This window comes from Ischnura elegans, chromosome 5, assembly GCF_921293095.1.
Source record: "Ischnura elegans chromosome 5, ioIscEleg1.1, whole genome shotgun sequence".
Taxonomy (NCBI): Eukaryota; Metazoa; Arthropoda; class Insecta; order Odonata; family Coenagrionidae; genus Ischnura; species Ischnura elegans.
Genome location: NC_060250.1, coordinates 77,584,712 through 77,656,800, shown reverse-complemented (window position 1 = coordinate 77,656,800; position 72,089 = coordinate 77,584,712). Strand labels below are relative to the sequence as shown.

At 38.0% G+C, this 72,089-nt stretch overlaps 1 protein-coding gene across 1 annotated transcript; it reads right to left on the bottom strand.

Moving 5' to 3' along the window:
• Positions 1-29,541: 29,541 nt before the first annotated feature.
• On the bottom strand, positions 29,542-42,424 carry LOC124159095. Its single transcript, XM_046534638.1, has 4 exons — positions 41,799-42,424; positions 35,742-39,375; positions 33,858-34,021; positions 29,542-30,712 (listed from the first exon to the last, which is right to left on the bottom strand). The coding sequence occupies exons 2-4, from the start codon at positions 36,056-36,058 to the stop codon at positions 30,507-30,509; spliced, it is 687 nt and encodes a 228-aa protein (XP_046390594.1). The 5' UTR covers positions 36,059-39,375; positions 41,799-42,424; the 3' UTR covers positions 29,542-30,506.
• Between the last annotated feature and the right edge of the window lie 29,665 nt (positions 42,425-72,089).

Genomic DNA, 72,089 nt, shown 5'->3' with positions numbered 1-72,089 from the left:
CGAAGAATCATTTAGAATCGAAGAATCATTTAGAATCGAAGAATCATTTAGAATCGAAGAATCATTTAAGAATCGTAGATTCGTTTAAGAACCGAAGAATCATAAGAATTGAAGAATCATGTACGAATCGAAGAATCATTTGAACAATCGTCGGAGTAGTAGAAGTATAAAGGTCTTGAATTACTTCGCGAGCCGCGGATGACAGTAGGCCTTTCTAGTCATTTAAGAGCAGTGGCGGATCCAGAGAGCCTCTAAATATTACCATTATATCTTGAGTTTTTTAATACACCATTATATTTAGAGTTAAAGAAAATAATAATTTTGTTCAGTTGTCGGGGAAGGTTTACTCCCAATCCCCCCACGTTACCTAGGTTACCCCAGGTACCTAGCCCCCTTCTTGTCACAATCTTGAATCCACCTGCACTGGTTGAGAGTGAATATTCCATGAATTACTCGCTTATTATATGTAACCTATGGAACTTAACGTTCTTCATCCTCCGACAGTTGATACACAAGAAAACATATCAATAGGAATATACTGAAAAATAGGAATTACTTAAATTCAATGAGACAAGAATAGCAATATTCCTTATTAAATGTTTTGTATAAGAACGGAATATCTAGGACGTATATATACTCGCTTGAGAGGTTAAATCTTAATTGCCTCTTCTTGAATTACTTCGTGAAACATTTATTTTATTTTCTATGTCACTATGGTTTCATTAGCTAATTTTTTGTAGCATAATTGATTTCATTGCGGTAGCATCATGATCATTCTCTTTTGATGCTAAAAGGTTAAAAGCCCTCTGAGAGACTGACGCATAATGTCAGGTGGCTCGGGCTTTAATTCTTTCTTTGAGCAGCTTAAGGTTCGTCGCTGAATTTTCATAAAATCACACTTTTCCTAGAGTTAATATGAAAAATGTTATGCCGTTTTACCCGTATGTTGTAGGGGTCTCGTGCGCCATGATGCCTAACAATATTGCTAACACCGCTGTCAGAGGTGTTGCGTGAGTTACCCGGAATAATTTCATGACCACTTTGCTCCCGATAAGTCTGTCTGTTTTAGGGAAAATTTCTTTATGGTGTAACGCCAATTAATAGAATCTAATTTAATAATGAATCACCGAATACGAAGGAAACATGTTTAGTCGTATTTCTCGATTATTACCTTAAATTTTTGTATGCATATATTCATGAAGATATTCTTACTAATAATTACATACATAATTATGTAAGTTCATGCGTACAGCCTTCAATGTTTTCGGTTAACTCTGGATTATTTCGCTTCATTGCAATCATTTGATTCACATTGTTCGTTTAGCTCGCAGAGTTCCTTTAGTTCACGTTGTTCATTTAGTTCGCAGAATTCATTTAGTTCACGTTGTTCATTCGGTTCGCAGAGTTCCTTTAGTTCACGTTGTTCATTCGGTTCGCAGAGTTCATTTTGTTCACGTTGTTCATTCGGTTCGCAGAGTTCATTTTGTTCACGTTGTTCATTCGGTTCGCGGTGTTCATTTGGTTCATGTGATTCTTTATGAACGACATGAAAGAACAGTTCATTCACATGAATAGAACCGAATGAATCGAATCACGGAAATGAACCGAAAATCCCACCTCTACAGGCTAGCTCGTCGTTAGTTCTCTTTCTCCTCGTGCACGCTAGCGGCGCTCCTTCCGCCACATCCGTCGTCAGCCCGACGTATCCCTCAGCCGTGATACTAGCGCGAATTCAGACGCTGCTAACAATAGCATTAAAAAGGGTTTTTCCCTTGGCTTTAACTAGTTACGCCATAAGAACCTGTTTCAAAAATACCGGTTTTCAAATGTCATTATCAAAAGTTACAGGTTATGAAGCCTTTAATTGACAGTCAGTCAGTCATTTTTGTACCTTTAGAAGAATATATTTTGGAACAAGGTTTGCCGCGCCAACTTGAGAGTCAATGCCTCGGTGGGAAGCGTGACTTCGTAACGGTATATTTTCCTATTTGCTAAGCTAACCATGGCGATGGTACACATCAGTATTTCAGTTAGTGTATTGAAAGAATAGAAAGGGTAAGTATAGGTATCAGCTACAGATATTTTCACGGTGTTATTGAAGAAAAACTCGAATCATACATTCCAGTGGCGTAACGAGGTGGGAGGTGCTGGAGGTCCGTACCCCCTTCGATATATAAAAATATAGTTATGTAAGTATCACGCTGACTTGCATTCCCACCATGGTTAGCTGTAGAGCAAGCAGATACATAATGCCTTCCTCCCACCCCCCCCCCCCCCCCCCTTGCCTCCGGTGAGGAAAAGCTGGGAACTGCAAGCTAGCGGATGCGTTGGTGGGTAGAAGACACGACGTTGGGAGTTGGTTTGGGGACGACTTGCGGGATGGTTGTACCTGAACGCGAATAAAGTGGAGTTATGGATAAGACCGGGAATTTGTTACTAATTCCTTAATTCCCTTCTCGCGTTCCCTCTGCGGCCTCCGGCGGACCCGAAAGACTTACAGTTAATTTCCTTCATTAGGGAAAAAATATTGGAAAAACATGAATTTACTAAATAATAATAGACGAATAAAGTTTTTTCCATTATGAAAAGTGTTAAAATTAGTGTAAAACCATCTAATTAGTGCCCTGATTTTCAAATATTCCCCCCCCCCCCTGCTTTTGGAACCGCCCGCGCCCTCCCGAACTGCATCCCTTGTTACCCCACTGATAAATTCGTGTATCCTTATTTATGTACTGAAAATAGTTTATCCGTAAATTTTAAATGCAGAATAGCATTCATATTTTATTGTAAGATTGAGGACCAATCTATCGTATTACTTTTATTATTAACACACGTTTTAGGGTAGTGTTACCTCTAAACGGCGGGAAAAATACATTCCTGAGGATCTTCCTCGTGATGTGCAGTCTCAAACGCTAGCCGATGTGTGGATTCAATTATTAACTTGGCCTTTCAATCCAATTTACGAACTTTTGGAATATTTCCGCGTCTTTCAAAGGCCATCGCCAAACATTCAACCTAATTTGGCATGCAAATCATGCGGTTTTACGAATCAAATTGGCTACAACTCCAATTTGAACATACATTCCGCTAAAACAAAATTAATGCATAAAATTATATGAGGTAATAAGGTTTTGCTCTCTGATTGAAGGTATAGCATCATAGGTTAATCAAATAAATATTTTAATTTCATAAGTTTTTGTGCACGGGGGTTAAAAATATGAGTTTGGAAACAAATATAGAGTCAAGCGTGAATGCATGTAAAAACTCCCACTGTTTGCTAAGAATTTCATTTTTACGTATGTATAGTAATCAAGGTGCACCTTTAGAGTTGGAATTATTTATGATGCTCAAATTTACTCCACCCACAATATGGGTGAGAATAGGATAGTTTCCTTCATCAAAGAAAACGAAAGGCAATGATTGCAATTCGTTATTCATTATTGTTGTATTCATGATATAGAAATTATTTGGTTTTAGAAATCCCAGTTTAGACGAACGTTAATGGTCATTTTAAACTCATTTGAAAAAGGCCAGATTGGCGCCCATGCGATGCCACTCCACGTAACGTCACAGGGGCTCATATGCTACTCAAGTAGTCAGGAGTTTTAAATCGTCTGAGATTACCAATGCATGTATGAGAGACAGAGCTCAGAGAAGCATCTCTTGATAATCATCAATTAAAATTGCCTATGCTCGGAAAGGTTCCTTCGTTTGATGGGGTATTAAAAATGTTTATTTATGTGAATCGCTACCTGCTAGCAGGGTACTCTGATACCTGCTAGCAGCCTGCATCGTGGTGGCGCCCATAGCCTCGCATCAAGGTGACCTCGCACAGCGTCAGCCAGAACCATAATAACGTCACCCAGCATTCATATTTAGCCGTCGCGTTTTCGCGCGCTTGGAGATTTTCCCTTTTCATTTAAACGCGTAAAATAGATATCGTCATTTAAAAATTTAAGAGCGTGAAATACATACTCCAGGAGTAATAACCTTTCCATTTAGGCAATTAAAAAAAAGTAGCAAACCACCCTATTTATTCCCACAACTACTTACTCAAAGAAATGGTATTTCATAAATATGTCGGCATTGTTGACTTGCCAAGTATCAAGGCTGCGTTTTTTGGCACTGCCAGTCACAAGCTGCTATATTTATACATACTTTCGTGCTCTGCGAGTGTCTTTCTAAGTGGTTGTGTTTTTTTGTAGTTCCATATTCTACTTAGTTTATGTAATAGAATTCCCTACATTCCATTGCATTTTAATATATTTTCTGCACGTGAGATTTAGTATGCTACTAATTCCGCATTTTTTGAATTACTGAATATTTAATAATAAGTTTTAATTGATAATTAAAATCATTCCTTCATTATTAATAATTTTCCTGAAATAATGGTTAAATAGAGCCTATAGCTGGAAAACTATTTATATATTTAATTCTTGTTTCTGTAAACCAATTAATCTGCGATTTTCGGGAAGAAGAAGCATTTATAACTATTATCCATTGAGTAGAGAGCACAAATTCACATTATGTTGTGCAGGAACTTGGATAGCTTTTTAGAATTTAAATACTCAACAGTTACAAAACTTGCAATTTTCTAACAATTGAATGTATTGTAATTGTCCATAAAAAATAATATTAAGCATTTAATATATGTTTTATTATCATTAGTAGGACTCTTTGATGCATCCAAAAGACTGTTGTTTTCTTGCTCTTGGCTAGTTGGAACAATACTCAAAGTTCTGAGATGTTGTTTTTGAAGAGGGCATAAATATTCGAAAAACCTTCACGTTATATTTTCTTCCTTGTACATTTAACTTTGCTGTTTCTTCCCGAAATCGTATTGATTTCCATCATTTCACGGGGGTATTCAAGTAATGTTTTTTTTTTTAACATTAAAGTCAAATATTCATCAAATATTTAGAAAATTTTTATTGTGGTAATTTTTTTCTGCTGCAGCATCTGTGTCATTTATGTACGCCATCTAATGAATTATCTCACGTTTGAGCTGTGTTCTAAAGATTGCTTTAACTATATTTGCTGATAAATGGTAATATTCAGAATAGTATTTCCTTGGATGTTGGCATAATGAAAGGTGTGGTGTGTCATTTACTATTCCAATAATTCCAACCTCAAGGTGTCATGAAAAGTCATATGCCAGTTAATACTTCCACAATAGCTCTGCTAGACGAAGGTTAACTTCCGCCATGCATGTATTTTTAAAACCCTGCAACAGCTTCTGTTCAGTTAATGGCGAATCCAACAATCGGATTTCGTTGAAAAGACAGCTTTTGATGGAGTTCGGAAGAAAGGACGGGGACTAATGCCGTCTTCGTATTCACGGAGGAATTTAATCATTTTAATGCCAACCTTTGCCTTGATGCAGCGTAATCGGTGCGATGGATGTGTCCTTAACACCTTATTCGGTTTTACTGAATCACTTGTCACCCAAACGTAATGTGCAAAATTATTGGTAAATTCCGTTGTATGGAGTTCTTGGCTCTTTTACGCTCAAGCAAATATTCGCTTTTAACGCAAATTTAGCTTCTTGAATTTCTTAGGTTGAACTTTAGCTGATTCGGTGAGTTCAAATTTTTAGATAGTGTGCAAATGATGCCTAATATTTTAGCAGTGAAATTAAAGAAGTTTAAATACAGCGGCATAGTTGATTTATTTTCGCAACACATCTTTCTAAAGTGTAAAAATTTGCAAAAGGTATTTCATCGTAAACATCAATTATTCTATTCCCGAATTCCGAGCTCTTTAGATGGCTAATTTACAATATTAAACAGTGCTTTAAAACCCCGCTCTAACCAGTTTACCCCAATATCACCAATTGATTTTTTTTCACCAATATCTGTACGTGCTGGTGAGGATATATATCGTAATCTCGATAATTCTTTAAGCCTAATACGACAATGCAATAAAGAAGCTGACTGAGGAGATCATGAAATCACATTCATCTTTTTCATTCTCTTATAGCCATTATTTGATTTTTATTTTCATGATTGCTTTCGCTGCTAGAAACCGTAATTTTCAGGGAATATAACACTCTCCATTGAATAATTAATGTTAGTTTTCACGCTTTCACTTTTCGTATTGCGGCTAGTTGCGGCTAAACGATTGATGTGTAAATGAATTTCAGAATTAGTTCTTTACTAACCTGTGGCCGTTGATTAATTAATATTGAGTGGATTTTCAGAATAATTAATAAATGGAACGGAAATAATCTGCGCTACGATGCATTATGCGCTGATAAATGTGTTGAATGTTTGCCAGACATACACTCTCTAAATTTCATCTTGATAACCTGATATCAAAGGAAGCATGAGATGATCTGAGTGATCCTGTTACGGTATACGTCTTCTTACGTGAGTTGAATACTAATATTTCTTTTCCGTATCCTATGCACTCCACCCTAATTCCCTGAAATTCCCAGCGTGTAGCACCCATATTCATGTCATTGATTAGTAGTATGAGTATCTATTTAGCCCATTACTTGGAGGAGCGCCTACCCTGAGGGCATGCCTTCCCTTACTAGAAACAAGGATTTTGGAGGATCTTTCTCGAAAAATTTGCATGAATGAAATTAGCGTACTGAAAGCTCGCTGAAGATAAACTCCATATTTTTGTTTCCCTAGGAGCTACGGAATAGATGTACCCTTTTTCCCTTGCCTTACCCCGCCCCATTTAGTTTTTGCCATCTTTAGTATGCCAGTTACATTCTTTATTTTCTAAAGCGGTGAGTACAGGTGACACAGACTATATTTTCTGAAAATTGTAATGGCCAACATGACTGACTTCATTGACTTGAGGTAGAGCGTGATTTCTTAGTGGGTAGAGCGTTTGGCTCCTGGTCCGGGTTCATTCCTGTGAGAAGCCTACCGTCATCCCGAAGCAAAAATCCTCCGACTTGGAGATGGGCCAGGGAACTAAAAATTTCCTCTCTGACAGGCATATATGAACCTTATGCGCTGGTGCCATAGGATTTCAGATTAAATGAGAACTACTCGACCTATCCAATCCAACTTACGATTGAGTGAGGGGATGAAGCTGTGTATTTGTCTTAAGGAAGCTTTAGCCCAGCAGTGTCTTTTCAAATCAACTGCTAGCAAAAAAATACGAATTGTGGAAGATAAAATCCATTGACTCCTGAACTTTAACCAGGATCCAACGAGTATATAACTTACCCTTTATGATTGGTAGCAATTACATTTTAGATTAATATGGATTTTTCTCCACAGCAAGGGTTGCCTTATGACGCTACAGTTAATTTTCTTTCAGTTCGAAAGATGAAAAAATATATTCTCAAATTTTAAGAAGCTGGGATAATGGAACACATTTATTAAAGATCAAATTTTTAATAGTCATACAGTAAGTTCAAACGATTCAGGCGCGTTGTAGTGGAATCTCGACATATTGAAATGAAAGATACTATGATAATGTACTTTTCCAGAATGTTCAATGCAGTCGAAACGTTTTGGCTCACAGAGCCATCATTATCTTGCACCAGGTATTGGATTTGTGAGCTGAAACACGCTGTAAGCATTAAATAATTTGTAAAAGTCTAAATACCTTTTAAACCAAATATTATTTTAATTTGTGAGCTCGATAATTAACCTAGGGATTTGATCTCACAGGAAGAGGTTTTTTCTTTTTTCAAAAATGTGGAAAAAAAGGTCCAATTATATGCCAGCGTAGGATGTTACGGAAGATCAGATCATATAAACAAAATAAGAGAGATAGATTTTAGAACAGACAGATTCAGAATGTCTTTTTTTCCACAATCAAGAAGAGATTATAACGGCAGCGATAGAATTCATAAATAAATTGCATGACTTGTAGTGTAGCTTACTGACCTATGCATGCACTGAACTAAATGCATGTTTCTTAATTTTATTTTTATTTCTAACAGCATATGGTAGTATAATGTGTAAGTGTACGTGACTTTTTTTGGACCGTGTGGTGTGAATATGGGAATCCAATTGCATGCTGGTGATTGATCACCTCCTGCCAAACACCCTAGAGGTGGCTCGCAGGGTATTATGTAGATGTAAACCGGTTCCTAACCTTCAATCAATAACTCACCCGCAACCATGGAGAGAGGGATGCTGCGAATTTCGGTGAACTTGACCCAGAGGAAGAAAAAGGTCGACTTCCCTTTTGAGATGTGGGAGGTCTTTTATTTCATTTATTTCTCTCCTCTCTCGGCTGGTGTAACGAGGACGTCCGGGGAAGTTCCTAGAGTCTCCGATCCAAGTTTTTGTAATCGTTACGCACAGGATGTCCGACTCGGTACAACTTCTTTGGGAATAACTTGATCGGGCCTTCAAAATTTTTCTCCGCTCTCGTGTGGCCGTCGCATTATTTTACCGAAAGAGAAAGGAGACACCGTTCTTCGGAAGAAGCCGGAGAAACAGTGAAAGGTGATAAAAGTTACGACCACGCGACTTAAATCTCACCTTCCTCGCCGTCCTGTGACGTTCACCATCAAATACCTGGCATGGACTTTCACTCCAGTTTCGCACTTTTCTCGGTATGCGGGTTATCGAGGCGTCTTTAGTGCAACTACTAATGTTGGAAGAAGGTTTCCTTTCTGGATTTCAGTTTATTTGTTTTTGTGACCGGATATTTATCGTCGGCAGGCCTAAGTAGTGTACTTTTCCATACTATAAAAACGTAGCTTAATTTAAATGTTCACGTTATATGTTGCCAAAAAGTGCTGATACGCACAACTGTGATCGTAAAGTAAAATGAAAGGGAGAATTGGAATTTGTAAGGTGGCAAAGAGATAAGCCGTTGTAGTCTTCGGATTCACCGAGCTATCTTCTAATCGAATATTTACCCCAATTTTACAGTGGCTCTCCGGAATTTCTCTTAAACCTCATTTAGTATACGCGATTCACCTCTCGAATGAATTAATACGCGTTATTTGTATTGTTCCATATTCTTCATGAGTATGGAATATGCATGTGTTGAACCAATTGCATGTTACCCAATGGATGCTCCCATTAAACATCTTAAATAAAGCTCTAAGAGTATAATGTTCATGTGGATATAGGAATTAATGGGAAAAAATTCATAAACATTTTTACCTAATGAAGACACTAATGTTTCGAAAAATGTCGTTCTAAGAAAATCTTTACTATTACTTTTTGTGACAAAGGTAAGTTTTAACACCTCGTACATCGACGGTATTTGTTTTGGGGTGTCAAAAGGCCTTACCCGAGTATGGACCCAGAACACATCGATCAGTAGATATGCGCTCTGGTCATTACGCTCCCACAAAGAATGATCAGCATGTCATGTGAAATGAGAATCGGAAGAAACCAACAAAAATTTCACTCAATAATAAATTTTCATACTTCATTTTTGTTACTTGTTTACTTGTACTTCGTTTATAATATAGACAATTTCAGGAAGTAAAGAGAAAAGAAGAAATATTACATTTGCCCATAGGTATGAAATTCGAAAATTCCATTTTATTCCATTTTTTCATCAGGCGTGAATTGTTAGTATTTAAGACGCAGCAAAGTGTTGAATATGGTTTACCACATTTTTCCTGCGATGACGATGATGATTTCAAGATGATACCCGAAGATTTCAACTATTTATAAGTCATGGGCAAAGGCGAAATTCTGCCGGTTTATGGGGGATGATGCGGTCTCTTAATGAAACAAGAGCCAAAAGAAGAGGAGTTTCTGGAGTCGTAAAAGAGAAGTAATTGTAGGCGACAGGTGGAGGAAACGAGATAGGTTTTACGGTCCTTGGGAGGGTTGTGATGGATGAAAGAAGTGGAGAGGCAAGTAGAGCACTATGGGAAAAGAAAGAGTTGGTTGGAGTGAAGAGGAAGAGGGTTGGGAACTGGAAAGTCACATGAGTGGCGAGTAACAGGCTGGAATTTTGTGAAAGACAAGATGTACGAATGAGGTTAGTGCTATAACTCTAGGGTGGGTTTGCATAGGTGAGGGCAGAGCACATCACAATTTCGTGAAGCTGCATAAATTGTGGCTTCACCGTGGGGACCAAATTTTTGGGCACTTGAAAAATTCTTAGTAATGGCATTTCAATTCAAATCCTTAGGCTTGAAGATATTCTATGTTGAAATAATAATAGCGGGCATGACTTAGTGGAAATCCTTAATCGTAGAAGTTGAAGGAATAAAAACTTTGCTTTTCCCACTAGGTGATTTACTTTTTCCGACAATGGTTTCGTCAAAGCATAACATTTTCAAGGTGAGGAGTACAGTTAAATTAACATATACCTACCTGTACTCCTCACCTTGAAAATGTAACGCTATAACGAAACTAAAGTCAGAGAAAATAAATCACCATGCGGAAGAAGCAAAGTTTTTATACCTTCAACTCCAAAATATTCTGTTTTTTTCAGGCTATTCACTTGATTTACATTAAATAAGAAGTTTAATGCCTTAATTAAAGCTTTCGCGACTCATGACGATTAAAAAGTGACATACGCGGGTGTATGCCACGTGGTATATCGGCATTTATCCCAACGTTTCATGGCCAACCGCTGGTCACTTCTTCAAGGGATAGTGAAAAAAATTTCCATTCCCTCGAAGAATGATTCCATTTTCATTACCTACAAGAAGTGACCAGCAGTCAGCCACGAAACGTCGAGGCAAAATCCAATATACGACGCAGCTTGCACATGTGCGTTGCTTTTTAATCAATACGTTTAAGGTCGGTAAATTAGTGTTTAATAACTTTTTATAAGCAGATTTCTTGTGTTTATAAGATGAAAGTTAATTTTGGAGACTTTCGAATAAAATCCCATTGGACAAAACGGTATACTATTTGCCCTGTAGCTAGGGGAAAATACGCCTATTCGAATAATTTACTGTGATGATACACGATATCATGTTTTACAGAGTGCTGAAGTTTGTCAAACATCCATTTCATCATCAGCAAATTATCCCTTAATCTTACGTGATGACATTTTCCTTAAATGAAGTTCTCCTAAATCTCTTGCCTCAAACTTTAAAACCACATGGATCAATATATCATTGTCTCGAGAGCTTACTGGCAACTTTGATACCCATCCCTTCAAAATAACGGCTGCACCCCTTAAGTCTGCAAACCGAGCTCACCCAAATGTATTGTAATACGTAAACAGATGTTTTCTTTCTCTACCGCTTCTGTCATAAAGGAAAATGAGTCTTTAAAAAACAATTAATGCTCATCAAGTGAGTCCAATCAAGCTTTATTGTTAAGATTAGAGGTTTTTCGTATAAACTGCTCCAGTTAAAGATTTTGCTTTCAATGGAGAGAATTTTTATGTCTTGAAAGCTTCATTAGACGTTGAAGAAAATAAATCAAAGAGTATTTAATTAAACTTAATTAAAAACACGGAAAATTTTTTTCCTTGCCAATGCTCTAACCTAGGAGTTACATTTAGCTCGGTCATGTTTAAATTTGAAATTCTAGGAGAGTAGCTTGCTCTTTTTTTTCGTTCAAACCACGTAAAAATTATAAATACCATTTATATAGTTCTTATATTTTGTATCTGTTGTATTTCGAAGGTAACCCGCGTAATTAATTGCTTTTTTCCCCATTGTTGTTCTTACATTTTACTGCGTTGTAACACCTAGCTTCAAACTATAAATAGAAGGAACGTTTATTTAATTTTTACTGTTATCATTAAATGAATTAATTTTAAATATTTTTAATGCTGGATTAAATAGTATCAAAGCCAAAAATGAAATGTAAAGGAAACGTCTTCTGTAATCATTGAGACTATTTTTTTAATTCTTTCAAACATATAGAAGGTGCTTCACTCATGTCAGCAGGAAAAATGGGACGTGAACGAAGAATAGGAGTACGCATTAATGAATTACATATGAATATACATTGAGAAATTCTTAATATTCTTAATATTAATTCTTAATCAAAAAGTTGAGAATGAAAAGAGCGGTATTAAAATATGTGAGCGTGAATACGAATATATATTTTTAATGCTAACATTTATGTCACAGTTTTTATGTGAATTTCGTGGAACTTTTTCACGATTTTAATAACGAGTTCATTCAGGTGAGGTCGGTTTCATGCGCTGGATCTCCAGTCATCTGAGATGCCTTCATTATGCCTTTTATCCCCTCAATTTCTTCTTTGAAGTCCTCAAAATGTCGTTTCAGCCATGAGGACCGCTGTGATGCAGTGATTTATGATGGATTTATGATAGGTGCTGTGATGATTGTGCGATGGAGTTCGTCAATATATTTTTTACTAATCTGACCATGTATGAAAGTCCAATACTAGATTGTAAAGGTGACTGTTTTTCGGGTTCATTCCGCGTTAACTCATATGTATTTTGCGGAGCGTAGTGCCGAACGTAGTGCCATAGTGCCATAGTTCGCATTGTCCGCAAAATATGAGTCAACGCGGAATGAACCCGAAAAACAATATCAATTATCTCACCGCGGAAGTCTCCGTAATAATTTTACTAAAGTTTGTGGTATTCCTGTAAAGTTTGTAGTAAAGTATTCCTGTAAAGGTTGTAAAGTTTGTGGTATTCCTGTAAATATTTTACATTTCCTATGAATTTGTGGCTATATTCGTAATGGATGTTTAACGGCTGGATAATTCATTTTCATTGCGAGGAAAGTTGAAGAGGAAATAATTTAGGCGTAAATTTTGATTTCAATTCGTTAAGCACTAAAATCGAGTAATAACAATGCTTAGTAAAAATAATTTATTTATCTCGAGGTTGACGAAATATTTTACGTAGAAACACAAGTTTGTTGAAGAGGTATTCAGAAAATTTTCCCGTTAATATGAACGATTGTCAAATCATGCTGACATTTGTATCATGTCACGGCAACAACTAACTAGACATGTCTATTCATCGGCGGTCTTCACGCTATCTAAAATTTTATCTTATTTATGGCTTTTACTACAGAGCTAAAACCATGCAATCTTTACTATCAACTGGTGTAGACCTGGCTTCATTCACAATCGAATTCAATATACAAGAGATCAAAGTTGTAATCATAAAATTACAGTCTGCTTTCTTCGAGTTCAATTAAATTTGCTGTTACTAAATTAATCCAGAATTTTAAAAATTCACATCTTTTTCTTCTTCTTTCTTCGCGTTTCATTTTATGAACAGATATCGTTAGCGGTTTCAGTTGGTAAAGAGGTTTTAGGAATACACAAAGAACTGAATAGCTGACACCAAAAAAAAATCAATAAAATACGCTAATGCAGGGACAACTAATATTCTAACATGTTTTGCGAATGGGGTTAATAAGCGATGGGCTGTGGATCGTGAAAGAAACTTTCCCGGACGGACGGGCATAGCACAAACTATTCTGGGGCATGGGGTAAATTTAGGAAAAATGAATGATTTAGAATATTTATAAAAATTAGAATGATAGTAAGAAATAGCAAGGACACATGAGTTCACGTGGAATAAATTAAAATGTAATCGCATGCGAATATACGAGGGTGGTTTTTTTTCGACTACCGATGGATCATGAACAGATGACGAAGGGATTGATTAAAAATTAATTCATTGCTAAATGTTGAGCACAATTGTGGCGTCCTTCAGACAAAATGGCCTCGGCGATTGAGAAATCGTGTCCGTGGGCAAGCATTACTAAACCTTCTTCATAGGATGTTGCCGCCAATGACTTCCAATGAATTTTACCTTTGTGCTGAAGCTCATCGCCTGTTTGAATACATTTGCCGTCAAGCCACATCTTCATTTCAGCGTAAATATGGAAGTAACTTGGCAGGGGCGCCGACTTATAAAAAATATTGGGTGGGCCCATATCGGGGGTATTACCCTGGGAAGAGGTTAAATTCAAAGTGTGTCGCAGCACCGTAACACTATCATAATTCACACCACTTGTTTTCAGTTAACCTGCTTACTACCTAAAATTATTTGCTTTAACACATTATTGAATGTGTTTTAAAAGGTGTCTATCGTCAAACATGGGAAAATACCAATATATGTTTGTGATTTCAAAAAGCATAATATAACTTAGTTATTTTCTTGAGTTATTGAGGGGGCTCCGCCCCCCTAACGAATCTTTGAGGGGGCTCGGGCCCCCTCAGGCCCCATGGAGTCGGCGCCACTGTCACTTGGCACTACGTTACACAGCGGGTGATCGGAAATGCCCCATTGAAGTTGTGCAAGGAGCGATTGGGCTACAGCAGCATTGAGTTTACGGGCGTTGTCATGGATCAGAACACTTCCAGAAGTCAGCATGCCTCCTCTTTTGTTTTGAATGGGAATGGGAGTATTGTTTCAAAGTGGTTCACACTCTGGCCACAGTGCATTAATAATCTCTTTTTTCGCCATAAATATCAAGACATCAATACTGAAGCCATTCGGCGCGTTTTCTGGCTCTCTCTCCTCAGTGCACATTTAGCGGGAGAATCAAATGAGGCAGTGTAGTTAATGAGACTGCCACTAAGCTTAAATGAAAAACTTACGAGCTGAAATAACATGAACGTGTGGTGCGGAGGATGAGCAGTTACACCATCTGCTCAGCACCCCTGTCGTTTTATGGTGTTTTTTCTAAGCGATTGGAGGTTGAAAAAAACGGCCCTCGTATTAATGAATTCTATTAATAAAATGTAAAGGATAGGGAAAGTTTACCAGACGGTTCGGAAGTACTTGAAGGTGAGGTTCTGCCGAAACATATCAAGGGTATGGAGTTCATCATCATCATCGTTATCATTAGTCAACAATCCTAAGATTGATTTGACGCAGCTCTCCATTTCTCTCTCCTATCCGCTAATCTCTTCATAGCTACATATTTATTCTCTTTTACATCCTTTATAGCCTTTCCTATGGAACTCATTCGGGGCCGTCCCTTCCTCTTCTTCCCTTCCAACTGTCCTTTTACTATTGTTTTCATCAGGCCACCATACCTCAGAATGTGGCCAACTAAGTTGTCCTGTCTTCTGCTTTAGGTTTTCAGGAGGTTTGTCTTTTCTCCCACTCTTCTTAGCACTTCCTCGTTACATACACGGTCATTCCATTTTATCTTCATCATTCTTCGGTTGCACCACATTTCGAATGCTTCGACTCTTGACTTCTCTGCTGCTGTCAACATCCAAGCCTCGCTTCCATATAGAAACATACTCCATATGTAGCATCTGATGAATTGTTTCCTTACTTCTCTGCTTGTATTCTCAGCTGCAAGAAGATTCTTCTTTTTGTAGAAAGCCCTCTTCGCCTGCGCTATTCTACTGACTATTTCTTTCTTGCAAAAATTTACAACTCCAAAGAGGAATTGTAAAATTTATGCGGTAATATTTCGCTATGAAAGCTCTGGGTGTAGGATTGAGTTGGCGTAACGGAACGGTCTAATACTCAATGCGAGTATTAGCAAATTGTGTACTCTAGCTTTAAAATAATAGTGAGCCATTTAAATTGAAATTATTATGTCAAATGGTTATTCTGTAATAAATTTTGACAATCAGGGCAAGACTTTATGCTCACCCTGTATATAACTGTATACGCTAAATGAAGTCGTGAATTTATATACTCCAAGGATGACGTTCGCAATGAAAAAATATTTTACTTAGCCGGGATTCGAGGCCATATCTCCCGATCGTTTGTCAGGCCTGCTAACCAATTGCACTACCAAGTCAGAGCAAACTTCAGGATGGGTTTTTCCGACCATGGTGTTTACGTCATAAGTCCAATGTGAGGCACATTACTGAAGAAAGCGCCTGACGAATACAGCAACAATTATTCATCGCGATCCCCGAAGAAACGAGGTTAGCAGTTGAAGTAAACTGTAGCGGGCAGACGACGTCCGTACTTAATATTCCGTGGGATGGGAGAGAAAAGGAGAAGGGGGTCGAATCTGGGGAAAATGGATGATGAAAAAAAGTGTAAGAGAGATAGAGAGGGGGGAGATCAGTGCTGCCAATCTTCCCGTGTCGCCACCCATCCCCTTCCAATTCCGCCCTAACGCCATAATACCTTCTTCATGGGGAGCGCGGGTATGTTTTATTCATGAGACTGAGGACGTCAGTCCCTTTTCCTTCACCGGCGGCGCCCTGAGAAAATAAAAAGAGCCGCCCAGTCTCCGTCGAACACATCAAAATGAGCGCCTGAACACCCTTAGCAGCAAGGGAGACGGGAAGAAGGCCTCTCCTTTCTTTTTTGAAGAAGCTGCGGAAGAGAGCAGCGGGAGATAGAAGTGGACAGACGGACTACCCAATAAAGACGAAGGCTTAAAGCCGTTTCGAACACGAATTTGGAGATCCCAGATATTCCCCTCCCTCGGTGTGGAAATGATCCCGCTTTGCAAACGGGATCAGGTCTTCGGAACTTCTGTTTACCGGATTCTGTTCCTGATTGACGTCATCATTGAGTTTGATGCTGAAAGATGGTTTGGGGATTCCAAGTAAATGGTAAATGTTATGAGATGTTTCTTTCCTCTCGCTAGTTTTGGGAGGCATGCTTCAATATCCATCAGTTAAACTGGTTTGAAGCATTAATGTTTTATGCAAATATTGGCATTTTTGCGTACGGATCAACGAGTTATAAAAACATGTTTACGGAATATGTTTTAGACGGCAGGAGTAATGAGTAATGCAGTGTGTACAATGCAAGAAAATTTTTTTCGCTCTTAAATTTTCCTCTTGATTGCTTTCCATAAATCGCACATGACATGAACCAGTGAAAACTGTTGCATTTTTGCAGAGTATATTACCCCGCATGATTATGGATTTATTAACTATTTACCCCGATTATTATTTTATGAATAATTTTGTGTGCTGTGGAAATGAACCGGCTTTGCTAATGGGATCACGTCTCCGGAACTTCTTTTTACCGGACTCTGTTCCTAATTGACGTCATCATTGGGTATAATTCTTGTAAATTGTTCGTAAAATCACAAAAATGGCACGAATCAGGGAGCCTCGTATGCTTCCCATGTCTACGATGTTCATTGCACTGCTGAGCGTGTGAAATGCACTGAGTGAATCTAGTTCCATCACCTCAAAGAAACACCGGCTTTTTACACCTGCAGCCGTAAGCTTTGTTTTGTCCTCTGAGGACTACTCTAGCATGAAAAATGAGGGAAAGTCAACATTGTCACTCGTGAAGGATGATTATAATCGACCTTACTTTTCCAAAGCCACGGTCCACTATTAGTTTTATGAATTCTGATGATGACTCAGTAATGAATCGAATAATTAATTATCACTTTGTTATTTTTTTAATACTTTCCATTCATCTGTGCGGAATATGAATATTGGTGTTGCGTCAAGAAAAAATGTCTAAGTGTTTTTTTTATTAATTTTCAGAATCACGAACGTTTCATTGCTCCCATGTTACTGTAATATTAGCTAATCATTTGTACATTACACTGGGAGTTGATAAAGCATTGGATCGTGTAAATATCATAAGCTTTGCTTGAGAAAAATATTGGTAACTGCATCAAAAATATTTCATTAGGATATTGGGATTTTTGACGAATTATCCCTGCACCAAGAAATTTGATATTGAAACCAAATACCTTAATGGTTAAGCGTATTTGTTTAAGAGGCTACGACTACAGTTAGTTGACGGCTGCGACTACGGCCTCTGGTCCCATTGATTTTGCACGATAAGCCATCGGTGACAGGTATTTTCTGACGATTTTATGCTTATGTGAATTGGCTAATTTCTTTCTTTGCCTTTTTGTTGCCAATTTCTCTCGTCTGTATCCTTGTTCCCCTTATTCTGTATGCCGGGCTCGGTGGCGGTGGGTAGAATCCTCGCCTGCCAAACTGTAGGTCGCGGGTTCGAATCCCGCCTGGGTAGGTGATCCCTTTCCAGGGCATTGATGTTTGTGTTGTACTTCGTTAATGTTGGAAACCCTCGTTGTAAAAGGCCGTTATGTGCTATTTTCGGGGAAGTTGATAGTAAATATTTGCTTCTAAATTGAAGGAGAATAATGTCACTCCGGACTTATTTTCTGTTGACTTAAACGTTTTCATTCTTGACTCTCATTTTTTGAAATACATGATACAAAAAATATAGTTATCGTGGGACTCGAAGATAGTGAAAAAACCTGAGGTTCTATCACGTAGACTAATAGAGTCACTGTTTTGGCCTCCTGAAAGAGTTTTGTTTTTTTTCCAATGGAATTCTGCAAACCCATTCTATTCCTTGGAATACAAGCGACATCGCAAATCAATCTTTTGTGATGCTAGAGTAAGGTTTATTTCAACTTTAGTAGACGCCTTTGATGTAATTGAGAAATCAAGAGTTTTCATGTGGTTTTTCATAAGCAGGTGAACGATACTTCTTTTGATGAAAAATTTCTCGAGATTCCAATCGGGTGTGGTATTGGGTTAATTCTTCCAACGTTTCAATGGCTTAGTCTGCCACCGTCTTCAGGGGTTAACTCTTAATGGCACTTTTTATGAATAAGTACCGTAATTGGCGTAAATTAAGTACCGTTGGAATTAACCCAATACCACACCCGGTGGGAATCCCCCACCGGGAATTTTTAAAAATTTGAATGAGTGATTTATCCAGTTGTTTTTAATGTGAACTCACATTTTTCACGTTTACTGCGCTTTTCAGACAAACTTCTAGCAAGATCCAATCAAATATAGCGGACATCGTGTGGAAAACATTTGCATATTCTATCTATTTTCGACCACACAAGAGTGCTGAATCGGATTGTACATTAACCGAGTGCTGCCGCCGGCAGTTCAAACTTCCAAATTCAAAGCTATCAAAAGGGTGTTAAAGAATTAGCTCTGTATAAATAATTTTATTGAAATCATAGCATTTCTCATTTTCAAAAGTGATTTGAAAGAAATAAGTTTCCAACCAAAATAAGTAGCATGAGAACAGACGACATTATCGCTGCCAACCCCTCAGACCAATCAGGGAATCTAGAATTTGTTATTTTAATCTTAGTTGCATAATCAGAATTTAAAAATCTCTTTCTTTTATGTTTACGCTGACGAAAAATGAGGTAGTATTTCATGCACAGAGGGCGGGAGGATGACATTAAATTTAAGATAAATAAAATTTACAACAGATGTAAACTGCGGAAAAATAAAGGTTATTGTAAGGTTTAGCCAACCATACCTATTAATAGATTCAATTGAGTCAGGCGAGAAGTAGTGGAGCATGTTACGACGATTAATAAAGAAAATATATTGCTATGTCCACTTAGACTTTTAATTGAGTGAAATTCGTTTCAAATTCAATTTTTATTTAAATTCTGACCCTGTTTCGACACGTAGTGTCATTATCAAGGTACAAATTTTGGCCTTCCTCGTTCTATGTATACGGTCCAGCAACTTTTCTGGACTTTTATGAAAAATTTTAAATTGTTAACAGCCCGTATAACCTTTGTGACAATGAAGTGTACTCTACCCAATCGCCTCTTTCAACCCTGAACATTCCTCCCCGCTCTATGAATGCATAGATGTTTTTAATTTCTGACCTTTACCAACACCCGCTTCTTTCCTGGTTGTTATGACTTCTCCGACCTCCCCCATTCACTGCCTTTACGTAATCCCTCGTCCCCCCCTCCTTAAATGACCTTCGTTATCACCCACCATTTTAGTCAAAGTGTCTCCCCCCTCCCTTGCTATCCTTTCCACCCCACCTTTCTCTTGCTGTACGGCATATATAGAAGGAGGAAGGCCAAAATTTGTACCTTGATAATGACATAATGTGACGACACCGGGTCGGTATTTAAGTAAAAATTGTGTGGAAGTTTACCATTTATAGTTCATTCACATAAATTTCAGTTAGCTTCGCACGTAGCCTCTGAAAGGTTAATGGATTCCTGCCAAATCTAAGTACAAGGTGTGCAACCCTCTCTTTTTGCTCATAGAAGTTTTTGACGAATCGCGCAGCTCTTCTTTCTATTTTACGATTTTTTAAAGTAGGAATTTCTGCGCCAGATCTCTTACCTTGTTCATATTACTTCTGTGATTAGTACTTTTCTTTGCTCTCTTAGAAGAGGACGATAAATAACTCTGTGAGGGAGTTAAAAGGGCTTCGATTATTTTCGTATCCTTTGCTCTTGAATCGCACGGTGTGGGGTAAAGGGAAAGTTCCCTCCCATTCCCCTCTCGCTCTCCTACCAGCGGGCATGCCAACGTGGAATTATCCAAGTAGTTCTCCCCCTGCCAAACACCTCTGTCGGTGGCTTTCAGGGTAATATGTAGATGTAGCCAGTAAAATAAAACTTTTCTGAACTTCTCTTTGCGCAGCAGCCTATAGTCCTTGTTTATATTGCCTTTTGAGATTATTTCTATTACTTTCTCTTTTAGAAGACGATGATTAATTATTCAGTGCAAAAGCTCTGTAACGCTCTCTGTTATCTCATACCAGTTTTTGACGAATAATATAACTCTCCTCTGTTTTTTCTTAGATATTTTTAACTAAGACTTTCTGCCCCGGGTACCTTAAATTTGCAGTATAGCAACATGCACGAGCAAGACGGAAAGCGCGATTAGCCTACAAGGTGTCCCCCTTCCAAGAACTCTGTATTCGGCTTGCACAGTAATATGTAGATGTAGCCCAGCCAGTAAACTAAAGTTTTTCTCAGCATGTGCATGCACAGAAGCCCATAGTCCTAAACCGTCCAGTATCGCTTGCTTAGAATTTTTACGTTATTGTTAGTTTAGGCAAGGTAGCATTGGCTTCATTAGGTTAGATTTTTCAGTTCAGCGCTAAAATATCCAAACGCCCAGATCATCCATTCAAGTGAATTTATTGTTATTTTAAATGTAACAAAGAATGAAATTAAAATGCTGGGTTCTGGATATACGTTCGTATTACCCCTGAGATTAGTACTATTATTTGCTCTCTTAGAAGTGGACGATGAATGACTCCGTGGGAGAATTGGAAGGGCTTCCATTATTTTCGTTTCCTTCGCTCTCGAATCGCTCGGTGCGGGGAAAAGGCAAATTTCCATCCCATTCAGCTCTCGACTTCTCCTTCCCTTTCCTCCTGACGTGGCTCTGTCAAATCATCCGATCCTCCTCCCTCCCTCCAACCTGTTGCTCTCGAGGTCACAACCGCGGGGGGGGGGGGGGACTGCTTTGTCAGTGCACTCTCGAAACCAGAGAATAAAATCTCTCCAAGTAATGTGCTCCTCGTACCAACCTCTTTCCACTCTGGCACCCTAATTATGGTTACGCATCTTGAACATTCCATTCCGTTAAAGGAGTGAAGAAACCAGCAAAATGGAAACGTTTGACTCGAAACCAAAACTTTGGGTTCGGTATGTGGTTCGAGTTTAATTTGCGGAATGCTTGGAAATTGCCCTCATAAATAAGTTTGGTGCTGCATTGAGGAGATTAACATTGTTTTGATTTTGTTACAGTTATTTTAGCTAAGGTAATTTTCGGTTAGTTAGGTTAAAATTTTCCCATCACCGCAAAAATATTCAAACGCCCAATTCATCGTATTAGGTGAAATGAATGTTAAGTATTTCTGATATAAGAAAGTATGAAAGTAAAACGCTGGATTCTGAACATCGGTGATAATTTTAATATAAATGCGTCAATTTGTCCGCATTTTCAAGGGGATATATTAAAAAGTGATCCTCATATGATGATACCAGTAACCAACTCCATAAAAATGCATGTATGTTAGGCAGGCTGAATGTATGTTACATTATGTAATTAAATATCAGGATAACAATAGTACAACATTAATTGTAAAATTATTTGTTCATTTCCTTTTTATTGTCATATAATTTATCAAAAAATCTAATTTTTTATGATCATGAAACTGCTTTAGACAGCAATAGTCAAATAGCCGTTAAAATTAATAATTCTGCAGACTTACATCTGAAGAGGAACTCAACTAAAGAATGGTCGATTGAGTAGCCCAACCTCGGTGCACAAATTGCGCCGTCTCTTTCTTTCTTCCTGAATGATGCCTTTCGAAAGTATAATGAATAGTAAAATATGTATTTTTCAACGTATTTTTATGGAAAGGTTATTATTTATTTATTTACAATAATGCAATGTAATTTACAATATGCAAATGCCTGACTGAGCGTATTATTTGTTTGATTTGATGACCATTGCGTAAGATATGTCGAGGAAACAAAGCGATCGACGGAAAACGTAATTGCAACAGCCATAGTAGTTAGGTCTGTTGAAAAAATCAGCGACAGTACAGTAAAGAAGACAGCAAGTAACAATGATAAAGTCATAACTCCTTTAAAATATGATAAATTGCAGCCTTAATTTTGCTCTTTACGCTCCATAGTATAGTGCGGAACGGAGCATTCCTAAAGGTCTGTTTACACTACACATAAAGTCGTATAAGTTGATTTGAATAGGATTGAGAGTTAATCGGAAAGTTGAGATGGATTTCAGGTCTGGTTTCATGGACGGTTTTCGTGGACGGGAACGGAGCATGTTCAAATTCATCACTCAAATTAAAACAGTTTCTTAAGGTAATCGAAACTTGAAGCTTGTACATGGAGGAAGGGCTCCATATTAGAAATGAAACTGTTTACACTCTACGGAGTGTATTTCATTGCTAATAAACGGGTTCTTTTTTCTGTCCATGCATTCGTTCAAGTTCAGGGTCATTACACAAAGCATTTTGGCATTTGTTCTCGCGTTCATACGGTTAAACATTAACTTGTAGGAGCTAGTGTAACATGTGAACACGCCTTAATAATTGATTTTGGCTTTATAGTATGGATTTTTCCACAACATTCTCAGGTTATAGCATTCCTTGCCAAATTTACATCTTTCATTCACCTACTAGGTACGTGCCTCCTTTAGAATTTTCTTTTGTTGTCGTTTGGTGGCCTTTTACAATTTAATATCCGGTTTTCCTTTGTATTCAAATTTTTTATGAAGTTACCTTTTTGATTTTTCAGAATTTCGGAATTTGGTATTGCTCGACGGAGCAGTTTTCTCGCATATTTTCATTTATATCGATGCGTCCTTTGTGTATTTCCCTGAATAACGCATTTTTCCGAATTTTTCTTTGTAATAAATTTTATTAAGTTAACTTCTATGATTTATTATAAATGTGGAATTTGATATTGCTAAACTAAACACTTTTTAGGCATGTGTTTTATTTTTTGTAGCGGTTTACCTTCTTTATTTTCCTTAAGAATGTTTTTTTCCGAAGTTTCTCGATCCTTTAGCTAGAAAGCATCCGCTATATCAAAGTCGTACTCTTTTAGGATCTGCCGTAAAATTATAAGCCTTTTCGGTATAGGTGATTAGGCCATAATTATTATAGGCCTTATTTTTTCAATCGTCAATGTTTTCAATCACTGCTATTTTTCATTTTCACATCATCATATGAAAAATTTCACCAATAGTGCATATTTAAATCATTCACTTCTATGTAACAAACTTGCTGTGCTTTTCAAACATCAGGCATTCGAGAAAGTATTTTGTTCAATATTAAAAAATGCCCGTTCACCACTTTTTACGGGATAAAATTTATCGCCGAAAAGATAAAAGATTAAGAACGCGGCATTCCGCACAGTGAGCATTTGATGTGGGGGTTTCAAAGGGTTGTAAAGTTTGGTATCCTCGGACCAATTGAACCCCAATTGCGAGATAACAATGGGAAGCGATCCATCTTCTCAAACTATGCCCGGGCCATTCGTTTCCTGGCACCCGATACCCTTTCTCAGCATTATAATTGATGGGTTTTTGGAGAGAGAAAAAAGGGTTCGAACCCTAAAAGGGATGAAGATGGAACGGAAGACCGGAAGTAGTGGTGGAGGAGAGGTTATAAGACCTTTCCGGAAGCATTGGAGCGGAGACGTACTGAGGAGTACCTATATGCAAGGAAACTGTATAGACGATGCCCAATTCCATCTCATAGAAGGCTGATTTCTGTTCGGTCGTATATAAATCAGTTTCCAGAAATCTCTACAGGGCGGAGATGAATGCAATGCGATTCAATTTTTTTTCAATATTTTGCATCATAATGTTCGTATCTGAGATAAATAGTACCTAATGAAAAGTTTTGAATTTGAAATATCACATCATCATTTATATACTTTTTGGTTAAAACCCTTAATTTTACCTTATTTCCCCGTAAAACTCGGATCAATTACCCGCCAGTGACGCGAGTGGCGATTTTTGTAAACCCATTTAAAGTCGCGTTGGTTGACAGCATATTTAGAGGCCGACTTGAGGATCCTCTCTTGTAATATTAATTTGTGGTATTATTGTTCGTGTGAGATCTATCGCCATTTTCTTAATCTGATAATATCAATGAATCGCTCAGCTCGAATAGCTGGAATTAGACAGATCGGATTTGACTGTATTATTTCCTACCCTCTGTTGAGTGGGGAATTAGTTTTTGGTAGGCCAAAGTTCCTTTGAATTATTCAATTCAATGGATTTGCCTCGTGAAGGGTTTATCTTATCTCTCCGGCTTTATTTCATTTTTTTCCTCGTTTTTCATCAATTTTTTTCCTACTCGAATGAATTGATTTAACTATTTACGGTGATGTCATATGAATCTGAGTTTAAGCCGTTATTTTTTAAAGGAAAAAAATTCAATAGAATTTCATGCTATGATGAGGTCATTATTATAGTTACGTTAGCTTTTCCTGGCATCTCTGCTGCTTGCAGTATATCTAACTTTGTGGCTCATTATTTGATATTTTGTATGGTTTCAAATGATTATTACTTGTATCCAGTTAGCATGTAAAAGGCGTTAGAAAGTCTTCAAAAGCCTCTACAGAAGGAGAAATATTTTTATTGAAATACAGCAATGTTTGAATAAAAAAATGAATGTTGAACTGATGGAAAAATTTCATAACATTTTATTTAAAAAAACTAAAATGAAGGAAAAGATGAACTTTTAGTGGGCGTAAAAATTCCAAATTTGTAAAATTGATTCAATTTGAACTCCACTCATGTCAAGCCTTTACGCAGTTTGCCGAAGCCATGTATGCAAACCATCATATATTGTGAGATCGCTTCCCAATAAGCTATCCAATATGCACATTATATATATAAGTATTCCTTGATATATTCCTAGATTGGAACATTCGCGAGACAGTTGAGGTATCGCTGCTGGCCCGGTCAACGCGAATATTTTTTGATAATCATTAATTTGGCTGTTACGCAAAATGTTCTGACCCGACACTTAATTCCTCAAAAAGTAGGTAACAGGTACCTTTTTCTTTTGAATGGGTTATATATTTGTATTCCAGCGTTCACGGAGCGTTCATAATCATCAACTTTGAGGTTCGTGATCAGAATGGTGATTTCTTCCCGGGCTGTCAGCGGAGAGATTATGTTGACGGGGAGCTAGAGATCGTAGGCGCAGTTTACCATCCACGGGTTTTTGCTGTTTTAATGTTAGTATACGGAAAATTTAAATTAGTATACGGATTTTTATATGTACTTTCCACGGCCAGGTTGGTCCTAAACTTAGTCAGAAACGCGAGTTGCAACTGGCGCACCGCTTTAAGCTTTCGCCATGCCTTTGAATTCCAGCAACCTCCACCGTACCCACATTGTCAAAGGCATTCCCTTGGTAATTATTTCAATGGCACATTCCATGATCATTCTCACCCCCGTTTGGAATTCCCACCGGTACGTCTCTTCCCTCTGCTCTTTATTCTCCGAACTAAACTCCAACACTTCTACCCTTACCTTCACACAGAACACTGCTGTAAAAGAATCAGAAGTCATCTGCAAGTCCTGGATCCTCAGTCACCACAGAAACTTCGAAACTATGAAATAAGAAAGATACTTTGCCGATCGGAATAACAAAGAAAGTCGTTTTTCCCTCCAACATCAAAGATATTTTATAAATGATCGGCTACAGCTAAATAACCTGACCAAGACACATTACTTTTTGCTCACTTACAAGTTAATCCTTTCTATAGCAATTTTTTTTCGAAGCAACATCAAATTTGAACCTACTTCAATTGAAAAAGTACTTTTTCAGAGACATCAAGGATGGATCTGATGGACGAGTTTTTTTAGTCGTAAAATGAAATTGTTAAAAACTATTTTTCTCAGCTTTTTTTAAAGCTCTCCCGGGTGATGGTCACAGTTAGTGATGTTTTTCCGGGTGTTCCCCACGTACTTATTCGGTTTTTTTCCCCACGTTTCGCGGCCATTGCTGGCCCTTTTCCTTTGGGAATTTGGATATTTTTTTTAGTAGAGGGTATGTATTAGGGTTCATGGAAGGACTTTGAATGGGAGGGGGGTGGGACGGAAAAAATGGAGTGAGTTGGTGGTTCGCGTTTGAAATTAGGAAATGTGACCAGAATATCAATAGGGACTGTGGTAGGCTTAGGCAATAAGGAATTTGTAGCCTTATCCAGCCTACCCTCGAATCAGTTTCTGAGTGTTCAATGGCCTCCTCTTTATCAAAAACACAGCAGTAGATTTCATGCGCTAAAAGTGGCTAAATACGAGCTTAAAGATTTCACATATAACCTTGCAAACTTCAACTCATGCCAGAGATGGTTTAAACTTTACGGAGGATTTCATCATTTATTGTTTCCCTAGGATCTTTGAGCTTTGGTGTTTTCTATTTTGTTACTTATTAATTTTCGTTGAAGCATTCAAGGATAGAAGAGAAATATCAATGCATAATGGATTAAGCTCAAAGATACACTCCCTTCTGTCGATGACATTCTTTCGTGAACTGCGCACGGATGTGAAATAAGAATCGATAAATCTATCATTCGCATGAATTAAACTGATCAGGTAACAGATGTAAGCTGAACAATTTAATAGGATATATTTAGATATATTTTACATATGACGGAATTCCATTCCCAAAAAAAAATTAGTTTTCTTTCAATTGTCTCTCCATATTTTCGTTATTATTATGCTTGCGTCTCCAAGATTGAGTTTGTTTCGAATAGAGCTTTTCATCGTCATGTTTATGACTATAAGGAATTCCCTCTAAGTTTAATGATTTTTAAGTCTCCATTTACAATAGAAATTTTTTTCTTTCCTTATTTCCAACAACAGTTTTCACTTTGACTTTTACGTTTGCACGAAAGAAGTTCGTATCGTTATTAATATTTATTTTTACCCGTGCGTACAATGAACTCGAAAGCTTCTTTCATGATTCCAGGCTTTAGATGAAGATCATTTCAGTGAAGATCAATATTGCGTCGAATTTCTCATATTTTGCTACGCAAATATGAAAATTTACTTATTTATGCAGTTGGATTGATACCATAGTAGTTACCGTCAACTTTATGGCACACAAGTATAGCGATTATTTAATATTCCTTACTTTTTACTATGGATAGTATATTTTTATTTTTTTAAGTATTAAAAAAATATCTGCACGGTCGTACATCTACCGATTCGATCGATGGATTTTTCTTCCTCATAGGAAAATCCACTAGGATCGGTAGAACGCTAATTGCTTACACTTGGTTTCGCTAATAGTAGGGCCCCCTTCGCTTCTATAGCGTTGAAGTGTTTTCCCCGTCCCCTCCCTTCCGCTCCTATCCCTTCCCAGAGGCGTCGGCGGGATCCCATCGCGGCGGCGCCTCTATCCTTTTTCCTTCCTCTCCAGCCCCTCCCCGGGTGATCGGGCGTATAAGCCACTGGCTTGGTTCCTGGCCCCGGTGCGTTGTACCCTCGAAGGGTTCGCCTAGAACCCTCATACTTTCTGCATGGTCGTCCATCTCTGTATTGGAACTAAGTGTATGTCTTATAAATTTTTCTTGCTCTAAATTTTCAAGATGTGGGCTCACACTTAGGAGACCGTTAATAGGTGTTTTCGTGGGGAGAGGTAGGCCTGTTGTGCATGAGGAGATGAAAAGGACTTTCGAGAGTTTTGTATTGTGTGGTAGTTTCTCAGCTCCATTACCTTCGAGCGGGCGCGCCTGATACGTTTACACGACTGGGCGCGTGGCGTACTTGCTCCACGTTATATGCATTTATATGATAACACTTGATTTTTGTTAAAATTTATCTTTATTTGTAGAAATATTTCAAGCTTATACATTTATAGGTGATACAGATATAAAGGTACACAGGTGGTAAAGCTGACACACGGGCGGTCGCGCAGTGTAATATATACACCACGGGTGTCGGGTTCCTCTAGCCAATCTAAAAATAAATTGCTGCTGCACTTTGTACTTTAAGAAATCACGCTATAGGCAGTCAAAATGACATTGTAAGAATATACGAGACCATTCAAAAAAAGCAAAGCACGAGGTACATGGCCTGTCGCGCGGCGTACTTTGTACGTCACGGATGTCGGTTCCTCTTGCCGGTCTAAAAATAAATTAGCTACGATACTTTGAGCTTTGAAAATTCGCAATAGACGGTCAAAGTACATTTTAAAAATACAAGAGGCCATTCTAGACCAGAATGTACGTACAATGTTGAAATCTTTGGCGTACTTTATACGCCAAGGTTTAAGTCCCTCCTTAAAGAATTCTCTCGGGTTGCCTAGTGCAAGCATCTCCTCTGGCAAAAAAATATTTCGTTATTATATCTATCTTTTTCAAACTGGTATTTAATTCATCATTCCTCTATCATAGTATCGCAGAGGATGAAAATTAGATAAATAAAAAGAACTCCTGGGATGAACGTGAGCTCAACTACTTTTTATTGTGGCTCGTATAAATATCCTTCATTTAATGGTGAAGCTAAGTTGTGCCATGTTGAGAATGTAATTCCAGAGGTAAAAACGATCCATTTTCGCTGCTAAGATAAGAGATGAAGTGTAAGACTGGCATAAAGTGTTGAATGTGTAAGGCACAGTCGGAAATATGTCGGGAGCTAAAGTGTTTAATCAAAAGTCGTAACTTTTTGACTTATAAGCAAAGCGGAGAAAATTAAGTGAGATACAGTCATCAGGGTTAAACTGAGACAAACTTTGCCAAAAGAGTTAAGCTTTCTGCTTCAAACAGCTCCGCTCGTATACCTCCTAGAAACAATCTCTCTTGATTGGTTCTACGCCCACGCGTGGGGCGTGACGCTGCTTTGGGGATGAAAGTAGCGCTCGGTTGATGAAAATTGCGCATGAATGGGTTTCCGTTGCAAAGGCATAATAAGTGAACAAGTAGACCTCTGTCGTTCAGTTTTAAAGGCAGTCTAGCTTTTATCGATGATGTTCGCAATTATCATATTTGGAGATATGGATTCTACTCCTTGATGCACAAGAGAGGAATCCTTATAACCCGTTAAAAAAGTACATGTTTTTTTGGACTCTGAAATTCGTACAATTTTTTTAGCGATTGTTAAAATAAACTATATTTTACGGCATTATGTCATGTTCTCCGGGAGAAATACACAATTTGGTAGATAACTACCTGATTGATATACTTATCAATTAAGCTGTAAGAGGTTTATCACCTTTTCTTAGTTCCTACACGCTGAGGCTGTTTTATTGAGGTATGTTTTCAAGGGCGTGCCCAGGTTCAAAACTAGGGGGGAGGGGAAGACATGGTTGTTCAAGTTATAGGTAAGATTTAAGCATGGGAAAGGTGAATGAAGTCAACTTTTAAGGAAATTTTAACAGATCTTTATTAGTTTTTAAAAATTATTTGCTTGAAAAAATATTATTTTCTTTAAAGACATTTTCGATTTTTGCTTCTAGTAGTGGGGGGAAGCTGCCCCCTCCTAACCCTCGCTGCGTACGGCCATGTCTTTGTTGGCAATATACAGCGTTTTTTCTCAAAACTGAGAACATATTTTTTATTGAGTGGATTTTTGCGTTGCGTTCTTGGCCAGGCTAAGTAATATTTTCCTTCGTGAAAATAATTTTTCACTGTAAGCATCGCGGAACACTTAATTATATATTTCACACTCATGAAAAATTTCAATTTTGTGAATGAATATTTTCAAGGTATGACAATATATATTACAGGTATTATTGACCAATATTAATAACTAACAAATTTTCATCATGTCACTAATTCCTTTATCGGTGGTGTGCGGTCTTTCCCTTACATCTATTAGACTCCCAAATTCTGATATCCGGGCTCTAATCCAGGCTATGTAAGATAATTGATATTTTCCTTTGTGAAAATAACTTTTCATAGTACACATGATTGCACACTAAGTTATTTATTACACACTTTTGTGAAAAAACATTGTGGAATTTTTCAATATACGACAACATAGATTGTCAACCAATATTGATAATGATGACACAAATGTTCAACATTTGACTAGCCTCCTATTTCATGATGTAACATTAAGGTAATTCCTCCTCGGTGGTAGAGGCCTATATCTACCCCTCACAGCTAATATATTCCTAAATTCTGAGATTCGGGTTCAAATCCACTCATAGGACCCCACCGCCTATGTTTCCTCCATGATAAGATCGCCTATACCACCGCCTATATCCCTCATCATAAGTGATATTTTCCTCCGTGATAATAACTTTTCACAGTATGCATCATTGCCCACTAAGTTATTTCTTACATACTTTCGTGAAAACATATTGTGGAAAGTTTCAAGATATGGCAATGAATAATTCTGCTACTGTTGGCCAAATTTAATGACGATGACATTTTTAGGTTTATCGCCCTCGATTATTTGTTCACAAATTTTCAACATCTAATGTCTCCTCGGCGATGGGGGCGTCGGCCTGTACCTGCCCCTCACATCTATTATCCTCCCAGAAAAGCGTCTCCCTTCAACTGCGTTTCTGTCTCCTTCATCCCGCTTCTGTCTTCTTAATCCAACGTCCCTCAACAGTACCGCGACTGGTCTCGATGCCGAAAAAAGGTTCACTTCGTCTCTCCGTTCGACGTCCTCCTCGGCTGAAAATAGAATGGATTCAAAACAGTTCAGCATAGGCAGGGCTGGATAAATACAGGCAGAAAAGTATTTGAATTACAAAATGCCTTTGACTTGGGTAAATACCGCTCAAAATTTATTTTAAATGCAAAATACGAAATATCTTTGACTTGGTTTATTGAAAACAAACTACAAAACAGTATTTTAAACACCTATACAATGTGCATTTGTATGAAAACTAAGAGTTCTTCAAAAATATAATCTGCATTGGAACTTTATGGATAATTACAAAGAAAAAGAAAAAATTATATCGGCAATTAATATCTGAAACATAATGTTACAAAATTGTTATCAGAGCTATTTCAAAAGTATTTTACAAATGTATTTTTTATTTTAGAATGGAAAAATGCGAAAAATCTGCATTTGAAATACAAAATAAAAGATATATTTATGTCGTGTATTTGAAATACCAAATGCATACTACAAATTTATTTCAGATAGTTATTTGAAAATACTTGAATTTGAAATACAGCCCATCCCTGAGTACAAGTAGCCTTTACCATTACCATTTTGAGCGCAATATGCTGCATAGTGTAATGTCGTGTCTTGTCCAAATCCATATTTATATATTTTACTTAACATTATTTATTTAAACTCGTTTGTTATTTCGTTCAGGTTTATTATTTTTATTACATTATAGGCTAACGAATTTTTGCTTGTTTGATGTTTTAGATTGTTCATTTTTTGTTTTAAGGAACGTTGCTATGTTGTTGTTGATAACATGGAGGAGATCTTTAGAAAGAAAGTTAAAGAGAGAAGACGTGTAATAAAGAGGGGCACTGCCAAATTGAGTTTTTAAGGATTTTTGTGTTATTTGAGGGATCACAGCGTAGCAATAGCATGTAATGAATCAACCACATCTGATTGATACCATTTGAGCCACCACTAGGTTGTTTAGTAGACGATGAATAGCGGTCTCCCCTAAATGAACCGAGGTACGTGTAGAAACTACTGCAATGGTACCTGTGATTATAGTTCTTACCAAGCATGCAACAACCAGGTTTCCTGTTTAGTTAATTTTACGAGGGAGGTTTTTTTTTCTACCTCCGATCGCTCAGCAAAAACACACAAAAACATGCGAGCGACAGGCGGGTACTGAGCGGATAGGGAAATTGCCCGTCCTCCGTAATCCAAACCCTCAAGTAATTTCTGACAGTAAGTTTTTAGTTTTAGGTCAGTAGTAATCTCGTTAACTACACTGTCTCAATTGATTCTCCCGCCAAGTGTTCACGGTGGAGGAACAACCTGAAAACTTTCCTAATGGCTTCAGTATTGAGATGCCTTCACCTTTATGCCGATAAAAGAGAGTTTTTCTTTACAATGTGGCTAGAGTGTGAAACAGTCTTAAACATTTCGTCCATTCCCATTCAAAACAAAAGAATAGACAAGATGACTTCTGGAAGTGCTCTGATCCATGGCAACGCCCGTCATCTCAGCGCTAATGCAGCCCAACTGCTCCTTGAGCAATTTCAATGGGACTTTTGCGATCATCCAACGTGTACTGTCGACCTAGTGCCATGTGATTTCCATCTTTACGATGAAATCAACATATAATTTGGAGGGAGGCGTTTTCAAACGGGCGATGGGCTTCAGGAAAAAGTCAAAAATCATTGGAAGTCACTGGCGGCAGCATTCTACGAAGAAGGTAGAGTAAAGCTTGTCCACAGTCACTGCCAATGCCTCAATCACCGAGGCTCAACTCTTAGTGATAAAATAATTTTTAGTAAATCACTTCGTCTTCTGATTATGACCCATCGGAGGTTGAAAAAATGGCCCTCGTACATATACCACTACTTTTTTTACTTAGCGCGACTTTGATTTCTACAAGTAACCATCATCATTATCTGGCTAAATTATTATGTATTTATCTTATTATTGTTACCTAGTTATCTAACGGAGGAAGAGATAAATTTTAAAACGGACGTCAGAATTGTGGAAGAGGATGGGTAAAGACATTCGTTTATCAGAGTGCCTTCCCCACTCTCAATTTTTTTTTAATTTCCAAATGTTCTCAAGAGTCTAATTCACGATGGTCGTTGATTCACGATTCTAGGGAGCAGTTGGAAATTTTTTAAAATTACTGAAAGTGGGGACGGAACTTTGATGAACGAATACCTTTACCCATCGTTTCCCCCAAATCTGGTGTTCGTATTAAAATTTATCTCTTTCTCCGTTAGATTAATTAGGTAAAAATAACAATATAAATACATAATAATATTAGCCTGATAATGAGGATGATTGTCCCATCGAAACCCCAGTCGCGTTACGTAAAAAAACTGGTGGTGAATTTTGCTCATACAACAATCATTTCGCTACCTACAACAGTATTTTGGGCCAGATTGACGATCAATTGCTCATTCTTCCTAAGGTAAATATTAGGCCACAATGGAGTAAACTGGGTTTTAATACTTTTGTTCGTCTTTTGTAACACATTGTTGTTTTTCGATTTTTTGCTTAATATAACCGATAAATGTGTCCATTAATACTATAATTTCAATAGTAAATAAATTTTTATGTACTTTTTACGTATAAATGCTGGTCACATGCATGATGATATCGCAATTGCTCATTCTTCCTAAGATAAATATTAGGCCACAATGGAGTAAACTAGGTTTTAATACTTTTGTTCGTCTTTTGTAATACATTGTTGTTTTTCGATTTTTTGCTTAATATAACCGATAAATGTATCCATTAATACTATAATTTCAATAGTAAGTAAATTTTTATGTACTTTTTACAAATAAATGCTGGTCACATGCATGTTGATAGCGATCCGTACACATGTAAATACATGTAATATTTATATTTCCGTGACAAAATGAATGCATAAGCTTCTTGAGAGCTAACCCCTTCCATGTACGTGGAAGACACAATGTATGGTCCTGCTTGTAGCTTGGTTCATGTTTATGATGCAGATAATAGTTATAATATTTGAACGATTAGATTTTGTACTGATATCACGCACCCATAGGCGTATTTTAAACATGCCTCCGGATTGAATTAGAACTTATGCTTGTTCCGCACCAGGGAAAAGTCAAACTTTAATGCTAGTTTAACTCAATTTCGCCATCAGGTAGGTTTTTCTTAAACTAATGATTGATATAGTACCTTTCAAGTCCAAAGTACTTCCTAGATCAACGTGAGGGTCGAGGTAGATCTTTGGATTGTTCAGTTCAGTCGAGTCACCTCCATCAGGTGTGAGTAAGTTGCCAGGAGGACTTTTCTCTGCATAGTTTATAACTGGTGCTGTCTCAAGTGTATGCACTGGATTCCTGTGGTTGATAAAAGAGCAGAAATAAGTGACAAAATATAAATGAAATTCAATCAAAAACGCTTTTATTGTCTTACGGTCTGTTATCACTATACATGTCAGAAAAAAATACGCAAAACCATGTAAATGAGTGAAATTCGGTGGCCTTGAGTAGTAGAATAGGTTTATTGCTATATTTGGTTTGAAATATGATATTGTAAGCCAAGGCTGATTCTCGGAAATGTGAAATCTACCGAGTAATATTGCGCTATGGAATTGACTAAACGCAGAGAAACGTAAAGGAAGGTAGAAAATAACTGTTTTATACATAACCACCAGGCGCATAAGTTTTTCTTACTCTGAGGGTATAATTAATTTCAGCATGTTAAGAAGAGAAATCGGAGAAAATGTGCCTTAGAAATCAAGAACTAAGATAATTTTGAAACTTGTAGAATGAGATAAACGTTATATATACCTACATTATGATTGAAGTATTATGCATACAAGTATCCACATGTTTCTTTTTTTAACTGTTCTGTGGAATGCAGAAAAATTCTTACTATGAATCGGTAGCATTATCGTGATTAAGGTTTTCGCAGTGACATTTATTTTCACTCGCCATTTTTTGGAGACGTTCGTGAGATATATCTCGACAGGGAGTGATTTATTTACCCATAATAATTAGCGGTTGATGGAAACTGAGGAGTGGCCGGCAAATTTTAGCTTAGAAGACGGCATTTAAATCGATGGTATTTGAAGGATCACACACTGTCTGGTGAACGTTTTATAGAGCGACCGGACATCTACCTGACACTGAGCAAACGAAATGCTAGAATAGGAAGGTGACGGAAATGTCCTACCTATCTCAACATCACCCCTCATCACTCAATCGGGTGAAATAATTTTGATGAGGAAATAAATATAAGTATAAATGTTGTAATAAACCTTAAATAGGGTTAAAAATCGGTATCCACGCTTTACTTTTCGAGTGATGAAAAGGATATCTTTTATTTTTTAATGAATGTTTAACTGTTTTTGGAATGGCTTGTTTTGAAATCCTTTTTTATTTTATATACTTCTTAATGGTGAATATGTAACAGATTAAAACAGAGTTGTTAAAGATATTTCTGCCAACAAAATATAGCTATTACCATCTGTGGAGTTATTTTAAAACTATTTCCCATGTGTAAATTCAATAATTTAATTAGAGCCCAATGGAACAAAATTTCAAAAGTATGATTATTGTCACCAGAAGCTAGCAAAAGCGCAAATTAAAAAGCTGATCCAGCAATTATAATCGTTTTAAAAGCAATCACAATATTCCATCTATGAAACACAAACAGACGAAGCAAGTTAAGTAAAAGCGAGTTAAAATAAGACCTACATAGCTAAAAGGGAACAAACGTCTTATGGAGTGCAAGAAGTTTGTCTCTTTTTCATTCTGCCTGATGATGCGAATAGCCTAAAAGGCTGATAAGATAAAGCATACTACGCATCGGTCCCCGAAAAAGACAAGTAAAATTCATTAAACTCCTGGGTGCAGGCGTATCGTATACAAACACATCGAAGCTTGAATTTTTTACCGCTTGAAATGTCGTTATTGCAACTTGTATACAGTAGCACATAAATCGCTAATGTTGTTTTTAACATCTAATTAACTAGTAAACATGAAATTCAGTCCAAAATTAACAGCATATGTCCCGGGACTAAGGAGGTTATTACTAGTGACCCAGAATTCTTACCTTCTACTTCCGGTAGACTGCAGTGAATCGTTGGCACTTAATGGCGATGTGGCACTGGAGCTGTCGGGCATTTTGACGTGCTTTTCAATCCCTGAAGGCGGTGCCGTTGAGGCCATTGCCTTCTTCAGAGCTCTACGGCGGTAGAGGAGGAGTCCCGGGTTGTTCCTCAGAACTGCATCCGTACGTAGGTCCCAAAACGCCGGCGGCATTCTTGGCCTGACTGTGGGGTACATTGGCGAAAATTCCTCCGCGATTCCTTGAGTGATGACGATGAATACAGCATAGAGTAGCACCACGGTTGAAGTGTGCTGCAGCATTTCTCTGCTTGTCAAAGAATCAGTCTAGGTGAATCGAATAAATGGGATATGGGCCGCGCCAGACTGAATTGACGTTGAAGGGAAAATTCACCTGGTGAAATCTTCGTGCAACACGAAATAGAAATGTGAGCGATGTTTAGGCCTGCAATATTAGACTTTTGACTTGAGTACGTCGTCCATCAGTATCTTAGTTGATCTGGATGCACTGAGTTATATTTCACCTCCGCAAATTTTTTTAGATGGCGAGAAGACAAAATGTATTGTCCGTCCCTGACTAATTATTCGGTCGAACTTCTTCTATAGCTTACGTTACTCTGGATTCCGTATTTGAGGCTGTAGTTTCTGAACGAAGAATCGCTCTGAACTATTCCACTGGACTAACTTCGCTTGAATGAACGGATGGATTTCCCAAGATGACTTTATAAGCAAAAGCTTATCGCTCTCATAGCTGACCCCGAGCTGCGTAAATACCGCAATCAAATTTTGACTGAGGTCAAGAGTTAAAGCATCGTCGGCGGTACTTGAAATAGACGCTTTCTTAAGGAAGTCTCGATTTTTAATGTGAGATCGGCAGATGTGAGTTGAGAGGCTAAAAAAATGGGTAAGGGGGAAAACCCAAGTCACATGAGGAAGATATAGAGACTACTGGGGAGAAAAGTGTCCCTTGTGCTCACAACCCTAATGGAGAAAATAATGCTTGGAATGTAGCATCCGCGATTGGTCCTCTAACTCTGTAAGAGAACTCATTGAAACTTATCATTTGCGCACCTTAGCGTTCAAAATATGATATATTCCGGAAAATTTTGAGTTTTTTATTTAAAGAAGTTTCTAGCAATGTATCTTTCAATTTTTTTCGATGAAAAAATATATACGTTTGCATTATAAGATGGTGCAAATATCTTAAAATTTGGTGTCAAAACAAATGTATGGTGGAAAACCAAAAAATAACGTTAGTTTTTATCTTTACTCCCTGTCAATGCTCAAATGAATAATTTTTTATGACCGTAAAGAGCAATCTCTCCCAAGGAGGTATTGTGATTTTTGGTGCATCCGGGATTATTTACGAATTGAGAAATGGTGATGGTTTGCAGAGTCGCTATTCGCCGACGTTAATTAAGGCCTTTAAGATATAGCAGGAATTATGCGGAGAAAAAGGACAATGGGGTAGTAGAGGAAGAGGAACTCGATAAGAGGAAAATGTGCGGTACTTGGGAGGGACAACCAGCAGCTGAGATCATGCGTACCATTAGGGAAAGGTGTAGAAGGATTGATGGAGAAAAAGCCGGTGTTGGCATTAGCGTGCTGTTAACGAAAGGCGCCAAGGGGATCAGCTTAACGTCCCATCTAACGGACGAAGTGTTGTGCTTGTAATGTCCTCCATACAGCATTCAAGCACGGATCGGGCTGTCTATAAAAATGCTCTGCTACCGCTGGGATTTGAACCCAAGCTCACGGGGAGGGAAGCTAGCTCTCAAACCATCGCTCCAATCCCATCCCCTAAGAAGGAAAAGAACCTCGTTAAATACGTTTCAGAGATACAATGCTCATTATAACAGCTGAAATACTGCGACTCAAGTATGCAGGAATTTTAACACTGGTTGCTTCATAAGATTATTCAAGGTTCTTACCTATACAACTTTCCAAATATTTATTTTTCTCGAATATTGATTTTTACTACCGATGGAAAACACTGGTGGTGACCGACCGAGTATAAGGAAAGGGTGGGAAAAATATTTACTTTTTGCTTGAAAAATTGGCGAATCTTGCTTGCATATCGGTGGCGGCAGGGTAAAGTCTCTGCCTGACACACACGAGGCCGCAGGATCACACCTGGGTAGATTGCCAAGGAAATGGATGTTCGTGTGTATTTGATTGTTAAGTAAATAACCCCGATGTAAAAGGTCAATGGTGCAATGGTGGTACAGGAATAAATTTGTAAAATAAATACGTCGTTGGCAACCATTATGTGCCTATAATTGTTCTTTTGTAAATAAAAAGAAAAACTATGTTACATTCCAGCAATTTATTTTCAGGTACAACTAGTGACAACAAGAACTAGAATATCATGTAAACTTGTTGTGCCTGAAAATAAATTAGTGGAATATAACAAATTTTATCTTTTCATTAACTATCAAATGAACTTCCACAAGGTCAGCCAGAGACATGGAGATAATGGCTTTTTATTTTGTACCGTTCGGTGGGATTAAATCATTCGAACGATTGATTTAGGATTTTTCTTGTACGATACGCATGCGAACGTTGTATAATTAATCCGCAAATGAGAAATTAAAAAAATGCATTGTTTACCTATCAATCGGTTCCAGCCATATAGTGTTAATTTTCACAATCAGAATAAATGCAAAAGTTCCAGCTGCTCAAATTTTGCCACCGTGCTTGCGTTCATTGACTCAATACTTGGAGCTAAACTTCTATTCTATAGCCTGTCCAAACACGGAAGCCTGGTAAGATATGAAGGCACCGCTCGAGATTCCAACAATAGCCGCGTACCTGTCGTCTGTCAAGCAGTAGCTCGGGTCCTGTACACCGCTTGCGCATTAATGTGTCACGAATGGCACTACACTCTGAAAATCTATCACATAAAATAAGTGTGATTTGTGATTTTTGTTGCTGTTTTAATTTTTACTTGTGATTCCATGGAAAAAGAATATAAACACGACGGAGTTACGTCAACTATTATGTAACACTAAGTGGCTGCTAAAACATGTTTTTGCTATTTTTTTAGTGCCAAACAAAATGTCACAAAACTGATTGACATTACTTGGTCGTTTTTTGGCTATTTTTCCTGGAATCAGGAGAAGAAATCAAAACTGCAATAAAATTTACAAATTACACCTACTTTTACGTGATTAGTTTTCAGAGTGGAGTGCGATTCGTTACTCATTATAGCGTGCGCAATCGAACAGACCCCGGCTATTTTTTTGGCGGATGTCAGGTACGCTGATATCGTAGAAATCTTGAGCGGTGCCTTAAATCTCATACCCGCCTTCCCTGTTTGGACAGACCAGAGGGGATAATTTCTTCAGGGTCTTTTCGGCGGTCGATACCGTCTTCTACTATCTTGCATTGGAAATGGTTTCACAGGTGGACGTCCCTCGACCAAAAAGTATAGGCGATAGCTATCATCAGTGTCATTCTCTTCACTTGTTGGTGACGGGGTGGTAAAATGATGCCAATCCTCGAAGAAAATTCGATCAGAATCCTCTTCGTAAGGTGTTTTACCGTCAGATAGGCTCTTATGCTTGCCGGTGATGGAACCTGTCGTCTCAGCCTGCAGCGTATCTTGTGTACTATAACCCCTGTGGAAAGTAAAAAATTATTAATGCGACTTTAAGTTATTCAAAACACTTTTAATTCTACACTACACTCTCATAGAAAATGTACCTCCCTCCAGAAATGCAGCGAGCACACGGGAATAGGTGCAGAAAGACTTAATCCGTGAACTGAATAAAATTACAAAGGAAGGCTGCACGGTACGTCGAAAATGCTGAGGGCGTACAGACAGCGTTACCCAGATGTTAAGCGAATTAGGCTGGGAGCCACTGGAGACTCGGAGGCTGCGCGCTAGGCTTGGATTGCTTGAATAATTGAAAATGGATGTCTTTAAGAGCGATACGGATAACATTATATTAGAGCCCCTTGGGCTTCTACATATTTTTCAAGCGAATCTGCAATGACCGGTACGCGAATAGAATAGTTTCTTCGGGAACCTCTCGTAAGGTCCTCGTCGTGACTGCCTGTTTCTCTTCTAAGGACGAGAAATGGGTTCATTTCAGGGCCACCTTAATCTCAAGTAACAGAAAGAAGTCCGCTGTCGGAACGATTTCGGGGCTGTAGGGGGTTGGGGCAGCTTTTGAGCCCCAAGTTTTGCCAGGGATCGCCTGCTGTTGCCTTAAACCAACAACCGAGACGGTAACATCGGAAGAATGGAGACATAGCATACACTACTATATGCCCAAATATTGTTGACAAATGGACCATTTTCTATGCTTTGGATAAGTTTTAGCTAATTTCTTGGCAGTAGAACATGTACTACCGACCGTATTAAAAAAATGTAATCAGTAAACTGTGAATAATGAAAAGATAGGTAATATGGTCGTTCTTTCCTATCCAAAACAACATCTATTTAAAGGATTCCCGTTAACAGAACGTAAAGTAAGTTACGACAAAAAATATGTCCTTCATTCAGCCATGTTCACCTAAGTTTCAAATATAACAAAAACATAAATTTACCAAAAATATAATAAAAATATAACAAAAACGTAATTTTTTTGGGTTGTTAAAGTAATTTTAGTCGGGAGTTTTCAAAAGTTTTTTAGCTTGCAAAATGGCAGTTTTCTGGGAATGGAGGCAGATCTTATCTCGACTTCTGCTTTTCTTTCGGCGGTGGATCTCGTTGAGTTACACGTGATTTTATTATTGTGCTATTAAGGAGTAGAGGAATAGTAGAGAGTCACTAGGCCTTCTGTACAGCGTTAATATATTTTGAATCAGTATCAACCTCATCCCTGGGAAACAGAGGTAAATCAAAAAACCTGTTTCGGTGTTATTGTCCCATTTTATTCTTATGATGTTCTTTTCTTGCTGTTAACTTATTATAACGCATTCCTTCATCGCTATTAGTATTATTTTGTCTTTTTTTGGATGCTGATTACTCCTTTGAAACTATAAACCCTGAAATTATCAGAGTAAATAGAATATGCCTTTGTCAATAGTTATCTGATTCTTCTATGGAAAAAATGCATCACAGGAAGTTCTGAGGCAACTTTTAACAATGAGATACAATCAAATGTTAGCTACAATCGGCGCAGGAAAGGTACAACGCTGAACTTAAAGCATTTGTATGAAATTCTGCCGAAGCTCCATAGGATTGTGTCATATATCACTCTACTCATTGTTTATTCGACTACAACGATGAATATTTAAAAATTGTTTTAACGTAAACGTTTACCATCTACGGTCGAAAGAGTGAAGAAGAACACGCGAAAAACTGTTCGGACGGCGAAACGGTCGTCTTCTTCAACGATATTTTTCCACTGAAGAGATGAAGAAGACGACCGTTTCGCCGTCCGAACAGTTTTTCGCGTGTTCTTCTTCACTCTTTCGACCATAGAAGCTAAACATATACGTTTAAACAATATTTAATGACTTATTTATCAAGTCGAATTAAAAATGAGCAAATGGATATATTACACGACCCTATAGCGTATCGGCAGAATTTTATACAAACGCTCAAAGTGCAGCGTTCTACCTTTTTGCGGCGATAGTAGGGTCTTTATATTTATATATTTCAGGGTAGAAGCTAAAGCTTCTTTGAAATTACTAGATGATTGCATAAGTTTCAAGCAAGTAATCTGTCGCCAACAAAAAAAAAGGTCGAGCGGGAGATATGAATTCTCTTAAAGCCAATTACTACCTCACTTTTAATCACAAATCATACCTGAGGGTTTAAAGAAAAATGTATCGGGTTTCCCACCGGGTGTGGTATTGGGTGTTTTCTCCCAACGTTTCAACGGATGACTCTGACATTGTCTTCAGGGTAAGAGAATAGAATTTTCTGCCATCGCCTTCAGGGGTAAGAGAAAAGACTTTACCCTGAAGACGATGGCAGACTCATCCGTTGAAACGTTGGGAGAAATTTCCATTGCCACACCCGGTAGGAAACCCGAGGACATTTTCCTTCAAACTATATGCAGGGGAAAACTAAAATTCTACGTCTTACCTGGGAGTGTTTGTCAAAGCAGGGAAGCCCCCCTTCTTCGACTGATGGACAGCGTTGCTCCTGGTGATACCATCGTCAGGTTCTGTGACCCCCGAAAGTGTGGAATTCATAGATAAGGTCGCTCCTCGTGCAGTCACGGTGAAATAGACGTATCCTGCTGATTTTCCTCCATTTCGTCCCAAAAGCGCAACAATAAGAGGAGCTGTGGTCTCTGACTTGACTATAATGCCACATGCGATGACACTAATGATGATAAACTGTGACACAGAACATTTCGGTACATGTAGAGTAGTCACGTCTTGGCTCCACACGAGCATAATCTGATACTAGTCTGGTGGTTGAATCAGAGATGGGTACTGGTGAACGGTAATCTTCGTAGCCTTCGTAAACGCAGTCTTCTTGTTGGACTCCTAATGAATTCTGTGTGGAAAGTGCTGAGGTTGGAGCTGGTATACAGCTATGAGCCTCTATTTTTCTATTTTGGATAAAATTGAACTTAGTGAGGAAATACATCCTCACTTTACAAAAAATCTTGTCGGATATATGGGATATTCTACGAAATATCCATAATTCGTATGGATATGCGCCGAGATTTGACGTGTGAATGCTTCTGCCTCTCTTAAAGCAGCAAATTAGAAAAACGCTATCGTTTTCCTTGAGCAGTTACGACCTCAAGCAAGGTTATCTCTACAGGAAATGCCGTTCCCCTCGTGGTTTACTTGGGACGAAAGAGGTAAAAAAAAGATACCGCAATATTATGGGGGACGCAGGAATTTTTTATCTTGGACCACAGTCTTTATTTATAAAATGAATTCAGATTGCCAAATAATATTAGAGATTACTTTTATACTAAGACGGAAATGGTGAAAGAGATTAATTATTATGGTTTAAAGAGGATACTTACTCCAGCATAATAATTTATTCCATTTTTCCCAATATTATACATTGATTAATCATTTTTTTCATCCATTTTCATTTATCTGTAAAAAATAGCAATTATAAGCCATGTGCATGTAAAATATGTTGGACTTCATAATTTTTTCTGGCATGAAATTTGAGCATTTTTCCTTTGACATTGAATATTATTTCATTCTCAGGTTCCACAGTGGAGGTCGCCGATTCTGAGCATTAAGATTTCTAAGAAAATAGTCGACATCAGTACCTACATATCTTGACCAGTACCAGAAAGAAATTTTAAGGTATCTGTAAATAATTTTTAACCATTGATATCTTTTTTTCTCTCTGATATTTGCCTATGTTTTCATTACAACTTGAAGCGGAAAATTCTCCAGCTTTGATTATCTCTAGCTGTGAGGTATAAATTTCAATATAAAATCATTTTTGATGCCTTAATTGGCTATATAAAATTATGCTTAAGGTTTATAAACTATTGTTGGAAGTATCCATTAGAGCCATGATAGCCCTTGCTGACAAGATTTCGAAAAAATCAAACAGTGGTTTCCCAGTGCCATAGGTAGTCCGCAAAAATGTATTATCAAGTGTAACCTGTTATTAAAGTTGGCATAAGTAGACTTAAATGATGATAGATCTTCAGAACGTTATGGAACTCATATGGTCGAAGATAACACCTCCATATCGTAATTATTACTTTCCGTTTCTCTATTAATTAATCCGATTACTGACTGGTAATCTACCAGTCCCTGTACTGTGATAAATACACGGCATTTGTCTTTTTTTGAACTCTGTTTTGAAACACTGACCCGTAGAGGTTCTCGGCTCGCAGCTGCGTTCACCGGTTATCTTGGATCGCCGGCAATCTTATCCCACTCCTCGAAATATATCTTGTCTTCGTCGAAATCTTCGGTCGTCATTTGGCTGTCTTCCGTGCTGCTCCCTCCTTTGTCCGGAACCACTTCCATCAGAGGAGTCGTCTCCTGGATTTGCACCGGGGTCGTCACCATGGGGACGGGCCGCGTGAATTCGTTGAAATCAACGTCTGGACCGCTAGTTATTTCGGGTGGTATTGGCGTCGTATGTGGAGGCTTCGGACTCGGCCTAAGAATAGAGAAAATTTCATAAATAAAGGGAAAATTCATCATTGTGGAAGTTTTATACTGAACCAACAATTCTAAAAAATTAATATTCCATATTTTATTAAAAAAGTTTGATTTTTCTCGGAACCATAACATTTTATAGATAATAGACATAGATAGACATTTTCGAGATAATTACACGGCTTGTACGAAGTTTATAATACATTTATAAAAAATCATTCTGAAGGTTCTATTAGGCCCATGATAAAAATTTCAAATGGTATTTTCCACATTTAAATACAACACTCGACTACCAACCATGGTTTCAACATGTTATGTCACCTTTAAAATGACATAGTACGTTGAGACCATGGTCGGTAGTTGAGTGGTTTTTTTTTAAGTGTGGAAGTTACCATTTCAATTTTTTATCACGGATATATCGAACTACCACCAAATCGACCCTGAAACGATTTATACGTTTTATTGCGATTAAAAATTCTAAAAAATTAATTTTCCCAAATTTTGTTCAAAAAAAGTTTCACATTTTCCCGGATCCAATACATTTTAACAAAGTTGCCGAGCTAATGACACGGCTTGTCACATCAAACAATGCTGCTCTTATATGAAATTGGCATTGCCATAAGGAAAGTAATGCAGTTGCAAATAGTGGATTCCAATATGTTGCTAAGTTAGAGGTTGATGTAAGCATGAATGTATAAAAAAAGGAAAATAGTGGTTCAATGAAGTTGCACTCTTGGTATACGAGCCGATTGCACTGCATTTTCATGGTAATTGCGCAATAAGACTCAGCCTAAGGATTGAGAAAAATTCATAATTAAGTTAAAATTCATAATTGTGGAAGTTATATTCCGACACTACAATTCTAAACAATAAATAATGTCATATTATGTTTAAAAAAATTTCTTTTGCCCGTAACCATATCATTGCAAGAACAATTCCTAGCTAATTACACGACTTATCGCATAACATAATTCCGTACTTATTTGGCACCAGCGGTGCCATTAGGAAAGAAAATGTAGTTCATTTAAAAGGAATGTAGTGTGTTTCTAAGTTAGATATTGATACGTGGAATAAATGCGGTGTATTAAAAAAATAACCATGCGGAAATCAAGAGAACTGGGTAGACTATGAGACAGCTCAGTCGCCTGTGAAACCGAAGGTCTTCCCAACCAAGAGTAATCTAACCACCTGCTCTCTAAATAAAGCGCTGATGACTAAGGAAACCTCAAATCGTTCGTCCTGGAATATCGGTTACTCTACGTTTGAAGTGAATAGTCTAGAATAAACAAAGATTTAGTTTTTTTATCCAAAGTCTTCGAGTCACTTAATTTACTGGTTAACAAAAGAGTTCATTACAGATGTAAGAACCGACTTTTAGTTTTGTGATTGCGAGGATTCTAAATTTTGAGCCGAATCTATCCACTTATTCTTTTGATTGCAGGAGCTTTCTCAGGAAACCTCATCGTGTTCCGTCTACAGTCCAATCTTTGCTCGTGCTTCAGAGTTAATTGGATTTTCAGGTTAAAGTGAGAGTCGTGAATTTGCCGCGTAGAATGGTACGCCAGGCGGAAAGTCAGCCCACGGCAAGTCAGCCCATCGTAAGTCTCCTCAACCTATCTTCCAGATTGCGAAGGACTCCTGTCAGTCGATGAGTCACGGCCATCCCCGATTACGAACTCAATTTCCTCGGTCCGTCAATTATCAATTAAAGCGATGTTTCGACACGCAACGCCGACAATTTTCCGATAACCCGAGCGTGAAATAATTGGATGTTTCGGGAAGTAAAGAATTTCCATGACGTAATAAGTCTCGTCTTTCCGTTTTCAAGGGCAAACAAACAGCCTTCGGTGAAGAGACTTGACGTTGATTTTTTCGTAGGAAACTACCGCAAGGCCTCAATGGGTGAAATGTTTTGGGAGCGTTCACCAAAATATTCCTCGTCAGCAACCTTAAAATGAGTTGATTATAAGTATCTAAAATTCTTTCGTAATGCAACAACCGTTTTTTAGTTTTGCATAAATTATCAAAATCAAATTATTTCACTGATTACTTGTCAAAAAAATCGAGGAGGACTCTAAGCCTCGCAATTATTTCCCCAATATTGACAAATTCGAAGACAATTTACCTAAGCTAATATGTATGCTGTTTATAAAAAGTGTATCCCATTCTCATTCCACTGAGTATGAATCTATGAATCACTACCACTATATATCCTTAGGGATATATCCCTACTCTCTGCTCATTCCCTTACGAAATAATAATAACAGCCGTAAACTATTGTTTAGTTAGACGAAATACCTTGATATTCATTAAAGTTGTTAATAACATATTATCATATATATGCTAGAGGAAAAGAGAAGCCATCTTTAATGTATATTCATACTCCGACGTTAGTTAAGACATAAAGCAAGATGAATTTTATGAATTAATGAAGACCTTAACAATTGTATAAGCATGAAAGGATTATTTCATCGGAGTGTTGATTGAAAAGCTACGTCCAGCTAATCCTAGGAGTCTTGGTTAACCATGATGGTGAGATGAAAAACTGTTATGTGTAAAACTGCCGAGGAGAAATGAGATTTGGAAGAGTAGCTTTCAATTTTTCCATTTTCGAAACGAAAGCCCTAATATTGAGCTTAAAAAGGAAGGAATCCTGGGGACTTCACTTTTGATTTGTCCCGAATATGGCTGCTCCGTCTGCATAAGGCAGATATTGTGATGTAAATGACTTAGCTGGGTGCACACGCTAATACCATTCGATTTAGCGTAAGGCGGTTGAGTGACGTGCAAGATGAGACATCGCCGCTCCGTATTGGTCGCATTGACAGTGACGCGCTTCTGCACCGAAGTTTCACATTATACGAGAAATTCAGGCGCAAATGGCGCCAAAGGCAGCTTCAAGTTTCAGACTTAAGTAAATCCTGCCAATTCCAAACAAAAATAGGCAATTCCTGTTTTACTTCCTGTTGAGTATGTCTAAACGTCTGCGCGATTCAAGAAAAACAGTAAATTCTCATTTATCGTCAGTATTTCTTAAAATACTGCTTTTATGTGCGTCGTTTTTCGTTGTTGGCCAGAAAAGTTAGTCAGCATGGGATACAAATTGGTCGATGATGGTTTATTCAGATTATGCACCCTCATGTAATATAATACCTTGATGCAATGTTTATGTCGAATGTATGATTTTTTTAAAGTTTTAATTTCTTGTAAAAAGAAGGTAAGGAAGGTCTCCTTCTCCTCAGGTTGTGAAACAAAGCATTCAAACGTTTTCCTATGGAATTTCTGCGACGTTAAACCATAACTCTCTCTCTCTCTCTTAAATAACCCCTAATGTTAACTGGAAAACGTAAACTCAACCTTATAAAATCAATGCTTTCTTCCGATTATTTCCTGAACCGTACCGTATGATTATCATTTAATAATATATCCATTTTCTGAATCGAACATAAGATTATCATTTATTCATCTAAGAAATTAGATTGCCACCATACAGTCCTATTGATTATATTCCGCGTTGGTTTCTTAAAAATTCATGAAATCTGTAACGAATGATGATTAAATGGGAAATTGAGGTCTGGTTTAAATGAATATCCATTTTGACACAAGCCAAGAACCCTCACAGTAATGTTGTAATGAGCATGAAAGATACTCTCGTGTTGGGGACAAATTAAAAAGACACAATCACCCACCCGCTGGTCAGAAATTAAGCAAACACGTACGATTTTGTTAGAATTGAAATGTATGTAATATGGATGTATCTACCCAGTTTTATAGCATTTATCATTGTTGATGTGTTTAACAAATGGAATAATTTCAAATCCTATCATTGGCACTAGCTAAAAGCTAGCTATCATTCTTTGACTCTAGATGGTCATATGTGGAATACGATTTGTGCAGGATGTATAAGCAGCTGCATACCAATAGCATGGAAAAAACCCAATAAGAATGTCAAAAACATTTTGCTAATGAATGTTAAGAAAATGAATCATAACAGAGTATGAGGATTTTGAGGATTGATACTTCATTTCCTATCCTAGGTCTTTGACCGGACTTTTCTATGCGATTTAAATGAGATTAGAATATATTGAATCTATACGCCTTTAGAGTTATTTTAAGCCTTTCTCACCTAAAGCAGCTTCTGAGAGAAATTAAATTGCAAGACTTCTCATGCTAAAATAAGTGAAAATTTTCTACTTAATCATGATTTTTGTGGCAGCTACATATTTCACCATTAAACTTTACTGCACAAAAGAACAGTTAGTTTAAATCTTTCCTGAATAGAATTGGAAATGTATATATTTTTTATGTAAATTAAAATCAACACTGGTTATAAATGAGGTAAGAGCAGCATGGCGAAAAAGTTCACCCATTTCATTGCTATACTTGATTTCGGATCCACTACCAGCTTATAACTTTGTAAGAAAGACGCGAACAGTCAATTGACCGCCACCGGTTAGTTTAGTGTTAAAATAAAATTTATAAATATTTCCATATTAATAACTTTTTTAATACAATTAAGATATCATTCCGTTGCTTAAGATTTAATCCAAAATATGAGAAGACCGTTTGTCCGTTAGGCCCTCCAGAAAAAATCCTGGATCCGCCTTTGTGCATAACCACATTATTTTCTTAATGGACAATGTCCAAGAACATTAAATCATATTATTATTATTTTTAGTAGTATTATTGTTAAACGGTGGTAGAATAACGGCTATCCCGTAGATGCTTTGATTATTCGAGCCGAAGGAAGCGTAGCGACTAATTTCGATGGCGGGATATATTCCTGAGGTTTCTCGGCTATTGTCCACTCAAGGGTGTCACAAGACGGACATTAGCGCGACTGTTAGACGCCGCGACGCGACGCCCTCGGGCGGTTGATCCGCCGCTCTAAGGAGAACCGGCGAGATGAGGTCACGAGAGCACAAGACTGAATGCATTGGCGCTATTAGGAGGACAGACGCGCGTCTGACGTGGTCACGGAATGCACGTCGTGCAGGCGATAATCCTACTTCGATGATATTGATGAGATAGGCTTGGATGAAATCATCGATCTGTTGCTATAAGATCCCCCTTTAAAACGGGAAGACATGATAGCGTAAATGCTATACTCCATCACTAATCCAGTACTTCTCGTCGATTGAATTTGGATTTCAATTGCCTCCCTAATCATACGGATTCTACAGTTTTTTTGTTTAGCTAAAATTTTGTTGCTATCCATGTCGTATTCATGACTTTCAGCAGAATAATTTATCTCATTAAATCATACACAAATATATCGCATTGTCTGCTAAATTTTAATATTATTAACTATACTACACATGCTTAGACTAGTTTTCAGTCGTTATAAGGTACCATGTACATAGTGATTGGTACCTGATGATCAGGCACGCCGACTTACAAAAAATATTGGGGGGGCCCAAACCGGGGATCTTTTCCCGAAAATTTTATAAGTAGTGAATTGTAAGTCTTTTATGCATTTTATAAGAGTCATATGATCAAAGTTAGAACCCTGATAACTCTAATCTCGATATCTGGACACTCCGGGGAAAATCGACAAGCCTGACACTTTTTTCCTCACACCCATAACGAATTATTGGGGGGGCTCGGGCCCCCTCAAGCCCCATGGAGTCGGCGCCACTGCTGATGATTACCGCAAGCCCGTCGAAATAGGTGTATTAGAGTAACTGAAATTAAAATTGATTAGACTGTACAATATCTTTGTATATCATTTAATATGCTGTCCACTCTCTCCGGAAAAATTTTCCATCTCATTAGTTAGAAAGGATATAACCATATCATCTAAGATATACTTCGTACCTCGAACCAAAATCCTTGAGAAATAGAACCGTTCAAAAAACCCTCTCTTCGCGAATGAAAAGCCTCGTGAAAACAAACACAAATCCCATTTTGTAAAATATCACTATGTGTTAGTGTGATATCAAGACATCATTTTCGTGATGCGCAGCAATAATTTTACTTTATTCTCTATTTTATTATTTATATACAGGGTGGAGAAAAATTGTACTATAAAATATTAACTACGGATAGCCTTTGCTAGTAAGAACCAAAAGTACTGATGATATTAAAGCTGAAAATGCACTATTTTTAAACTACAGTAGTTTTGAGCATAGGGCTCCGATAATCCTCGAGTTTTCCCTGCTGCCAAATGGCTTGGGCACTTGGTGATCTCCGTCAGGCAAAGCTTACGAAGTCATGAGTCGTCTAGAGCATCCGGCAACAGGGCTAACTCGCGATCAATCGGAACGCTGGGCCTTAATTTTCTGCGGTTTAAAAATAGTGTGTTTTGACTTAAACATCATTAGTTATTTTGGTTCCCACTGGCATCATTTATCAAGAGTTCAAATTTCGTGACACAATTTATCTCCAGCCTCTATTTTATTCCCTCTCTAACTATCGTATTGGACTTTGTTTGGACGTGATGACTTTTGGAAACTGATCGAAGTGCCCTTGATTTAAACTCCGCATGTATCCTATCGGAAACCTAGGCATTAATACTTGCAGGTGGCACAGGAAATTTCACATGCTTTTCACTAAGTTTGGAGTGAGCTCAACTCTCACATATCCACTCAAACAATTGGGTTCTATTCTTAAGTGAGTGAACTGCCGTCATAAAATATTATTTTTTTAATATTCTCTATTAAGTGATATATTAACTAGTAAAACGCCTTTAATGTGCTGAAAGATGAACAGGTGTATTCAACGGTGTTCGGCGAGATGTTGTGGAACATAATGATACAATGGTAAATGAAGGGCAAACTTAGTGCATGTCCACAGTAATTTTATTTGGTACGACGCGTTTCAGCGACCTTACTTCGCTATCATCAGGTACAAAATGCCATATTTTCGTCAAGAAGTCACATATATATACAATCATGCAAATGGGAGGGGTATATTTATGAGTCGACGGAAGTGGGAGAGGGTTTGGGGAGGGTAAAGGATGGGGGAAGGGGGTGGGGAGGTGGTTGGGATACGTAAGGATTTGGGGTTCGGTTGAAGGTTTTGAGAGGGGGGAGGGCTAACAACGGGGAATGACTCAGGAACTCAATGTCATTCAAAAGATTTTCCTTGCGTTTTCTCCTCCTGGTAATTTCCCATTGCTCGAGTGCGTCGAGCCGACGTCCTTTTCCTTCGAAGGCCAGTATTTTAGGTTGGAAACTGCATGAATGGTTCTCGTTGATAAGGTGAGTGGCTAGCTGGGATTTGCTAGCAGATGAACAGGTTATTCCGTTGATAGTTCCAAAATACCACTTAGAGCTGCAGCGAGAATTGAGGGGGAAGCTGGTGCATTTCACATTCACAGAACGTACATTGCAGTGCATTCACACACACATACACTTACTGACCCTTTTTACCTTCGTACACTCGGTAATTTGTAGTTTAAGAACTCATAATCTATGGGTTACTCATCAGTCTTCCTTTCCAGATTACATTTTGGTAGCGAATTTATTTAAAAGTTCAATATCCTCATTTCCGTCGGTCAGCGTCAAAAAAATGTACTCTCACAGTCAAACGCGAGAAATTATGATATGCGCCAACTCCAATTATAAATATATTTCGTTAACTCCTCAAAAAATAAGTATAAAAATCCTTCTTGTCCTAGTTCACACTATGCCTGCGATGCGATTCTTCTGTGCGATAAACTATTGATTTGTCAGCCATTCACCAAGTACGAGGGCTGATCGGAAAGTAACCCCGGAAGATCGGAAAGTTTGTCAAAGATAAAACGCTAAATTATATTTACTAAATTTATTATATTCATCTTATAACTACGACTTTTCTATATTTTTCAACATAATTTTCATGAACAATTAGGGACTAATCATACCCAAAAACTAACTTGAAATTCCTTCAGCAAAAGAAATCTCCCGCCTGTGCCTTTAGCCATCTTTGAGCCACCGCATCTTTGAGCTCTTCATCAGCTTCTAATCGCTGGGTGCCAAGCCATTTATTCATATGCATTATATACTCATTCCAGAACAACCGTTTCACTCATAATATTTGGGCCACATACAGCACAAGGTTTCCTATGGATAGCTGCTGCCGAATATTGTTTAGGTATGAACAATCTATTAACAGCACGCACGTTACACTTGGTGGGATTTTCTATTGTGGCACAAATTTTGACAAGCTAACAAAAAACAACTAGCACTCAGGCGACTTACTCTCTACCACGACTGTACGACTGACTATCCGTGCGTGACTATGGAGCAATGACGGCACTACCCTCTTAACTTTTCACGTAGTGAAGGTTACGCAAGCTGAGGTTACTTTGCGAAGTGCCCTCGTATTTACTTGGTCAGATTTTGATCTTATTAGTAGGGTAAACGTTCGTGTGACTTAACAATCCGATGCAAATAATTTTTAAAATGTTATAAATAAAATATCTTTCCACCAGAGGTATCTATATTGCGGCTAAGGAATATGACCGATGATAATGTGGATTTTTCAATTCCTTTTCAGTTAACAGTTTTTCAAGCTAACCGATCCAACCAAAGTGCCATTTTATTTTATTAACGTAATATAACTTAATGACAGCGTTGATTTTCAATTAATTCACAAAGTAGTAGGATTACAAAAATTTATATTTTAATCGTAATTCTTCTGAGATAACTGACACTATCAGTTTTTCAAAACGACATATTCATGTTGATTACACCGCCTTAAATGAGTGAATAACGACAGGAATATCCAAATGCAGGTTTCTGACAACAAGGCAAGGGAAGCATATACTTTATAATCTTTTTTTTAACTCGCTTTGTTGTTTGCCAGCTTGTCCGGGTCAAACCTTGCACCTCAAATTTAACCCACTTTCCGATTAGCTATCATGCTAAAATTTTCAATTTAACTCATAATCAGATGACAATGCAATATTAAAACGCTTTTATTATGATTTTAACTGTGTGTTAATTAAAGTTTAATCAGAATTTAATCATAAATATAGATATTAGTTTAAACAATGCCCACCCATATCCGATGGCATCGCTGCTATCATGCAAAAAACAAGAATGATATTCATAACATCAAATTTGTCTGCATCAAAGTTCATTGAAAATTTGCTTGAACAAAAATTTGCCAGTCGAAGAAGACGAAGGAGCTAAAACGAAAAGGAGGAGACTTAAAAGGTAAAGAAATGGCAATGCAATTTTTGAAAATTTGAAATCTTTATGGCTTGTGTACATATGAGCCATTCTATGCTGAAAGTTTTGATATTGCAATCTCTGTAAACCTTTATATTCTCTGTTGTTTCGCAATTACAACTTCGTGAAAATATACTAGCGTAAACATTTCGCTGAGTACTGTATAAATTTAGCTGCTGGATGGATAGTTAATGTGTATTTCTCCAGATATTTATAATTCTAGTGAAGGGAGTTTTTTATAAAAATTATTTTTATTTTTTTTCGATTGTCATATGAAAATTGAACTGTATGGTATGCCAATAGAAGGAAGAAAGTGCTGAAAAAAGAATTTCTCAGTTAAAACCAGGGATATTTATTCAAGTAGATGAATGACATGCATAAATACTAGCAATCGTGGGTAAATATTTACCGTGTTACATCAACGGGTCCGTGTTGACATTGGAAACACGCCACAATGGTGAAGCTCTTATCTGTTTTCAAAGCATGATCTAATGTAGGAATTCGGGTCTTTCCTCCAAAAACCGCACTATTGACGCCCATATTTCCTGTTAGTTTCGACGGCACTATACAGGAATGAAGCACGCATTGCACGTCCAACTTTTTCAAAAGCGATTTACGCACTACGCATATCGATGATACGACGTCAGCGGAGGTGATAGCGCGCAATAATTATGTTTTGACATCGAAACGCGCCACATTTAATTCATGTTTTCAAACTGCTGCGTTCGCAATGGGTATTCACTCATGACCACTCGTAATTCTTTAAGAGTAATTTCAGCGAAAATATAAAATGTAAATTGTCAAATTGTTTAAGAGGACATATCACTTCCTCTTAACCGGTGACGTTTATTCTTTTTTTCGAGACGCATAAGTAGTTTTATCACCTTGAAATGCCCAGATAGATTAGATGCTTGTTAACATTTGCTTTAATCACACGGATATTTTACATCTGAAACAAAATATTTCTTGGCATTTTCTTTAAGTACACCCTAGCTCAGTATTTTCCAGCTTAATACCACGTGGTATTATCGAGTATGCCTCAGGGTAAATTTTTGATGCAAAAAAATTATAACTAGGGTCAATTCTACTCACCTTTATATTTTTAATATAATAATTTTAATTTTAAAAAAGGTAATGCGTTACGAAACAAATATCGGTCAAATCCGGTAGACACTTCCTCTTTGATCGTAATCCTTACATTTGAAACATGCTGGTGGTGGGTCGGCCTCCCATGTTGTTAGCACTCTCGCCGATGGCCAAGAAGTCTGGGAGGCCACCGTTTGGTCTCCCCGGCCGCTGCGTCGTCGTCCGCCGGTTCTGTTGGTTCGCCATCTCCGCAATCAGGATGAACTCCGGCACGGAGTTGGGACTCGGTCGCGGTACGGGACGATCACGCACGCTGTCCGCTATCTCGAGGAAGCTCTGCCCGGTCGCCGGCGGCAGGAAGACCGCCATGAGGCACACGAACAAGACGGCTACGGTAGTGGCCATATCTTGCTAGGTGCTAACCTCTGAGGAGGAAGCAGTCTTGTCCGCGGGAAAACCTTTTCCAGTTCGGTTATAGACGTTGAGTTTGGATGTGTGTGTGTGTGGAGGACAAACGCCTCAAGGGCAAAAGGGGAAGATGCGAATGTGATACCAGTCCAACTCCTCTTCTTTGACTGTGTCTTCCTCACTCAGCGTCCACAGCTCAAGGAATGGAGGGAGGGCGAACGTTTTCCCGTTGCGCATCGGTGACCTTGTCTCGCTAAGGGTCAACGTCCATCGAGCCCTCTTAACGCGGCGCTGGCAATCGGTTAAAGTGTGCTCGAGCCAGATTATCGATATGTGTCAGCGTGTATGTCAACTAGGCTATGTGGAGGAACTGCTTTTGGGTCAGGGATGTTGTCCGTTGCCTCAAATCCATTGCGGCTCTACAGTACCGCTGGCTGTTGATAAATAAATGGCGTTTCTGTACACCGTCATGCGGATCCCAGTGAAATGTGTGAGGTCACCATCATGTTAATTTCTCAAGAAATAATATACTGTTGAGACATAAGAATGATTTATCACTCTGAAAATTCCGAGATTAATAATTCACGAAGTTTATGACACTCGAGAAAACACCAAAAATGGCCAATAAGTAGGGCAAGAGGAAAACGTTCTGTTTTCAAATATCTATTACTTGGACAATGAAAAGGCTAGAATGTTAAATATTCTTTCATTTCGAAATTACACTGTTCTACAGCTACTAATTAGTTTCGAAAAATTTTCTTGGTAGAATGATTGCCGATGTTGAAGGCGTAGTGGTGTTTTACTTTTTTGGAGAGAAATGTAAAATTATTCAGTGTGGATTTCAGAAACATTTCGTGTTATTTTGTTTCATTATAATAGTTGGCACATTTAGGCTTTGAAATACTTTTTCAATTGGAAATAATTATGTGCATCAATGGCTAAAATTGATTTTTCAATCGATATTTATTCGGTGATGCCACCCGTGTGCAGTTTTGCGTGAATGATAAAACAAATTAAGTCATCTGCATCTTATATCAGACGATTTTGATTATTTATTATCACGTGAGTAAATAAACGGTTATCGCAAAACCTCACATAGGCACAATATCATTACTTTTGACATGTTGATATGCCCATCAGAATCACAAAAATTCCAAATATCCATATTTTTTGTAACTTCTGCTTGAAAAATGTTTTTAAAAATATGCCAGCGGTTAAGATATAATTAGCTGGATGATAAATTGAAAATATCCTATCTTTATTAGGCATGTAAAATAATAGCTTTTTGATTAAAATTTTAGAAATAATAAGAAATTTAACCAGTACCCAGAAATAAAAATTGTGGTGTTTAAAATGGCTAAAACAACGTATGATATCTTACACATCTAATGGAATAACTGTCGATATAATGGTATGAATTCTGAAGATTTAGGCTCCATACAAATAGTGTTGCTTATAAATCATTTGTTCTCCTCTCTCAATAATCCATCAATTTGTTCAGAAAAATTCTTGGATTGAGAGTGAAGCATATTCCTGTTAACTATTTTAAATAGCCTATTTATGAATAGGCTTTAGCTTCACGAATACTTGGTCTTTAAAGAATAACGTTGCACCATTACGCCTACTAATTGGCTTCTTTCTGAAAGTTTAAAATCATCATTCATACAATTGGAATGGAAGTCGCGTTAACGGTTCATTTAATAGTGTCTATAGTTGATCGGAAGCTAGTCACACCTTTTTCGTTACACTAGCTAAAGCTACTTTCTAGAGCTAGTTACACCTTTAGCCTACCTTTGAAATAAGCTCCTACCCTGCGATATCTTATTTCTCCTACCCAGTTGCCCTTTTCTCGTCTATTCCTTCACAATTACCATTTATTTTACTTTTATTCACAAGATTCCGCCTCTTCTCCGGCTCAAGTTCTCTTCTAAGAAGCTCATAGGAATCATTTAAAATACTTAGATTCATGACTTCATTAGCAAACATTGAGAAATACTCTTGGTCATTTGAACCTGCTGTATTCACAATAGGGTTTTGCTTTGCGTGTTTCATTGTTTATATTTTTGAGAGACTTTTGAATCACTACGCTTCATCAATGATCAAATATATTATACCGTTATGCGTAATTAATTTTGTGGTGGAAATGTTTTGTTAAAGAAAGGAACCATCGAAAAATTCTCTAGCTATATTTCGACTTCCTTTCTATTAAATTAAAAATAATAGCGAAAATTTTTAATGTATTGAATATTAATATTGAAAGTGGAATGGTATGCATACTTAGACAAAAAGATGATTCTATAATATGGTATAATATTCATTCAACTCGAACTAATCTGAGAGAGAAAATTGAACCCTATAAGTCTTAAGTTTATTTAACGATTCAGCGTTTCATATCACCGACCTAGGTTTAAACTATTTAATAGTTTTATCAAGGACAACGCTATAATGACCTCGATATAGTTAGAACCTAAATCGTAATATAATAAATGCGACAAATGCGGAAACTGAGTGAAGTAAATACTAATACTAAATCGTAAAAGTACACAATATGGTACTTACCACAAAGAGGAACCTTAGAATGTTTTACTTGTTTCATATCCCTTAACCATGTGGTAGTTTGAAGCATGTCATACGCGAACGAAAGTAAATCCTACTAAGCCTCCATCTTACCTACATTCTCTGGTTTAGCGTAGTACTGCAAAGTCGGTATGTGTGAACGCGGGTGCAATAGATTTTGTCTTAAAGAGGATTTACGTCGCGAATGAATTTCACTTCTCTTTTCCACGGCGTTTTGGAGGGTGTATCAAGTTTGCGCGAGTGGGGGGAGTTCATTGCCGGGGGAGAACATGACTCCACTTGCTCTGCGGCTAATCTCGAGGGAAAACACGCAGCGGTGGAAGAAAGAACGACACGGCTGGCCCAAACAAAGTCTTCGCATAACTCCTCAGAAATGCCTCCAACCCGTGAAGTGCACTTGTTTTCTTTAGGATTTACGGCAAGGATTTGGTGAATGTTTTTGTTGAAATTGAGAGTTATTTTCATGCGTCAAAGTTTCACCTTGGATAAAAAACGCTGCAATTTATTTCTTAAGAATCATGTCTTCCGACATTATATTACTTGTGAGTTAAGTAGTTTATTTTTATAATGCTAACGTATCGGTTTTGGATTAAATCGTTTTGAGGCAAAACAACATCTAGGTAATTTAAACACTGTCTTGGTCTTGGACAAAATTATGAAAGTATCAAGTGGATGAGAAATTAATGAAACAACTATCCTAACCATCACACAGGGACTTAAAAATACTGCCATTGCATATGGTTAATTATTTTTAACTATAAAAGATAATTTTACCGCTTTTATTAAGATTATTAAGATAAATGCTCTTTACGTCTATAAACAGTTTAATTCGGCATCAAAATCGAGGGTGCACGTTTGCAAGGTAATTTTGTTAACTCAATCCCCACATTTTATTGCTAATTCTTTTGTAATCTCCCTCTTGTGGTACAGTATTGCAAAAGGTTTTATTAAATTTCCCGAGAATTTGAGTGGTATACATGGCGATTGATAAAGGTTTCTACAGCTTCGTCCGCTATAGGTAGTGCTGTGCACGGTGGGTTGAAGATTTTAAAGTCACTCCTCAGCATAACTCCTCATTAGTAATTTCTCAGTCAACATCTGCCGACGGCAGATGCCGAGAGGCAAATCACTAACGCTGTCTAATCGGTTCAAGGATGCTCTCGTATGAATTAATTGAGTACGTCAAAAAAGGATACAGAAAGCGTGTGCCCGAAGATCATAGTTATATTCATAAGAAAATTGGACCTCACATTTGTCATGTCTTTACAGCAATCTCGTTCAAAATAAACAAGATATGAGAGGTTCTCATTTTTGGTGACGTAGCCACAATACATATTAGCTCTTTACCGGCATGTGGATTTTCTTTTACGGCTTAACGTTCGGTTCCGTGCTGTTTTACATCAGCCTTCAAACACTTATTACCCAATATAAATATATAATAAATAGGAATGATTAATTTTTGCCTCATTTCACGATCCTTATGAGCTCCTACTGAATTAAGGTCATCACGTTATGAAATTTCTCCACTTAATCTTTGTGAAAATTAGCAGAAATTAATTCTTCGTTAAAACTTACAGAGTTCCTTGCCATACCTGTGGGAAGAACTACATCGGCGAAACAGGCAGATCAGTGTAAAACGTCTAGAGGAGTACGAGAGAGCGATTCGACTGGGGCAGTCAACGAAGTCCGCGGTAGCCGAACATGCAGCGCTGGGACACACAATCGACCTTAAGTAAGCCAAAATCGTTGCCAAAGTAAAAGGTTTTAAACTGAGACTCGTCAGAGAAGCCATTGAAATATCTTTAGAAGAAAATAACAATTTAAACAGGGACACCGGCATTAAAATTAGCCGTACTTGGCAACCCGTAGTGAGAAAAAACAATCAACAACCCACTACTCCAACCTCCTCCTCCCCTCCCCCCCCACCACCTGACACAGATACCTATATATAAGAATTTAAATTCCCAACTCTTCAGAATCCCTTGAGAAAGCGACCAGCATCGCTTGGGAAACGTTGGGGCCACTCAAGAATTGACGCGTCGACATAGCGCAATAGTTTTTACTCGACAGAAATTAATTATAAGCATCAGATTTTAAACTCTTTTTCTCCCGATATTTTTTAATGTCTGGCGGTCGACGATTTAATATCCCAATTTGAAATTCCAACCTATAAAAGTACTATGAAGTGCATTAGTAGAGCCAGATTTCCCTTGCCTGAAACCTTGTCGAGCAACAAAATTCTAGTGCTATATTCTAACTGGACACAATTGAACGAAGTTATCAACAATGGGGCTTCTGCTAACCCGCATATGCGAGTATCTCACACTCATAAATCAATAATTGTCTTATCCGCTTATTATTTGCTTCTTCCGTCTTTCATTCGTAATTAAATTATCTGCTCTTAATGCCAAGGCCTCGAGAAGACGAAGAAATGTTGCCTACACTGGAGTAATGATGGTAGAATAATATGGCAATACAAGAACTCAGATAGTTTATACTAAGTACATCCATGCCATCAAGGCATTTAGTGCCCATTTTGAGTAGCCATATTTATGTGGATGGAAACCGGGCCATATAGTCTAGCACTATACCACTGGTCTTAGACATTCTTACTTTCTCATAGAGAAATCACACTATAAACCCCATCACCTACTGTTTATGTGCTTATAAATAGGTATTTTCCGTCATTTTCTCACTGATGTCTTCCTGAGAAAAGCTATCACAACAGCGATTGCTGAGCGCACTTCCTGGCCCCCAATTGAACTCTTTGGACAACCCAAACAATAACCTTACATGTTCCAGGTTGTTCAGGTTTAGGAATGGACGCCTCTACCCGGAATGTGTGTTTTTTACTCCTGTGGCTTAGTCTACGGCGATCTCTTTCTTCAACAATGTATGCGAACCTTTCGTCTCTGGCTTAATATAGGGTGAGCTCTACCCTCACTTATACATGCCAACCTTTCGACAAATCAAATGATAACATGTAATGCATCAGATAGCCCAGGTTTAGGAATTAATTAGGACTGAGTTAGTGGTTCCGTGCTTGCCTATCTTCCCCCATGGTATTCCAGCTCCTGTAAACATGAAACCACCAGTTACTGTTTGCCATAATGGCCAAGCGAGCACACCGAAGTCCTCTGTGCTCCGGCGTGTGTACATGGTGTAGGTACATGCGTGTCTCTGGCACGCACTGCTCGAGAATATTCACCCCTCCCCGTCACTCACATCTGCCACCTTCTTACCTTCGAGGAGTTTAATCTGCTAACTCACGCGGCCAAACAAAAGACCTCGGGAAGGAGATGGAGAGAATTTAGCGACGCCAGCGCATGAATGGTGCAAAGATATGGCGCCAAGTGTTGAAGAGGGGAAGCGGGTGGAGAGGAAGTTAGCAACGCGAAAGATAGAGGGGGTGCGTGAGGGAGTGTTTTGTGCGTGGCATCATGGGAGATGTGTTAAGAGTGCTCCATCTCCCAACCCTTCGTCTGCGAGGAACTAATGATGTCGTGAGAGTGAATTGAGTTTTCAACTTGCCCCATTGTCTTCTTCCCTGCACCGAATGTCTTCCTTGAATGTCTTGAAGTCTCCGAGGCATATTTATCGGGAACTCCACGATTGAAATGGGTGCTGGAGGAATGTGTGATTCTGTCTGAAACTTTGCGCGAGTTGAACATAGTCAAACGCGTAGCGATTTCGTTGAAGGTGCAAAATAATTTTAATGTATTTATTTATATTTACTTTTCTTGCATATAAAATATGAGGAAGCTTTGGTGGCAATAACTGATACCTGGAATTTGAATTCCTACCTACTTAAAACAGTCATGCAAGGATCATATGAAATTATTTAATATTTTACGAAATTTAAGACTAGCTGTGATAAAGGTAATCCTCTCATGAGGTATTAGATGGAAGATGGGACTTTCTAGTCCCAATATTGCCCAATAAAGACGAATTATTATTTTCTCATGAAGCCCCAAGATTGAAATGGGTGCTGGAGGAATATGTGTTTCTGCTGAAACTTTGTACGAGTTTGACTTAGTCGAACGCTTGGCAGTTTCGTGGAAGGCAAAAAATATTTGGGATTTATAATGATATTTACTTTTCTCTTCATGTCAAATATGAAGAACGTTCGGTGGCAATAAGTGATACCTGGAATTTGCATTCTTATCTACTTAAGTCAAGCTTTTCAGTTGGGGAAATGATGGTAGAGGAGTATGTCAATGTCAAAAACGAAGATAGTTTAAACTACATACACGCCATCAAGGCATTGCGACTATGCTAGACCAAAATTCAAAAAAGTGAAGGATTCACATTTTCCTAACTTTTTAGAGTCTTTGAACACTACCACAAAGTTCACCTTGAGTTTTATTAAGCATGGATGGACGTAGAATGCTGTCGAAAGATGAGTATAATTATTAGAATCTTTTAATTAATAATAGCTGTTTTGGTTCCATAAAAACCGTGCTTATATAAATTGACTGTAATGGTACCAATTAACGATTTCGTCCTAATCCATATTTTCATTTGTCTTTACTAGGGGTTGTGGCTAAAAACCTTAAATATTCTCGTCCTACATGTCCATTTTGAGCCTTTGAACTCTGAGAGGTTATTATTTGTGACCATAAAAATGTTTTTAATAATAATTTACTGTCAATTCTACTACTTACTTGCTCAGCTATCTACATCCAGTCATAAAACTGACGCCAAATCTCTTCAACTCTAATGCTTAATTAATATTTACATTTTCTGTATTCCTTCGCTCCAAAACAATATACTATCCTGTTCACGTAATTCGTCAAAATTTTTACTTATGGATTGGCATCATGGCTGTTTTTGGAAACTGAAAAAATCTGTACTCCATTGTTTCGGGTATTTATGGTTTTCTTTTGCCCAAAATTAGTTTCATGAAAGCCAAAATAACCTTTTCAACCACCCTTGCGATGGAGAGTTGAAAATATGCAGGTATACCTCCGATTTAAAATTTATATCGTTAGAAATATATCACACCTTCATACCTATTCGAATCGCTCACAGCAGAAAGGCATCATGTTCAAGTTGAACGATTTTTGGACGATTGGATGAGAATCTCTAGCCAACTCTAATGAAATATTTTACTTACTTTATAGGTATGTGTACAGGATCCTAATGCCCAGTCATATTAAACAAAAATATTTAAAAATATATATATGTGGTGCACATGGGTTTACTAAGTTTTCTTTTTCTCTGCTATAATGTTAGCCAAATTGGACATGATGCCTATCTTCAGTTAGCGGTCCATTCAGGTCCTTGATCAAAGCCAAGAAGTTCAGTTCAAGCTTGATTTTAATATGGAATAACGTGAAGAATAACGAATGGTATGACGTGGAGGATTTCCTCGCCAACTCCTAAATTCACCCATCTCTGAAGGAATTATTCCTGATTTTGAAATTTGAACTGTCTAAATTGTTTTTGAAAAATACTTTGAGATGCGGAAATGTTGGAGTCGCCTAATATAGCGAGAGTTCAATCCCGAAAGTCATTTTTCTACGTCATTACCGGATGCCTGTTGTTATTTTTTTCGCGTCACCCTCTCAAGGCTTACGAAATCTCATCCTTTTTTTTCCCTACTCATCCCAGCTGGCCTAGGTCCTTGGCAGCCCATCCCATTTTTCCCAATGACCTCTCCTCATTCACGGCTTCCCCTTTCTCGAGCGTAAACTTTCCGCTGAGTGGTTATTTCCCTCTTCGGTGACGTCATCAACGCCTCTCAAGCAGTCTCGTTTCTTTCAAAGGTCCTGATGATTGAAACCCATTTTTGTTAGCGTTAACAATGGCCAAGAAACGATTTGCTCTGCAATCTGCGAAATGTATATATGTTACTTTAATATAATTCCAGTCATGCTTGAATCATATGCAATGGGATTAAGATTTTATGAAAGACGTTATGATTTATCGTGATGTAAATTATTATTCGAAAATTTTTAGTGTTCTTATCATTTCTTCATATGATTAAAAATTAAATATTTGACATATTTTAGAATGAATATGATGAAACCATCCAGGAATAAGATCTCAATTTTCCGTTGAGAGTTCAATGAAATTCGGTACCTATATAGGTACTATGATGGGTAGAGGTTATTCTTAATTCATATGTAAGGCATGAAATAGTTAATCATAGTGAATATGTAGCACAAAAATTGCGATACATTCATAATTTCGCTTAATTTAGCCAGCTTTCCACTTGGCGGAATGACTATTTTCCAAATATCATCAATTTTTTTCCATTTAGAATCTTTGAGCTACTTCAGCAGTTTTTTTTTAATGGACTTACCTCGGAGGAATATCACAAACAACCATAGTCAGCGATGGCATTCCGCAATATTTCTGTGTCTAAGGTGGTGATATTATCTCATTCGTCTGTTCTTTTATATTTTCCTCGGTGAATAATTTTTTTTTAATTGCCCATACTCCTGAATGTTACATTTGAATCTTTTCAGCTTAAGTCCAATAGAAGTACCGTAACATACTAAAGAAATTATGCGAGGGCCGTTTTTTTTCAAGCTCCGATGGGCCATGAACAGAAGACGAAATGATTGATTAACAATTATTTAATTGGTAAATATTGAGCACCCTTGTGGTGTCCTTTCGGCATAATCGCCTCATCGATTGAGGAATTGGTCGTGCCTGTGGGTAAGCTTTACCATTCTTCATTTCTTCTTAGAATATTGCCGCCAATGACTTTCAATAACTTTTGCCTTTGTCCTGAAGCTCATCGCCCGTTTGAAAACGCTTCCGTCCAAGCACAATCTTCATTCAGCGTAAAGATGGAAGTTACACAGCAATAGGTCGGCATTACATGGTGGGTGATAGAAAATTTCTCATTGAAGTTGCTCAAGGAGCAGTTGGGTCAAATCAGCGCTGAAATGACGGTTGTTGGCACGGATTAGAGCACTTCCAGAAATCAGCATATCTCTTCTTTTGCTTTGAATAGAAATGGACGTAATGTGGTAGCTGCTTCACACCCTAGCGCCATTGAATTACAAAATTCTCGTTTATTGGCACAAAGGTCAAGATATACCAATGCTGAAGCCATTCGGCGAGTTTTCCGGCTGTCGCTCCGTATTGCACAGCTGGAAAAAGAATCAATTGAGAAGTTGTAGTTAATGATATTGCTACTAATCTTAAACCAACAACTTACGGTCAAAAATGACTTGAGCATGTGGTGTGGTGGACGCGCAGTTTCCTTATCTGCGCAGTACTCCCCCGTCGCTTGTACGCTGCTTTAGCTATGGTATACAATGGCCCTCGAAACATTGTTTAGCAATCATTTGCTTGGTAAGTGCTTCTTTCAGGTCAGAATAATCTTCTAGCTTCATCTACTTTGCAATCATTATAGTTTATAATAATCAAATACATAGTAAAGCAAACATTGAATTTTTATCCAAGCGCTTGCTAAAACTTCGTGACTATCAACCAAAAATACCGAGAGAACAATTGGTGTCACTTACTAGTATGTCATATGAACTTGGAGATTTGTCCTAATGGATATATTTCTTTTCTTTAAACGAACTGATACTTCCATTTTTTCAAAGTGAACGTGGGAGATAAATAAATTATGTTTTCATGGAGCGACTAGTAATAGAAACAATATTGCATTCTCGCAGTTTAGTGTGTGTTTTACAAGATTTCAGAAATGGAGAGGCTTGATACAGGACTTGGAATACGTGGGTGAGAATCACTCCAGGATTTCTGATGAACTGAAATCTATTTTCAATTACCTCACCTGTCTTAATTGTCAAGGTCAGGTTCTTCTCATTAAAAAACTTTACAGCACTACTTAATTTCCCGAATCCGATTATCGAAAAAGAGACCCTTCAAATTGCTGTTACCGGCCTCATTAGAGTTCTATTGAGGTTTCAAGTTAATCAATTTCACAAGCAGCTTATAGAAGGATTTAAAAGAATCTCCTTTTTTGCTCAGTTACAATTCAGCAAATTTCCGCGATTTTATACACAGAAAGAGTACTAGATTGATAGGAATCTTGTGCTTCTACCCGGTGTATCACCATGTAATGTCTTATATATTGCTTATTTCATCACAATATATCTTTAACAATAAAATGAAAGTAAATTACTTTAAGGGTACTCTTCAGACGTCCATTTATTTCGTTTTGACGTAAACGGATCTTCACAATGTAGCCTTCAAACATCGATCACATGAACTTACATGGTTAAAATCTAAAGAAATAAATTTAATTTACGTCTGAGGACAAACTAAAAGAATAAGAACTTTCCTAAATAGGCGCACATACGGTAGTGTGACAGTAATGGTTAAATGGTGACTAAAAACTGCTAAAAAAATTAGTCTAGAAGAGAAATGAAACCAATCACTGCCTTGCATCGTAATGAAGCGATGAAGGAGTTTCTTCAGTCATTGCTTTCATGATTCATTTTAATCAAGAATTTTCTTGGTTTTAATTGGCATTAAGGTAATCCAGGAAACATCTATGTTGGAGGAAAGGAATTGGTAAAGGTGTTATGTCGTAAACACTATACATTACCGAGAATACTGTTTTGAAATAATAGTGAAAGCTTCATCATGTTATCTCACCTCTCATTTTCCCATCGCTAGAAGCTATATAATGTTACATTGAACTTTTTATCAAGCTACAAGCCTAAGAACTCGCCATATGTCTTTAACTTTACTAATGCATGCCCTATGGATGCAGGAAATGGTGGAGGTGCAATGTGGAAGGGTATAGGAAAGAAACGATAGAAAAAGTGAGTATGAATGAGATAGACAATAATGATAAAATAGCACCATGGCGCAGAAATGGAATTCTAAAGGGGAATAATTTAACGCATTGTGCCGTATGGAACGATGGCCGACTTTCAGGAAAAAGATATTAGACCTCCTCCACACCCTACTTTGACGAATACCTTGAGGTGTTCGAATTCATTGAAGCCGTAAAGCGTGCTTCATATTTTATTCCAAATATTGAAAACACTGCCCGTAAATCCACGACAACCGGTTGGTAGAAATTAGCTCATTGTAGAAGTTGTATGCAGAAGTGCTTCATTCATCGTACTGCTATCCTAAGATTGATGCACTGCTGTCCTCTGTTTCTCACTCTCTAGTTTCTTCATTTCCCTGATATCCTTCGTCCTCGTGTCCTTCCATTCCTCCCATAAGGTTGCCATTTTCATCATCATTAGTCAACATTCCTAAGATTGGTTTGACGCAGATCTCCATTCCTCTCTTCCATCCGCTAGTGTTTTCATAGCAACGTATTTCTTCTCTTTTATATCCTTTATCATGGGTCCTATGTCATACGTCACTTGCCCTTCTCTCCTTCCAATTGTCCTTCTACGATTTTTTTCATCAGTCCACCATGTCTCGTAATGTGGCCAACCAAGTTGTCCCGTCTTCTGCTCAAGGTTTTTAGAAGACTTCTCTTTTCTCCCACTCTTCTTAGCACTTCATCATTGGTCTATTGGTCGATCCATCTTATCTTCATCGTTCTTCGGTAGCATCACAATTAGAATGCTTTCCCCCGTGACTTGTTGCTGCTGTCAACCTCCAAGTCTCGCTTCCATTGAGACACATGCTTCATATGCTCCGAAGCGGCGTAGTCGGGTGCGTTTATGGGCGCGTCCTCGCCATTGGATTGTAAAAATTGCTTGCCATTGGATTGTAAAAATCAGAAATTATTAAACATTTAGCGTAAAAATTCTTCATTTCCGGTTACAACCGCGTTGGTTGCTGTGGCGAAGTGATTTATTGCTGTGGTTACTGTGGCGAAGTGAATAATTGCTGTGGTTACTGTGGCAAAGACAATTGATTGCCATTGTTAAGTGGATGGCAGTAGTGCCAGTGATACTCATCGCCATAGCTACCGACGCCGTAGTAACCGGAAATGAAGTTCAACGCACACCACCGAAGTCTTCGATCTCATATTTAGCATGAAATTTTAAAATTGAGCTCACTATCACAAGAATGTTTCCATTTGGGAAATAGTTTGGGATTCCCACCTGGCTACTTTATCCATAACGGCAAACGTTTCAAGCTCCACCACGGGGCCTGAAACGTTGGCCGCTATGGATAAATCAACCCGGTGGGAATCCCCAGCAGATGATAAAGTCTTCACGGGAAATTAGCCGGGTAAGGATGGACATTGCTGCCAACGCTTCAATGGCCTTCTCTGCCATCGTCTTCAGGGCGAATGATGGACCTGGTTAGTGCCGGGCTTATATACACCCCAATGGAATGTCCATCCTTACCCGGCTGATTTCCCGTGAAGACTTGATCAACAGCATTCGCTGGGAAAGCGCCAAATCCTTCTTCATCCCCAGCAGAGTTTGTCTACGTTATCCTCCGGGAACGCGTCAAATCATGTTTCAAATGGTATAGTTGCTTTCCTCTAATTCCGTCTTTGGTGGTTTTTCACGTTTCCCTATCTTCTTGCTATTAATGCAACCTCCCTGATGAATCTCGAGGTCACATTAATTTCACTTTCCAATTCCATATCACAGCCGGTGGGACAAAACATAGCCACCATCCGAAATAGCGTGGAACCGAGGGGTTCTTTGCCGCTTTACGATCCGTTCCCCTCCGGTCACTATTTCAATCGCACGCTCCTTTTACCGCACCCCGACCGCACCCACGTAGACCACGCCAATCCTCAGGCCTCGCATTGGCCATCCTCGTCCAATTCCAAAACCTGCGTGTTTTTTCTTCATTCCTGGAGGGGAGGCGGAGCAATGTATCTCGCTTTCGCAGTATCCCTTCAGCACATGGACGACCCCCTTATTCGACCGTGCGCTGACCCCACGTTCATTTGTCTTTCAGTCTCGACCCGAAACTATCCCCTTCATCTCCGCTCCCTCTCTCGCACACCAATATCCTGTTTTTCTCCTCCTTCTCCTCGTTTATCTTTTTCCTCTTCATCCATCCATTCATTTCCCTTTCTTTTCTATTTTTTTGTCCTATTTTCTTTCATCTCCTGGACTTACTGACCCTCCCTTTAGCATTTACAGCCCGAATGTAATCATTTTAACTTCACTCTTATTTTAATTTAACTTTAATTCTTCTCCGAGATGGCTAAGCCAAGGGAATAGGGTAGCTTCCTTCATCAAAGAAAACAAAAGGCATTGATTGCGATTCGTTATCCACCATTAGTGTATTCATAATACACAAATTATTTGGTTTTAGAAATACCGGTTTAGACGAATGGCAATGGTCCATTTTTATCCTCATTTGAAAAAGGCCAGATTGGCGCCCATGCGATGCCACTTCACGTGACGTCGCAGGGACCTAGTTTCTATACGAGTAGATAGGAGTTTCACATCGTCTGAGGTAACCAATGCATGCATGAGGCACAGAGCTCAGGGAAACATGTCTTAATAATCACCTATTAAAACTGGCTAAGGTCGGAAAGTTTTATTCGTTTGATAAGGTACCTATTAATAATCCTTATTTAAGCCAAGCGCTACTAGCTAGCATGGTACTCTGCTACCTTGAAATTTTTCACTTTTCATTTAATCGCGAAAAATAGGTATCGTCATTTAAAAATCTAAATGCGTGAAATACGTACTCCAGGAGTAATTATCTTTCGATTTAGGTAATAAAAAAATAATAGGAAACCACCCTATGCGAAGATCTGAGCTTTCAAGGTTACGGCTGCCGAGCGCAGTCGGCCGTCGTCTATAGATGACGCTCGGATTTGGGCGCAGTCCGGCACGTCACATATAGATGACGCTCGGTTTCAAAGTGTTCAAGCGCGCATCCTCACTATCAAGCTTTCACTATACATAGCGAAGAGTTCTCGGGATCGCCACCGGGTCAGGAACTGCATAACTGCCGACGTTTCGACTCTCGACACGGTCATCGTCCTCAGGGATGTGAGCGATCCCAAGAACTCTTCACTAACATAAGTCTATTCGCAGGAAAAGCACGAAATCTCTCTTCACTTAACATTTTGTAGCAGATATGATACACTACACTTCCAGTTGTCCTTCAACGATTGCCTTCATCAGGCCATTTTGAGGCATGATGGTCTTAGAAAGACAATCGTTGAAGGACAGGAGGAAGGGAAGAAGGACAAGGCACGTCCCCGAATGAGTTACATGGGATAGCTTATGAAGGATGTAAAATAGAAGAAATACGTCACTATGAAAAGGCTAGCGGATAGGAGAGAGGAATGGAGAGCTGCGTCAAACTAATCTTAGGATTGTTGACTAATGATGATGGTGATACACTACACTTATTGCTGGTTACTTCTGAAGGGCCCAATTCTTCCTCTCTAACGCATGGTGTATTAGATATGGTACAAGCCGTCGTTATAGTATGTGGTTCTTGAAGCAGTCATTAGGTACCACGATGATCAGCTTCTAATTATGTTGAAGGAAGTTAGCTCCCCGCATGAGATACGAATTAAAGGATTTACGCGAGTGTTCCTTTTGTGGAAATTTGCCAAATCTGTGATATATATCCATTTAAAGTAAAAATTGTCTATAACCAAACATTTCATGTGTGATGCATATTAAAATTTTACCTTAAAAATTAAAAAAAAACAAGCCGAAAGTTTAGTTAAGTTTATTAAAGTTTAGTAATTGAAGCGTTTCTGGGATTATTTTATTAAGAAAAAAATGTTGGCAAACATTTTGAAATTCGTGCAGTTAAGGGTTAACTCTCTGACGAATGAGTCTTAAGCCTGAATCAATGGATAATTTTTTCCGTCCCTTTGAGGTATAGCTCTGGCTATAGCTCTTCAGAGACCATAGACGTGATTGCACGACCTATCGTTTTTCTGATTAATACAGTCCCTAACACCGTCCCTTTTTCCGTCGCGTTTCGCACCATTTCCGATCTCAGGGCTCGCTGTCGTACGGCCATCACGAAATATTTATATACTCGGCTTATTTGATGCCATTCAAATTTGATTTAGTCACTTTCCATTATTTACATCGTCGTAGACTGTTTTTGGCCGCAGCAGCAGTTAATCGGACGACAATCATCGGCGACGAAATGAAAAACGGCGTCGTTAAGAATGGGCGAGAGAATTGCTATAAAGAAGAGATAATGGCCAAGGACTCGTCAATATGATGCACAAGGAATTGAGATATTTTCCTAGATTACAAATATAAATTTTCAATCTTCGAAGCTCGGTGGATAGCTCACAATTAGTGATTACAACTTTAACAAAAAAATTCCGCGATTCATGCTTTATTTTCTTAGCTACGCTGTTAACCTGGTGGGTTCCAATTTTTATACACGTAGTTATCTTAAGTCGCAAAAAGGTTATGATAGAATTGATAAAAGCTAGTCTTGTATTTAGTTTAAATAAATTTTATATCACTTCTCCGTCATTTAATTAGTTTCATCGTTACACCCTTACATATTATTGATCAATATTTTAATAAAGTTTCCTCTATGCCATGTTTATAGTTATTGAAGTATTTTTGTACGGATTCCAATTACTTATGATGAACACTATTAAAGAAATAAAGCCAGAATTTTTGGAATTTTTTAAATTTCACTCTTTTTTTGCAGCCTTTTGACATGAATATGCGCGCACGTACAAATTTTTGAAAGCATTGTTAACGTGCAGTACTTGCGTTTTCTCTTTTCTTCCTGCTTACTGGAACGTTGGTTCGCTAAAAATATTGAGCGAGTGACCTCACTGACATTATTTTACTCTTGTTAATCTATCTGCAGTGAAATGCAAACGGATTTCGGGCCATAGAATCGCGAAGCATCCATCGGAAGGAAGTTCGCACGAACCTACTCTACACCGCGGAGTACGGAGGCGCCGAAGCTAAGCGCCGCGCCGTAGGAAATTGCAAGTCTGGGTGTAATGCTCACGGAAATCCATAGAACCCGTTGAGGCATGAATCGAAAGGTCTATTCATCACGGGCACTCGTCAGGCTCCCATTTATGAAAGCAAGCGCGGGAACCACTGCCGGTTTCAGCGTGTTCACGGTTAATCGACAAAAAAAATCCATCCTACTCAACATGACGTTTGGCATCGTGAATTATATGGTACACGTTTAGCTATAGATCTTCATGTGAACCCAACAGCATCGTGTAGGTATCGGTCTAAGGTTATCATCCGGGATAAATCATCGTTGAGGTAGTCCCAATTTGAGCATGTTGAGCAAGTTTTTCTTGCCAGTTTAGAATGACAGGGACCTTCAAGAAATATTTTTGGTGAAGGATAGATTATTTTTTAATTAATACTATTATTGGTAAACTTAAGGAATATCTCATTTAATTGAAACTTTCTTTAATATTTCTCACCTTAGTATATCTGAATAGATATATTGTTTCAAACGGAAAATATTTTCACGGTTTTCCAGGCTACAAAGGTTGTGATTTGATATAAAAAGAATGACTTTTAGTTGACATGTGGGTACATTACTCTTAGGGCGAATTACATTGTTTACTTTTGCTTCCAAAGTTGCTTGCAAAAATTCTAGAACTGAACCTTTATCTGAAAACCTAATACTATACAATAAACGAGAATTCTTCGTTTTGTTATTAATTTAAATAAGTTATGCGGCAATTCCGTTTAACCGATTTCTTCGCTAAGACTTTCGTAAAAAGTCAACCATGGAATAAAACTAAATATGATGCAACGTGTTCCACCCCAGGATAAGAAATTCATGGGGAAAAATTGCGTTATTTACAGCTATTGAAAATGATTTGACGATTACTCCACAGGGAAGAAAAATAACAACCAAGACTTCTTTCCCGATAAAACGAAGTAGGAAGACCCGTATTCTAATACCGGACCAGTTACTAGAGTTATCTTTTGAGGAATATTCTCACGTCATAAAGAATATTGGGTGTGGATGAACATCTGAATTGATAACGTATAAAATCGTATCCGGCTCGATTTTGTGGAAGTTCTTTATATCCATGATAAAAAGAAGAACACAATGGTAATTTCCACACTTTTAATGTCACAACTCAGCAACCGATTTTAGCAATTTTGACATACATATTTTAAATTGTATTGACAAAGGGCTTAAACTAGATTTTACGTAAAAATTCGATATTGCCAATAGCC

Bases quoted from the DNA above. Each gene is read 5' to 3' on its own strand.
- LOC124159095 (XM_046534638.1), bottom strand. From the start codon at position 36,058: ATGCTGCAGCACACTTCAACCGTGGTGCTACTCTATGCTGTATTCATC. The intron at 34,022-35,741 runs GTAAGAATTCTG...TATCAACCACAG, and splicing joins CAGTCTACCGGAAGTAGAAG to GAATCCAGTGCATACACTTG. The intron at 30,713-33,857 runs GTACTATATCAA...TTCTATTTTCAG, and splicing joins AAGTACTTTGGACTTGAAAG to CCGAGGAGGACGTCGAACGG.